We start from the raw sequence: 64,821 nt of genomic DNA on the forward strand, positions 1-64,821 counted from the left end.
GTACTTGTACTTTCAAACTACTCATCTCTATAGCTTAACATACTATTGATGCTTCTCTAATGTTTGCAATGTAAGAATGAAAAACTTCATAGTCCAACAACATACTAACATCATATTTAACAACATAAACTATACCTTTTCCACAATTAAAAGCTATTCCGGACTTCTGAGGATCCATGGTAATCACACGGTTCACAGTTAGAGCACTCTGCATAGCCTGCATTGGAGTAACTTGTACCATATTTCGTGGACAATCTTTCATAAAATGACCTGATTGGCCACACTTAAAACATAAATTTTGTTCCTTCCAACAGACACCCTTGTGGAACTTACCACACTTAGCACATTTCGGATAAGACTTATAGTCACTACCCTGTTGATTCCCAGAATTTTTAAACTTATCATCAGACTATTTCACTTGCAGATTTTTACCCTTGTTGTTCTTCCATGAAGGCATCTTACTTGTAGTACCTTTAGGATCAGGTTCCTTAACATTTGATGACTTCTTATATGAACTATAAACTCCTTCCACAAACTTACACTGTCTAACCAAAGTGGAAAAATCTCTAGATGTATAGACTAAAACCATTTTTGCTATTTTCTCACATAATCCCCACTGAAACTTAGCAGCTAAATCAGTAGGAGTAGGTAACGCCCTTCTGTAATTTGCATATTTCTTCAGCTCATTAAATTCTGCAAGATATTGGTCGATAGTCATAGATCCTTGCTTTAGTTCCAAGAACTCCTTTTCTTTACTTTCCATATCCTCTCTAGTAAAATACATGTCCAGAAATATACCTTCAAATAAAGCCCAAGTAATTTCTTGTCCTTGTAACTCTAATGGTTGGATGGCATTAGTCCACCAATCATTGGCCTCATCCTGTAACATGTAAGTAGCATATAGTAACTTCAGTTGATCCCTGCATCTCATGACTTTAAAGATCTTTTCTAAAGCTAGTAGCCACTTGGCAGTAACAATTGGATCATAAGTCCCCTTGAAAGCTGGAGGGTTATTCTTCCGGAAAGCATTCAACTGTCTTTGTATAGTTTCATCATCCATTTCCTGATCTACATGCAGTTGAACATTACCATCACGATGACTAGCACCACTGGCATTCTCTGCATGGTGACTAATCTAAGCATTCAGATGAACAACACCATCACTAGCTTCTCCCTCAGAATATAGAACATGAGGCGGAGTAGGTGGTCGAGGCTGTGACTGTTGCTGCGGTGTATGAGGTGGCAGTTGATTAGTATTCCTTCCTATCCTCATCTCCTCGATCATCATCCTCATCATTTGCATATTAGCTAGCCTATTAGCCTCCAAACTATCCTCATTTTCTTTTCTAATAGCCTCACGGTTGGCATCCAACATCGCTTGGTTGGCCTGCCTATTTGCGTCCAATACTTGTTTTATACCAGCTAACACTGATGTCGTTGGGTCTGGCTGCGGATCAGATGTTTACCCAGTCTTTCTAGGAGATGCCATGACTCTGCACATGTTACACAAAGGAATGAGTTAGCTATGCTCACACTCAGTGATCACATATGCATTATTATAGACACTACCTAAAAGTTACTCAGGAACATCACACTTTTGACAATAGTTAAAATTTTTTGGTAGACTTTGCTTTGATACCATAATGTAACACCCCGTCGACCGTCGGTTTATTAACTCATATTACGAAGCGGAAGACTTAAGCAAATATTTCACCATTACTTAAATAACTAGGTGACTTAAATTTTTTCTTTTAAAATATCTTTATGTATTGCCGTGCATAATTTATTTTTGAATAAAACATAATTTATACAGTCTCATACCTGCATAGAATTCATACTTAATAAACCTGTGACCATAATTAATGATCAAATTACTATCTGAATACGATAATGAATTCCATTTCGATAGAGTCTTTACGGACAGCATAACGGCTGTAAATCAGACTAATCCAGGGATCAAATCCTACTTCCTGCATAACACCTGATAAACAGAAAAGTCCAATCCATATATATACATATATACCAGAATATAGCTCTGTGCCACTGCTGATATCAACTTACTTAACAATATACGCACTTATACATAATCTTGTCATCTGCATACAATTATCTACAAGCTATATATGCCTCTCAAAATGAAAATGCATACTGTACATATGCATGAACATAACATATCATGCTCAACAAAACATATATGTATATAGTGATACTCCAGAACGCTGCATTAGCTAACTGCTCCAGCTAGTATCTCTAGCCATCCTGAACTGGTCTCTTGCCCTATGAGGGCTCTCCTGCATCTGTAGTACCAAAAAAGTAAGTCCCCAGACGGGGTGTGTAACAGCCCGTTGTACACCGGTATTGTTAACATTAATTATGATATTAAGCGCAGTTACAATCACAGCAATTCATTTATAAAAATGCGAGTAACTTTTTCCGTTTATTACGCGAGCATTTAAAACAATAAAAAGCGTAATAATTAAAAGTTGTGACCGTAACTGTAAAATATTTGCGGAATAATTATTTAAATTACTTTTATTACTTATTTTACTTCCCATAAGTCACTAAGAGGTTCCCATAAATCCACTTAGCATAATTTTCACTTTTACGTTTTCTACTCTTCCGAACATGGTTCAGTCTTTAATTTTCTGCGGATAAACCGCATTCTACTAGCCTCCCGTCTTTTGATATATTATTCTACATTCAATTAAATTCCTAGGAAACTATCACACGAGTTATTTAGAGCTCGTTTGCTCCAGATATCGCCGTTTGAAGTTGAACAAGCAAAACTGCCAACCAACCCCAAAACAGCTCTAAACATCCCTCGCTCCACGAATTACTGCAGAAATTCCACTCAACCAATTGCTCTCAAATTTTTATACAACAAACTAGACACCTCAAGCTTAAATTTGATATATCATACACCCAATTTGACCAAGGAAAGAAGCAGGAATAAATTTCCCAAAACCGGTCCAGAACTGCCACATGTGCAGTGAGCAAATGGACAGTCTGAACTATATGCCTTCTACAGGCCGATTTTCAAACCATATTTTTACCAAATTTTACCACAAGATATAGGACATCCCGAGCTTGAAAATGGCATATGGTACGTCCCTATCGGACCTCTATGGAGGGAGATATGCTCCCCCGAAGTTCGCCTAAATTATGCCAATTTCTAGAAATTTTGCCAGAGTTTCCTTTGTTTTTACAAAAATCTCCAGATTTGCTAATGTGATCTAGGACCTCAAATGTATCTAATAATCATTGGGTGACACACACAAAGACCAGCAATGCCTTGGGGCACTTACAACCTATCACAGTTTATTTTACTTATACAATACGTATCACATTGCTTCCTTTATTAATACTTAATACGTTTCAAACATCAAAGTCCAATTGCATGCATTTGCTAATCATACCCATAATCATAATCCTAAAATAGGCCTATTGCCCTTTCATTATATTACATATGCTTCACATTACACAAGATCCAAATACAATATTTGCAATTATCCAAATTACAACAAAATTCATAAGTCTCCAAATGTCATAAACTACATGTATCTAGACTTAGGCAAAAATAGCATGAACAAATATGACATAAATCTCATCCTAACAACATATAGAATGTTCATGCCCTAAGTCTAGCCTAGGTCCAAAGGCCATCAAAATGCAAAATACTAATGATACTCCGGCTAATCATCCTACGGGCTTCTTGCCCGCCGCTCCTGCACCACTGCTACCTCCTGAAATAAAGCCCCAAAGACGGGGTGAGATATACCAATATATCTCAGTAACCCAGAGGTTCCGGAGAAAACTCCGCTCAATGGCTCACTTCGATGCATATAAATAATATAAAATAACATCTTGAAAAACAGGATATAGCAAGGGATTTAGAGAAACTGGGAAACATAGGGATACAAAATACGACGAAGCTGGAATGGTCGCTACCAATTCCACGCAACGTCCTGCCTAATGGCTCAGCATATAAGCCTACGGGTCTCAACCAAGGCGTGTTCCTAGAACATCCAACCGAGGCACCCTCCATCCATATACACCCAAGACTTCCTAGTGTGCTCCTATCCGGATTACACACCACGACCCTAGGTCAACCGGAACTCCCTCTCGGAGACCTATCCAGTGGAAGTCCGCAACGCCCGAAGGAAAACTGTTTACTGGCCAGAGACTCGGTACATCCAGTGTACCACTAACATACATAAAAATTGCATGATCATGTTATTCTACATTACTTACATACACTTCTTACCATCACCCTCAACGGATATGGTGAAATACACAAGGGGATCAAGCCCCAGTACTAAGAGGTTACCTGTATAATCCTCTTCACTTAGCTCCCAGTAATATATTCTCCGAGCTCTTTATACAACAGAAATGCCTACACAGAGGACATTCCCAATTACTTAAAATTCATACAACACATGCAAGTTATCAATTACACAAGCATGGTTTCAACTTCTCACCTCAATCCCACTTGGTCTGGGACTAAGGGCAATCCACCGAACTCAAAGTTCGGGGTTCAAATCAACGTACGACAACCTACAACAACCATGTACGAATCATCAATACACGGCAAATCTATCAAAATACGAAAACGTCAAAAATCACCTCTCCCACACGAGGTGGTTCGACCAAAGTAGTCTTATTTTACATTTTATTTTTCTAAATTTTCTTTCTCACTTTCTTAGGCATCGTTAGGTCACCAAAAGGCCATATCCAGTGCCACTTTTTATTTTTCGTCATTAGAACGTCGTTTTGCCTAATATTTTGCTCTAGGTCCAATTAACCACTCAACACTACCAATTATTTTTCCATTGGTTTTCCAACCTTCCAACCACCACACAACACATCTAATTACCATACAATTACACAACACATCATCCAAATAATTTTTCAACATAAATTCCTCTCTTTTTCTCTTAATGGTCGAAATTCAACCTAGGGTACTCCAAGGGATTTTCAATCAAGTTTTTTTAACTATTCCACATTTCATACAATCCCATTATAACATCATTCAATCATACAACAACTCACCAACACAATCCTAACACATTTTCAAAACCCGAAGTCATGGCACCATCAAATTTTTCTAAGTTAAAAATCATATTTTTCACCAATAATTTTTATTGCATTTATAGCTCTAACACATCATTCTAAGACATTATCATCTAATACACATTTTTCATTTAAGCTCTCTAACAACATAAATCAACCAAGCCCTCTTTAGGGTTCATGAAACAATTTCGAAAATCAAACCATCAAAAGGTGTAGGAACATACTCAAAAGCTAGGCACAAGGCTCCTCCAAGACATACTAGACCATTGGAGCATCACTCATCAACATGGACACAAATCTACCAATGTGAGCCGTGGCCTAGGGGAGGGTTTTTCTCAAAATCTAGAGGGATTTAAGGCTTAAGAGTACTACCAATGGGCTTGGAAGGTGATTTGCAATAGATTTCAAGCCAAGGATCTCTTGATTTGGTGGAGGAATGATGTAGTTAGAAGTGAAACAAGTCTTGTTCAAAAACTTGCACAAAGAGCCATGGAGGCCGCGGGTAGGGAGAGAGAGAGGGGAAGGAGAAGAGTGAATAGTGACATGGTGTCACATGTGTCAAGTTACTTAAGTGAGGTGGGCCCCACCGCCACCTCACGCGATTTCAAATTCATTTGTGTTTCCACTAAGCATCCATAAATTCACAACCTATTTAGAAATTCTAATTTTTAACATTAACCATTGTCCTTTAATTACCCTTGATCAGATGAATCCGGAGTTTTCTGGTCGTTCGGAGAAAATGTTGTTTTAAGCTGTTGCGCGCGCCGTTGGCACGCTTCCCCAAACTTACTTATTTCTATCAAATTTTATCAGAAATCATATTTCCTAGTTCTATAAACCATTTATAACTTGTATTCAAAACCTAGAGCTCAAAACTCAATCGGCACATTTTACGGTACAACTGTACCGCAATATTTTTACCGGTAAAAATACTATTCACTGAATTTTTTTGAAACTTGCTTAACCACTCAATTTTTCATTCTGAATCCATTTCCAGGTTTATTTTCATCATTTGAGACCTTCTACTCAATTTTTACCTTCCTAGGGTTGTGTGTTGGCTAATTACCGTTTTACCCTTCCTTTGTATTTTGACCTAATTTTCAGGATTTGCACTAATCCTTCCCTTTAATCCATGTTTAATATTTTAATATATAATTTAGAATTGCGAGGTGTTATAGGATGAGATTAACCATCTCAGTAAACCCAGGGTTTATGGAGTAGTCTTCACCCATGAGTTCGCTTCCTGCATAAATGTCAGATAACAGCATAGAAAACATCACATAATCATACACATACATAGACTTGTAGAACTATACTCTATGGGCTGTATCCCACAAAGAGATCTTAACTTATACTATACCTATACTCCTAGGGGTTGTATTCCACAGAGAAGATTATAACATATATCTATACTTATACTCCTAGGGGCTATATCCCACAAAGGAGATTTACCTTCCTCTTTTCTTCGCAATGGAGGTTTTAACTAGTTAAGGTTTTGCCCTTCTTTTTTCTTCTCATACTGGAGGTTTTAACCAGTTAAGGCTTTACCCTCCTTTGTCTTCATATTGGAAGTTTTAACCAGTTAAGGTTTTACCCTCCTTTATCTTCTTCTATCTGGGCAATGGAGGTTTTAACCAGTTAAGGTTTTACCCTCCTTTTTCTTCTTCTATGGAGGTTTTAACCAGTTAAAGTTTTACCCTCCTTTTTCTTTGCACAATGATTGGATGTATGTAGAGAGTAACATGTATGTTGGAATAAACCTGTAAACTTTATTGCAAAAAGTGATAGTAACAACAACACATAGTATATATGGAAAATCGAAAAATTACTTAGCTATAGAACAACTTAAGTTTGTCTGCGTTCCATGTTCGTGGAATCGCGAGTCCAGACAATGTTTCAATGACATATGCGTCTTTCTCAGTTTTTCCTTTGACGATAAAGTCCCAGTTAGCTGCTAATTAGCCTTGTCTCGCGTTCTTGTTACAAATATCTGCCCTGCGAAGGATTATATCGCCAACATTGAAACTTCACTTAATGACTTTCACATTATAGCGCGCTGCAATTCTTTGTTTCAAAGCAGCTTATTTTATATGGCCAATCTCGCGCATTTCACCGATTGTGTCTAAATTGTGTAATAAAGCGTGAGAATTACTTTCTTCATTCGCATAAAACTTTTTACATGATGGTTCACCTATCTCAACTGCAATCATTGCTTCACTGCTATATACCATGCAAAATGGAGTTTAACCGGTGGTTGAAAGAGGAGTAGTCCGATATCCCCATAATACATAATCAACATGCTCTGGCCAATCCCCTTTTGCTGCCTCCAACCTCCTTTCAAGTCCTTATTTTAAAACTCTATTTGCAGCTTCATCTAGTCCATTGGTTTGTGGGTGTTCAATTGAAGTATACTTATGTTTAATATGCAAGTCCTGAAAAATTTGGTTGAACTTTTTGTCCCCAAACTGTGTTCCATTATCAGTAATAATGGTATGAGGGACACCAAATCGGCATACTATCTTGCGGTAAAAGAATCTACGAATCTTACTAGCAGATATAGTAGCTAATGCCTCAGCTTCATTCCACTTAGTAAAATAGTCAATTGCTACTACTAGCCACTTAACTTCTCCTACCGCGATTGGGAATGGTCCGAATAAATCCATGCTCCATTGATAAAATGGCCAAGGAGATAATAATGAAGATAACTCCTCTGGAGGAGCGTGATGTAAATCCACATGTTCCTGGCATTTTAAACAATAAGGCACATGCTTCTTGGAATTTTCCTCCATTGTAGGCCAAAAATATCCCGCGCGAAGTCACTTTCGAGATAAGGATTTACCTCCCAAATGATGACCACTGATTCCTTCATGAACCTCGGCAATAACATATTGCCCTTGTTGTGGGTTTAAACATTTCAGCTTTGGGGAGGAGAACCCTTTCATATATAATTGATTATTGATGATGGTGTAAAATGAGGTGCTCCGCACTAACTTTTGAGCCAAACTTGAATCAAAAAGGGTTGTGTCTTTAGTTAGGCACTTCCAAATTGGAGTCATCCAATCTATTGCAGTATCTGGATGTAGTTCTTCATCATAAATCATGTGTTCCACGCAATGAAATGGACAAGCCTTTCGTTTAGTGATGGACATTATTATACTTGGATTAGGTACGCTTTGTTGAATGACTGACCTATTATTCCCAGGGCCTTTTATACTAGCAAGTTTGGACAAAAATTTTTCCCTAGCATTTTTTTCTCGTGGAATATGTTCAATCTTAACATTTTCAAAATTAACCAGTAATAAGCGTACCTTATCCAAATATTTAGCCATTAGGACCTCCTTTGCTTGGTAGGTTCCTTGCAGTTGCGCCACTACCAGCTATGAGTCACTCTTCAGGATTACTCTTGTTGCGCCTAGGTCTTTTGCCATTGCCAATCCTGCTAAGACTACCTCGTATTCTGGTTGATTATTAGAAGCCTTAAAACCAAATTGGATAGAGTGTTTCACAGTGATACCTTGAGGACTTTCAACGATAACTCTAGCACCACTTCCTTTAAGATTAGAGAACCATCGACAAAGATTGTACAGTTACCTTCTAATTGCATGACTTTTGAATGCATCATTTCAACAAGGAAATCGGCTAACACTTGTGCTTTAATCGCCTGACGCAGTTCATAAATGATTTCATACTCTGACAATTCAATAGATCAAGTGATCATTCGTCGTGCAAGATTAGGTTGACGTAAGATCTGTCTAAGAGGTTGGTTAGTTCTAACTTTGATTAAATGTCCTTGGAAATAATGACGCAACTTGTGAGATGTTATGATGAGTGCAAAGGCTACCTTCTCAATCTATTGGTAACGCAATTTTGGCCCTTGAAGGGCTTTACTGACAAAATAAATTGGTTGTTGACCATTGGTGTCTTCATACAATAATACAACGCTGATGGCCTCATGGCTGACAGAAAGATAAAGTACTAATGGTTCATCAGGTTGTGGTCTTACCAAGACTAGTAGGTCAGCCAAGTGCTTCTTTATTGAGACAAATTCTCCTTCGCATTTTGGAGTCCAATCGAAAGTAGTTTGCTTGCACAATAGTTTAAAGATGGGAAAAGATTTTTGTGCCGAGACAGACAAAAATCTAGTCAGAGCTGTTATTCGTCCAGTCAATTATTGCAATTCTTTGATACTCCGCAGACTAATCATGTCAAGAATTGCTATACATTTGTCTAGATTCGCCTCTATTCCCCGGTGTGTTAGCATGAATCCTAAGAATTTCCCAGCTGGGACTCCAAATGCGCATTTTGCTGGATTAAGTCGTATCTTATATTTGCGCAATTGCTGAAACACCTGTTCTAAATCATGTCGATGTTGTGAGATTGTTGTAGTCTTAACAATCATATCATCAATATAAACTTCCAGCATTCGACCAATTTGTTGACTGAATACTTTATTCATCATACGCTGATATATTGTGCCAGCGTTTTTAAGACCAAAAGGTATTATGTTGTAACAGTATGTGGCCTTTTCTGTAATAAAAGCAGTGGCTTCTTCATCATGTTTGAACATTGGAATTTGGTTATACCCTGAATAAGCATCCATAAAAGAAAGAATCTGATAACACACTGAATTATCAACTAACTTATCAATAGTTGGAAGAGGGTAAAAGTCCTTTGGGCAGTGCTTATTAAGATCTGTATAATCTGTGCACATTCGCCACTTGCCATTGGCTTTCTTGACCAAAACAACATTAGAAAGCCAGGTAGAATACGTAATTTCTCTAATGACCCCAGCATCTAGCAGCTTCGTGACCTCATTATCAATCACCTTTTGCTTTTCGGGAGAGATTTTTTGCTTCTTCTGAGCAACTGGTTTTGCTTTTCGTTCAATAGTAAGGTGGTGGCAAATGACATCTGGATCTAACCCTAGTATATCAGCAGCTGTCCAAGCGAACAAATCTTTGTTTTTCAATAACACTGCTATCAATGAGCTTTTTTCATTTTCCTGCATGTGTCGACCGATTTTGGTAGCATTCCCTTGTAGTGGGACAAGTTGAAGATCTTCTAACTCACCATCAGGTTATGGCCGCACATCGCGCAAATCCTCGAGCATATCTAAATCCGTCATATTGATAGAAGCTTTTCCTTTAGTATGATGATGAATGGAGGATCTATTGTTCACCTTTAAACTGGTATTGTAACAACTACGTGCTGCCTTCTGGTAGCCTCTAACAGAAATGATAGCACCAGAAGAATCTCTGAACTTCATTAAAAGATGCGGCATGGAAATGATTGCGCCTAAAGCACTAATGGTTGGTCACCCTAAAATTACATTATACGCCAAGGCGCAATCAATAACATAAAAGCGCACCTTGATGGTTTGTCCGAGAGGCATAATCCCAAAAGTTACCAATATTTCAATGGTACCTTTAGGTTGTACACACTCGCCAGAAAAACCATGCAAGTTCGTACATCCAGGGATTAAATGTTGTCCTGGGATATTCATTGCACGAAAGCGTCCCAAAAAATTATATCAGCAGAACTACCACTATCAATCAAAATGCGTTTTACCTGAAGACTTTCCATGCAAGCTGAAATTACAAATAGATCATCATGGCCGGGAATGATATCACTATAATCATCATCATCAAAATTAATTAATTGACAATTTGGACGAGACATAGTACTGCCCATGATTATTAACTGTCATGACAGCTTTTAGATGTCGCTTGCGTTGCGAGCTGGTGTCTCCTCCTCCAACTGTTCCTCCAGAAATGGTGGCTAATACTCCAGCTGCATTATTGGGTAGTTGCGGAGATCTCTGGTGCACTGCCTGTTGTTCATGTTGTCTATTACGTACTGATGCTTCCTCCTATCTACTAGTGCGCATTCCTATCTTTGTTATATCTAGGGCAATTATAACCGCCCCTCCCCTAATTCCCTCATCTTTCTGGGTTCCTATCATTAACAGGGCTTCGATCCTGCCTCCTTTGTGTCTTACAATCTTTGTAGGTTGAAATAAATTCTTGAAGTTTACCTGCTCTAATTAGTACTTCAATAGTATTTTTTAAATCACAACACTCATCTGTAGTATGACCAGTATCATCATGAAACTCACAAAATTTAGTTTCATCACGTCTTCCATTCTTTTTGAGTGGTGGGGGTTTCGAAACACGAACATAACTAGCTTGAAATACCTTTTTAAGAATTCTCCTTCGCGATGTAGTCAAAAGAGTATAATTTTCAATTTTTTCCCACTTTCTTTTCTCTCGAAACCGTCTCTGAAAATCTTTTTGAAAGTCTTTTTAAAAATTATCAATTTCTGGTTTAATCTCAGGAATGTCCAGAGAACGCTTATAATCTTCTAAATTAATAAATTTTTCAGATCACGCTCTAAAGTCCTCTATAGTTGGCGGACGATGTTTGGCCAACGACATAGAGAACAGACCTTCCAATAGTCCTTCGATGATGAGATGTATAAAAATTTGTGGGTCTAGATCTTTCACCAAGAGTTCTTCATCGAAAATCCTGTTGAGGTAATCGCGCAAAGTTTCACGTGTTCCCTATCTAACCATTTTCAAGGCATGAGTGGATTTATACTACGCTTTGCTAGTAGCAAACCGTATAAGGAATTGGCTCGCGAGATCTTTCCAACTTTGAATTGAATTGGTAGGTGTTGCGACTCGGCCAGTGCCCACGAGGATTGTATTTCAAACACTAGTTCACTAATCGCGGTTTAGTTGGACAATTGAAATTTAAAAGAAAACAATTAATAACATGCAAATTAAAATTCAGAATTAAAAAGCAATTGGAAAGATAATTGATTTAAAGATTAAAAACAAGCGTAGTTAGGGTTTCGACTTCCCCCAATCTCCTCTATATGCAATGAATTAAATTGTCAAGAATCTGTTCTTAATACAATGCCAATCAATTCTTTCTAAGTTAATTAGGGCTCAATTCCTTGTTATCCTAAATCTATGTGATTTTGAAAGAACTCTAGTCCCGCGATTATTCCCCAAGAAAACATGCATTAAGATCAAGAATTTAAAGATTGCACAATTACCCTATGTCTATCCCTAGATCACAAAGATTATGATAAATTTACCATGTCAGGGTTCAAGCACCAACATCCCTATTGTCATACAATTCCCCTAAATCAATCTATAAGGCGCAAACTCATAAAAAGAATTAAAGACGGATAAATTTATTCAATTATAAAAAGAAAAAATTCAGGAATAATTTAATTCAAGACATACGATTCAATTAGGTTCCATCTACCCTTAATTACATAAAAGTCTAGCCTAGCATACTGAATTCAAAAGCAATAATAAAGAAAAGAGAACCCTAAGCCTCCATTCGTGTGATGTTGACTTGGTTCCTCAGTGCTTCAACGCTATTCCTCCCTCAGGTCTCTGTGTAATTCTCTGGATTGGTGAATTGGTTTGACCCTAAGCTCTCTATTTATAACCTTTGAAGCCATATCTTTTAATTCTTCATCAAATCTCCCCATGAATCTCTATCAATTCCCAATCAAATCTTGATTTGTTTATGTTTTTATTTAAGATCCTACAGATTGGGATGATAGATTGAGCTTCAAATCTTTGTTAGGATTCTTTGATCACTTTTTAGCACCAAATCTTGTGGATTTACCTTCAAAATAAGCAAGATATCAAAACATTAGCTCAATTTTCAAATCTTTATTATTTTATCATATAACACCTTGAATTCCATGCAATCTACCATATAATCTTTATGTAATTTGGCCTAAAAATATGGTAAACCAATAGTTTATCAAACATTCCCAGATTTGAATATTGCTGTCCTCAGCAATCAATCATATTCCATAACAAATATATTTATGGGCTTTGTCCTCCAGGATACCATGATGATGGGTGCTGACTACTATCAAACGGATTTTGAAATTGCATCTCTGCTGGCAGAAGGAAAGGTTCCAGTTGGTGTTGGAAAGAATACCAAAATCAGGTGCCATGATGCCTCTTAATGAACCCTTTCTCATTTCATAAAAAATTCCCTCGTATCTTTATTCTAGAAGAACAAGTAATAGGCTAAGCTATACGCACAAGTTATAACATCAAATTAGTTAGCTGTTAATTTCTAAATTCTTAAATTCTAATTTCTGCTGATTTCCTGCTCCAACATATTTAAAGGAATTGTATAATCGACAAGAATGTCAAGATAGGAAAAAATGTGATTATAACAAATGGTGATGTAAGTGCTGCTTCAAAATATTGACTTTGAAAACTTTCTGTATTTTACTATCCAGCCTTCTCTGTTGACAAAGTAAGTTGACTTCTCAGGGTGTTCAAGAAGCAGACAAGCCTATGGAAGGATTCTACATTAGGTCCGGCATCATAGTTATAGTGAAGAATGCAACAATTAAAGATGGAACAGTCATTTAAAGGAGTTGATAACAGAAATTACAGTATATATTCTTCTTTTTTTTTTTTTTGGTATTTTAAACTGCAGTATAATTAGTTCGCTGATATATTACTAAAAGTGTAATGAAACCATAGATGAATGCTCTTTTTGTATATGACAAGTTACTCTCATTGTAAGAACTCATTAATTTAAGTATAAATAACTCCTGTTGGCCTTGTTTCTTTCAGAGCCTCATTAGATATAAAGCTATGAACATATAATATTCATGAGACTCTCCAAAGGGCATTTCGTTAAAGACCTCATTAGATATAAAGCTATGAACATATAATATTCATGAGACTCTCCAAAGGGCATTTCGTTAAAGACCTCATTAAATATAAAGCTATGAACATATAATATTCTAAAGGGCATTTCATTAAAGACCTCATTGGATATAAAGCTATGAACATATAATATTCACGAGGAGAGAAAATTCTGAAGATCTCTCCAAAGTCTTCAAGACTTGTCTCAGTTTTTGTCATTAGCACCAGCCTGCCATTGTGTGCTTCTAATGCTTCTCATTCTGGAGTACATCTTTCGAATTCGGGTTAGCTTTTCAGACTCTTGAGCAATCAAACTAGCTGTTGAGGGGCTCTCACCTAAGACTACCTCATAACCATCTCTAAAAGAATCCATTCCTTCAGTTAGAAGTTGCCAAAATAAGCCACCAACAGCTGCCCCACCACCACTTGCTGAAGAATAGATTGCAGAATAGACTACATTGAAAAACTGGTCCCTTGGTTTTGAGTCAGAACTGAAATTTTTTGTTGAAAACCCAAACTCAGCAAAGAGAACAGGCTTATGAAAGGTGTTCTGTGCATCTTGGATATGCTCACTGAGCCAACTACCTAAAAATGAGATTTGGTCTTCATAACTTGAACCTGATAACCTGCTCATGGAATGTGAACCAATTCAGCATTATCATAAAATATAAAACCTTATACACCAAAAAATTTACACCTTTCTTATTTAATTATTATAAGAATGACATAAGAAAAATGGTGCATGAATATGTTAGTACTAATTATCATCATTGTGTTTTTATAAAGAATGGAAATAAAATTCCACACCATTGATCAGGATACGAGTGAACTGTTGCAAAATCAATGGCAGGGATTTGGTTATTTGCAATGAAATCTGTTCCTTCGTGGAAGTTTGGATTAGACTCTTGCTTTGACTGGCCGTAGAAGCCTTCAAGACCAACTTCCAGCAAGTGGTTTCCATCTATGGATTTCAAGTAAGATGCCATCTCAGTAATCCAAGCCTGTCAAACCGGGAAATAAAACTCAATTATGTTAAGGGACGCGAACCCTTAACGGAGATTCAGCAACAGAACAATGAAATTGGGGAAGTAAAACCAAAGGAAACGAAAGAAAGAACAAGTATAATTCTCAATGAATGGTTCCAATTACAACATATGTCCCTTTTATTCTAATGAGAGCAAGCTATGAGTGTAACAACCAATGCCACGTCACAATTACAATTACAATAGCTAACTCAGTAACATGTATAACCGACTACTAACATTCTGTTCCATTTCTAATACCATCACAGTAACTATTCTATACAATGTATTATATCTAACAGCTATGTTTGTAGAGATTACTTGTAATACAATTACACGTCAGCTTTAGTTAGTTAGTTAGTTACTTAATGAAGTAGTTAGTTAGGGTCTTCATTTCTGATAGCCAAGGCTATATATATATACATTGATGTAATGGTTCATTAATTAATCGATTCAGTTTTCCTTTTCCTGTACTTTCTACTGTTCTCTCTCAATGCTTTCATACTGTAAGATGGTATCAGAGCTCTACACAGAGCTCTGATCCGCCATTTTTCCTTTACGTTTTCGTTTCTGTTTTTTTTTCTTTTCGAGATTACTTGATCACAGCTTAAGATGGCGGATCAAGGTTCTGGGCATGAAGCAGAAGTCACGAACGAAGGTGCAAATGAAACTGTACCTAGAAGACAAGAAAATTCATCAAGATCTGTTGATATTTCAGATCCAGCAAGTCTATATTTCCTTCATCCTAACGAGAATCCTTCACTCGTTTTGGTCTCTTCTCCTATGAATGGGAAAAACTACCATGGATGGGCCAGGTCGATGTCGATGGCTCTGATTTATAAGAACAAAATAGCTTTTGTTAATGGAACGATCTTGATTCCAGATGTATCAGATTTTCGTTTTGCAGCCTGGGAGAGATGCAACACTATGGTGCTCTCATGGCTTCATCGTTCAATTACAAGCTCGATTTCTCAATCAATCCTATGGATGGATCGAGCTTATGATGTTTGGAGAGATCTTAAAGAAAGGTTTTCACAATCTGATATGTTCAGAATATCAGATCTTCAAGATGACATTTATCGATTACAACAAGGAGATAGTTCAATCTCCGATTACTTCACACGTCTCAAGATTTTGTGGGACGAATTAGAGGCGCTGCAACCTACTCCTACTTGCAAATGTGTCAATCCTTGCTGTTCTATTGCGAAGGAGATTAAGATTATCAGAGAAAGAGATTATTCAATTAGGTTTCTCAAAGGATTATGTGAACAATTTTCACATGTCAAGTCTCAGATCATGCTCATGGATCCACTGCCGACAATTAATCGCGTTTTCTCATTGATAGCTCAGCAAGAAAGACACTTGCAATTGGAAGGTAATGCCTCTAACTATCATGATCCTTCAAAAGTATTTTTCAATTCTGGTGAACAGGTTCAAGGAAGGGGGCATTTTCAAACTCGTGGCAGAGGACGAAATGCATATCCAACTGGTGGACGTGGACGTGGTTTCAGGTTATGCACTTATTGTGGCAAAACCAGTCATACAATTGAAACATGTTTTGAAAAACATGGTTATCCATCTGGATTTAAGGTGAAGAATTTTACAAACAGAGCAAATATGATCACAAGTGACTATCCTGCTCAGGTTGAAAATGTTCCAGAAGCAGAAGCAAAAGGAAATTTTACTAAGGATCAGTATCACACCATCATGGGAATGATTCAACAATCTATGCAGTTACAGCAGAATCCTGGCTCAACTTCCTCTCATGATGCATCAGTTCCTCGAACTAGTAACATGGTTCAAACTACTTCAGCTCTTAGTGTTGACAGTAACACATCTTCAGCAGGTATGACCAATACTCAGTGGATACTTGATACGGGAGCAACTGACCACATTACCTATTGTTTAGACGTTTTGTCTGATATTAGAAGTATAGATCCAATAGCTATATCTCTCCCTAATGGATGTAGAGTTTTCTCATATGTTTGTGGCACTGTTGTGGTCTCAAGGTCACTCATTTTAACTGATGTCCTATATGTGAAGGAGTTTGGGGTAAATTTGATTTCAGTGAGTAAATTAACTCACAATTCTGATTGCCATGTCATATTTCAGCATCAAACATGTACCATTCAACAGGGACATCACTTGGAAGTGATTGGTTCTGCTAGATTAGAGAAAGGATTGTATGTTCTTTCTCAAGGTGCTGACAGCATGGGTAGAATTCTTGAAGAAGTTTCACTCAAAGATTTGAAGACTTTCAATAATAGTAGTTACATAGCTGATACTAAAGCCATTGATATTTGGCATTTACGATTAGGACATTGTTCTAAATCTGAAATAAGAGCTATGATTCAACAGTTTCCTTTCATTACTTGTAAGTACTTAGACAATCCTTGTGATATTTGCCATATGGCTAAACAGAAGAGGCTTTCTTTTAATCACAGTACTACAACATCAATTGCAGCCTTTGATATTGTACATGTTGATATTTGGGGCCCATACTCTGTGACTTCAATTCATGGTCATCGTTTTTTGTTAACAATTGTAGATGATTACACCCGTTTTACATGGGGCATTCTTATGAAATCCAAATCAGAAGTAAGAGGACATATTCAGGCATTTGTAGCTTTAATTGCAACTCAGTTTCATAAAACAATTAGAACATTTCGAAGTGACAATGGAGTAGAATTCAAAATGAATGATTTCTTTTCTCAAAAAGGGATTCTCCACCAAACTTCTTGTGTGGAATCACCTCAACAAAATGGTATAGTAGAGAGGAAGCATCAACATATTCTCAATACATCTAGAGCACTTCTTTTTCAAGGCAAATTACCATGCAGTCTTTGGTCTTACTGTGTTACACACGCCATCCACATTATCAATAGACTTAGCACACCAAAATTGAGTAACAAATCACCATTTGAACTGCTATATGGTGAACCACCTGTACTCACGCATCTCAGAGCCTTTGGATGCTTAACATATGCATCTACTATTGTTGCTGGTCGTTCTATGTTTGATCCTCGGGCATCAAAATGCATATACATTGGACATAAGGATGGAACAAAAGGATATGTGCTATGTGATCTTTTCTCCAGACAAATTCTTGTATCAAGGAATGTTATGTTTTATGAACACCAGTTCCCACTTGTTACTGAAATATCTGACAAAAGTACTAACCCGTGGCCTATTGGTCATGATATCCCTTCATCTTATGATATGTTTCCCACAGGTGGACAAACTTCTCCTGCTGCTACTAGTCCTGCCACATCAGAAGCAATTCCTCATGAACCATCAGCAACAGTTCTTCTTGATAGAACAGAAGACAATTTTTCTGATCCTCTCCCACAACCAATCCCATCTACAAGCTGTATCCCAGAATTACATGATGATACTCTAGCACTCAGACGTTCCACACGGTGAGAGCTCCACCTAAACATCTCAATGAATATCAATGCAATGTGTCCACTTCCATTCCCAAATCATATCATTCTCTGTCTTCCTTAGTGTCTTATAAGCACTGTTCATCAGAATACACTTCCTTTTGCCATAATATCAGTTCATTTGTTGAGCCCACTAGTTACAAACAAGCAGCACAGTCCCCTGAATGGGTAGCTGCCATGAATGAAGAACTTGAAGCACTACATAGGAATCATACTTGGGAGTTTGTTGACTTACCCAAAGGAAAACGCCCAATTGGATCTAAATGGGTATATAAAATAAAGCATAACCCCGATGGTACTGTTGCTAGACACAAGGCTCGTTTAGTGGCAAAGGGGTATAATCAAATGGAAGGTGTAGATTATTTTGAAACCTTCTCCCCTGTTGCAAAGCTCACAACTATCAGATTACTCCTTGCCATAGCTACTGCTCGAAACTGGTTCCTTGAGCAACTAGACATCAATAACGCATTCTTACATGGTGACTTATCTGAAGAGGTGTTCATGGTGGTTCCAGAAGGAGTCACTACTGCACATAAGCCACAACAAGTATGTAAATTGAAGAAATCACTTTATGGCCTCAAACAATCGAGCAGACAGTGGAATGCTCGACTCACTGCAGAGCTTTGTTCTTTTGGCTACACTCAATCTGCCTCTGATCACTCACTCTTTACCAAGGTAAGTGGCAACTCTTTTACTGCACTTTTGGTTTACGTTGATGACGTGGTATTGAGTGGCAATGATATGCAAGAAATAACATCTGTCAAAAATCATCTTGACAAGTTATTTCGAATAAAAGATCTTGGACCATTAAGGTTTTTCCTTGGCCTTGAAGTGGCTCGATTCTCTCATGGTTTGATACTTAATCAAAGAAAATATGTGCTTGAGCTTCTTAAGGATGGTGGCCTCACTGGTGCTAAACCAGCTTCCACCCCAATGGAGCCAGGATTACGTCTTCAGCAGAACAAGGGAACTGTTTGCTCTGATCCTGCTAGATACCGGCGACTGGTGGGTAGGCTGTTATACCTCACAAATACCAGGCCAGATATTGCCTTTGCTGTCCAACAATTAAGTCAATTTGTTTCCAATCCCATGCAACCTCATTTTGATGCAGCTTGTCGGGTCCTGAGATACCTTAAAGGATCTCCAGCAAAGGACTCTTCTTCCCAGCAAATAACATATTAGATCTTCGTGGTTTTGTTGATGCCGACTGGGCCACATGTCCAGACACTAGGCGGTCTACCACTGGTTACTGTGTTTTCTTTGGGTCATCCTTAATCTCATGGAAATCCAAGAAGCAAAGTACCGTGAGTCTCTCCTCTGCTGAATCAGAATACCGTGCGCTTGCTGCTATTGCTTGTGAACTCCAGTGGTTGGTTTACCTTCTCAATGACTTGATGGTTCCATTTACTCAACCAGCCGTCGTCTACTGTGACAACCAAGCAGCTATACATTTAGCACACAATCCTTCTTTTCATGAAAGAAGCAGACATATCGAACTTGATTGTCATGTTACAAGAGAAAAAATTGTGGCTGGTCTTCTACGTCTTTTACCAATTACTACATCTCAACAATTAGCAGACAACTTTACTAAAGCTTTACATCCAGCTCCTTTTCATAACTTCTTGTTCAAGTTGGGGCTTCATGATCTTCATCCTCCAACTTGAGGGGGGGTGTAGAGATTACTTGTAATACAATTACACGTCAGCTTTAGTCAGTTAGTTAGTTACTTAATGAAGTAGTTAGTTAGGGTCTTCATTTCTGATAGCCAAGGCTATATATATATACATTGATGTAATGGTTCATTAATTAATCGATTCAGTTTTCCTTTTCCTGTACTTTCTACTGTTCTCTCTCAATGCTTTCATACTGTAAGAATGTTCCTAATGAATATTATCAACAAAGTCTTTTACCCAACTTGAAGCTCCACTCCTCCTCTTCGTAACAAATTATCTCTTTTAAAGCTTAATGTATAAACTTTAAATTACTTTCCATTAAACTCCGACTAGGTAGGATAGTGATGAGAGAATTTCTTGTACGTTGTCTTACTCTTATATATTTGCAAGAAAACTATTTTTCAAATTCGAATCAGTAACCTTTCAGTCACAAAGTATCTCTTTTGATGTGTAAAAACAAAAATATTTGTATCTTGAAAGTCGAAGTTCTTGGTCTCAATTGGTTTCCCTCTACTTAGTGCTTAGACACAAACTCAAGTGATGAAAAATTGAGTGATGTTAATTTTCTTTACATTGCACTAACACCAGTACTCACATGTGAATTCATTTTCAAATCTTACTTATCCCAGTTATATGTTTTACATTAAACCAAAAGCTAAAACTACGATAGTGACGCAGAAGATATAATGTGAAATTATAATTACTGAAGAAATTTACTAGAAATATTAACTAACTTTGCTTTTGTGAGCTACCCAAATATTAATGGCTGGTGGACATAACTTTGTTATTTTTACTCGGTTTACCATATATTAGTTGCAAACCTAACTTGACCATAAGTCTCATAGATATCTATATTCTCACTCATAACAGAGACTGTTGGTTCACTTTGTCAATAGGGCAGATAAAATAATGAATAGGAGTGAGAATGAAAAGTTGAAAAATGAGGGTTGAAAATGGAAAAAGTAATTTAGATACAATATGTCTGAAAACAATCAACGGTTTCATTTTTCTGCTTTTTTTAACCTCTTATTCTTACTCCTACCTACCAAGTACCAAGTTAAATGATTGACCAAAATAATTTAAGATCTAGGTAGGTGCATAAAAATGATGCTTAAAATGGCAGCTTAAAGAAATAGAATTGAAAAGCCGAATAATAGTTACCTGAACCGTCTTTCCTGATTGATCTGAAGAGCATCTAATCTCATTCATGAGCTCCCAAGCCATTATAGTTGGATCATCTTTATAAGCAACTCCATTGAGGCTATTACGTCTTGTAAGTACACTCTACGATATAACACACATAGAAACTCACAATGTTAGGCCAGTTATATATATATATATATATATATATATATATATATATATATATATATTGTTGAGTTGTATATTTTTTATAATTTGAAAGATTTAATTTCTGATTTGATTGACCAATTTATGTAGCAATTAAAGGGACTTCGTTACATGGAGAGATTTTAGGAATTATGTGGAGAGATTTTAGGAGTTTTAATTTCCTAATTATTTGTAATTCTCTCCCTTGATTTATGGCTGATTTGTAGCCTGATTTATGACTGATTTGTAACTCTAATACTTTGTATATAATGACCTCTATTGAGGTAGAAGAAATACAAATGAATTACTATTCTATAGAGTTCCTTGATTTTTAACATGGTACCAGAGCCTCTGTTCTAATCCAGCAAAGGGACTGCGAAATCAGTCTCACATGTATCCATACTTGAAGTGTAATCCTGAAATCATCTTCACCTTTCTTTCATTATTCTATTCTCCCTAGCAAAGCAATGGTCACTACCTCTTATGAAAGTCCCCAGCAGCCCACTACCAATGCTGCTTACTCGGGTACTGTTGATAAAACTCCTTTTTTTTTCCTGCATGTTCTAGAGATGATATTTGGATAATTGACACTGGAGCTTCTGATCATATGACAAAGGATTCTAGTAAGTTGCATTGTTTTTTCCCTTCTTCCCAATCATTCATTTCTATTGCTAATGGTAGTACCTCTTCTATCACTGGTAAAGGATCTCTTATCCTGTCTGAATATCTTCATTTGACTTCTGTTTTGGTTGTCCCTTCCCTTGAATATAACTTACTTTCCGTAGCACAACTTACTAGTACCTTGAACTGTACTGTCACCTTTTGGCCCTCATTTTGTGTGTTCGCGGAAATTTCCACCCGAAAGGCTCTTGGCTATGGTGTTAAGCGAGACAAACTTTATTATCTGGATGTTACCAGAAAGAGACAGAATAAATTGGGAGATAAGGCTCGGGAAACAATTTGGCTTTGGCATAAAAGACTAGGACATCTCTCTCTTGGCTATGAAAAAACTCCATCCAAGATTTTTTTCTAGTTTGAATATTGATGATTTCCATTGTAACACATGTGAACTAGCAAAAAGCCATCGTTTTTTCCTATTCTCCTAGTAGTAATAAAAGTTCAATTCCTTTTGAAGTTGTTCACTCTGATGTTTGGGGACTGGCTGATGTCCCTTCCCTATCTAAAGCTCGATACTTTGTGACATTTATAGATGAATGTACTCGAATGACATGGGTCATGTTGTTACATAAGAAAGTTGATATATTTACAGCCTTCCAAACCTTTCACCGAATGGTAGCCACACAATTTCAATGCCAGATCCGAATTTTGCAGTCTGATAATGAGACCGAATATACAGATAAATCTTTTGCGCAGTTCTTGAATCACAAGGGGATTAGACATCAGACCTCTTGTACTTATACACCACAGCAAAATGGTTTAGCCGAAAGGAAAAATAGACAACTTATGGAGGTTGTTAGTGCCTCTCTCTTTGGCCTAAATATGCCCCGTCTTTACTGGGGTGAAGCTGTTCGCTCTACTGCTTATCTGATTAATCGTACCCCTTCTAGTGTCATCAACTTTGTGACTCCTCAACAGAAGTTTGAATCACTACTTTCTGTTCCCCACATTCCCAATCTTGAGCCGCATGTGTTTGGCTGCATTGTTTATGTCCATATTGCCAAAGTACTACATAACAAACTAGATTCATGTGCTAAATTGTGTGTGTGTGTTGGTTACTCTGATGTTCAGAAAGGATACCGGTGTTATGGTCTCCAACAACTAAAAGATACATATCACTCTAGATGTCTCTTTTCGGGAATTTGAACCTTATTATTCTGGGGGAGTTTCTGGGTCTCCTCTTCAGGGGGAGAGTTACTATGAAGAGCAAGACCAATTAGCCACCTTGAATGGAGGAGGAACTAAAGCAACATATACAGGTGTGGAGAATGTTGAAGTCTTACACTCTGACTCTCCAGTAACAACAGAAATACTTTGCTTAACACCAAAAACTAAGAGATCTCTCTGGGACCACCATAATCCAACAGAGGTAATTTCTAATACTACTCCTCTTGAAGAAAATATCTTTCAGTATGATAATCTACCCACTGAAAGTGTCATTGTGTTTCCTGATATTCCTACTGAAACCATGATTAATTCTGGTGACATAACTCTTAAAAGATCACATAGGATCAATAAGGGTGTCCCAAAGGAACTGTATGAACCTGACCCCAATGCTAAAGCTAAATATCCTATTAGTAACTATGTGTCTAATCACAGGTTGTCTGAGTCATATGCTCTTGTTGTTGATCAATTGTCCAGTATATCTGTCCCTAGTAATGTGCAGGATGCATTGAAGGATATGAATTGGAAGAAGGCAATGAATAATGAAATGGGGGCCTTGCAAAAGAACTCTACTTGGGAGCTCGTGCCCTTACCAGATGGCAAAAGAACCATTGGATGTAGATGGGTGTTTACTGTAAAGCTGAAGGCAGATTGAAGCATTGACAGGTACAAAGTTAGATTGGTGGCAAAAGGATACTCGCAAAAGTATGGAGTAGACTACCAAGAAACCTTTGCACCAGTAGCTAAAATCAATACAGTCCGGATAATTATGTCCATAGCTGCAAATAGAGATTGGCCACTACAACAATTTGATGTGAAAAATGCATTCTTAAATGGAGACCTTGAAGAGGAGGTGTACATGGAGATACCACCAGGTGTCAAACAAAGTTCTTTTAGTGAGAATAAAGTTTTTAAATTGAAGAAAGCCTTATATGGACTTAAACAATCCCCTAGAGCATGGTTTGTGAGATTTTCTTCTGCAATGAAGAGATTTAGATATAAACAAAGCAATGTTGACCACACCTTGTTCATTAAACACAAGGAAGGAAAAGTGACCGTATTGATTGTCTATGTAGATGACATGGTCCTGACAGGAGATGACATAGATGAGATGAAACTTCTGCAAAAGAAACTAGCAAGTGAATTCGAAATGAAAGATCTAGGAGATTTGAAATACTTCTTGGGAATTGAGATAGTAAGATCAAAACAAGGTATTTATCTTTCACAAAAGAAATATGTACTAGATCTCCTCACTGAGACTGGAATGCTCGCGTGAGATGAATCATGTGCTTGGAATATTTCTGGATCAAAAGCCAGCAAATATTTTTCAGTACCAAAGGTTGGTTGGAAGATTGATATACTTGTCTCATACGAGGCCAAATATTGCATGTGCCGTAAGTGTTGTAAGCCGCTTTATGCACAAACCAAGCGTAGATCACATGAATGCAGTGTACCGAATTCTAAGGTACTTAAAAGGGTGCCCCTGGCCGAGGATTTTTGTTCTCAAAAAATGATGTCACAGGTGTTGAAGGTTACACTAACTCTGATGGGGCTGGAGATAAAACAACAAGGCATTCCACATATCAGGCTATTTCACCTTCGTGGAAGATAATTTAGTTACTTGGAAAAGCAAGAAACAGAAAGTAGTAACAAGATCAAGTGCAGAAGCTGAATTTCGAGGTATGGATCAAGGAGTATGTGAGCTATTGTGGGTTAACAGCGTATTAAAAGACTTGGAAATTTGTTATGACAAACTAATGAATCTCCATTGTGATAACAAGGCTGCCATTGGAATAGCAAATAATCCTGTGCAACATGACCGAACCAAACATGTGGAGATTGACCGATATTTTATCAAGGAGAAGCTAGTTCAGAAAATTATACAGTTGCCATTTGTTAAGTCAGAAGATCAATTAGTTGATACACTTACTAAAGCTGTTTCCAGAAGAGTTTTTCAAGGTGCAATTGACAAGTTGAACATGATTGACATCTATGCTCCAACTTGAGGGGGAGTGTTGAGTTGTATATTTTTTATAATTGAAAAGATTTAATTTCTGATTTGATTGACCAATTTATGTAGCAATTAAAGAGAATTCGTTACATGTAAAGATTGTAGGAATTATGTGGAGAGATTTTATGAGTTTTAATTTCCTGATTATTTGTAATTTTTTCGTTGATTTATGGCTGATTTGTATCATGATTTATGACTGATTTGTAACTCTGATACTATGTATATAATGACCTCTATTGAGGTAGAAGAAATACACATGAATTACTATTATATAGAGTTGCTTGATTTTTAACATATATATAGACCTTTTTAAATTGGAAAATGCTTGTTACATATCGTTGTCAGGAGGAGTAGCTGAGGTAGCAGACTGCATGTGTGGAGCATTCATGGTGAAAATTGTGCAAATGTCATTAATTTCTTGGCAGCTATTAGGTGGCAAACTTTTAAGCTCAGAGCAACATCAACCACAGAAGCTGGTTAGGCTCATCTTACATCTTACTGTTTATCTTTAAAATAAATAAGTAAAAATATATTTATTTTTAATTTAACAGAATATACCATGATTATTATTGACTGAATAATCTTACAGTAAATATACTTTCAAAACATATTTACACTAGAAACTTCATAACCTTACTTCCCTCCCTTTCTTTTCTCTCAATCCTCGAACAAGGACAAAAGAGCATAATATAAAACCAAATTAATTGTGGCAGGATGACAATAAAGAAAACAAAATAAAAAGCTATAAATCAAATTTTACCTTAATGTGGTTTTTGTAGTATCCCTTCACTACAGGGTTTGTGAAGAAATCATCTTCAGAATTTACAGACTGGCCCTGACTCCTTGCCCAGTCCACATATTGTTTCTTTCCTCCTAAGTTATTATAATTATTCACCAAACTTAACACCAGCTTGAGACCATATCTTCTGGCTTCAGATATTACGAAGTCCAACCCCTTCAATTATGAATTAAAGAAAGCAGAGTACGTAACACAAATCAAACAAATAAGAGTGCACAGCACAGCAACTAGACAAAAAAAAAATAATGCAAACAAATAAACAAATTGAAGTGCACGGTTAGAAAAATATAATATAAAATTATTAAGAGAAGAAATTTTTATTATTTTATATTAAATTACATACCTATATTATATTTCTTTAACATTATTAAGTACTGCATTAAAGATTGAAGAAATGGTGATGAAGACTAACCTGGAACATGTCCTCATTGTAGGATCCAGGAGAGTATTGTAGGGGTTTATATCCACCATCACTGAAAGCCCATGTTCTGGCTATGTTAAGTCCATGGTTTGTTGCCTCTTGAAAAGCAGATGACACCTTGTTTCTCTGAGATGGATCAGAGGCCACATACATTAGCCAATAGGCATTAAAACCATTAGCATAGTAGGGACTACCATTCAACATAAGCTGCACTCCTCTTGCTTTCACAAACCCATCATCTCCTTCTACTAATTGGAGCAAAATCCCATGTTCTAGTATAGTATAGAGAACTAAAAAGACCAGAAAAAAACGATGCTTCATCATTCTGCGCTCCTCTTAATGCAGTGTAGGATGTTTCAACTTCTAAAACGCACTGAAGCCAATATAAGGAGCTTATTTTCTATTTTCTCTTGAGGACATATTCTTTGCCCAAAAATAAAAAGACGTGGAATATGAGTAGAAATAAATATAAAGATAAAAATATTATTTTTTGTTATATTTAATAAATAAAAAGTACCGAATACTTTATTATCTTGGAACATCGAAAATATTTTTCAATATAAGAACCATTTGTAGTTTATAACGGTAAGTGTCTTTATGTTTGATAGTAAAATATATATGGAAAATTAATTTCTCATTTAATATAAAATAAACTCATTTTTTTACATTCAGATATTGAGTGGTGGGACCAATTTATATTTTTTTTCTCTTCTCTATTCTCTTTCTTCTCTTTTATACATGTGAGTTGTGAGTATAAGAAAATATATTTATCTCATGTAAAATGAGATAAACAATTTTCAATATATATTTAAAAAAGAAATAGATGGTGTAATCACGTAAACATAATCTTTTTCACCAGTGACTAATGTTGATCGAAATGCCAGAACACTACACTCTAAATTAACGTTGTCTTTAAGTAAAAGGAAAGGACAGAGGGGATTGTGGATGCAGTGGATTTGTATAGAACCAGAGACTATCACGAGTCACTGTCACACTGTACATGTAATGACTCATAACCACAACCATGGAAAAAGGTGTGGTTACAAAAATAATTTGCCTTGTCCATACAAAATTATTGCCCCGTGATGTGAATTGATTACTGTGGCATGGAAATAGAATTATGGACGCATCCCACTGCCCAAATGACATTAACATTGTTAAGCGTGAGATACAAGCTCTGGAACACGTCAATCAGTGGGATATTTTTTTAATACAACAGGTGCACCAAATTTTTTTTGAAATGACATAAAGAAGAATATAAAAAAACAATAGATTAAAGTGAAATTTTTTTATCTATTTTAATAAAGAAAAAATGTATCTTATTTTAAAGTATATAAAGTTGTATTATTTGAGAGAAGAGATAGATGATACTAAAGAGAATGAACAAAAAAAATAAAAATATAAGTCTCATCTTTTTATGAAAATAAAATGATACAATTTATATCATTTAAAAAGAAAAATATTTTTTCGCTTTAATAAATAAGTATATCGAATTCGACACCCCAAATTTACCAAAAGTTTGCTCCAATTAGTGACTCCACTTCGAAGTGTTTTCTTACCTTCCAGGGACGCTACACTCGCACACGGCACCGTCACAAAAAGTAACTACTTCCAAAGAAAATTAAATCAAATTTTTATTCTACAAATATGTTGGTGAGATAATGACTCCTATTGACTGAATTAATAAGTTCATATATTGAAACATTACCTTTCATAGTTTTTTTTTCCCTTAATTCTTCTCATATTATTAGAGAATAATATAAATTATTAAAAAAATCTTCATCCAATAATTTTGAGTTAAAGTAATATTAGAGCTTCAGTGATTATAAGGTCACTAGTTTGATCTTTACCACCTCTACTTTCAAGTATAATGAAATAAAAAGCACAAAAAGTAAACCAAAAATTAGACCTGTGCAATATCCACGCTTCAAGCTCATAAAGGGCTCTCATGCGTGAGGGAGTGTGTTAGAGAATAATATAAATCATTAAAAAGACCATCACCCAACACCTTAAGATTTTGGGTTAAAGTGGTTCTTTACAAATATTTCATGAAATAATTTTATCTTCTATATATACATAAAATTAAATGGGATTCACGTGGAGTTATATGAAGAAAAAAAAAGAGAAAAAAATATGGGTCTCGTATATTTTTATGTGTGTAGGAAATAATTTTATTACCTACAATAAAAGCGACGTTAAATCCTATTGTTTTATTGTATCCATTGTTTTATGGGTTACCCAATTAATCTGATTCGAGTTAGACATGATCACATAAGCTCAAATAATTTCTTACCATTTAAATCACGAGGTTGGTGTTACCTTGTATAGTTATTAACTGGAAGAATGAGAAACCCAAGTTTTTGGGATTGAAAGCAGTGTTTTAAAAATCGGCTTGAATCGGCCGAGTCGATCCGATTCTTAGTGACTTTGTGGATTCTATGATCCGAGCAATCATTTAAACTGATTATGAAGTCAATTCAGTTTGGACCGGTTGATTTGACCGAGACTCGGTGATCCGGATGATTAGGGTTAGATCGATTGAACACCCTTCCCCCCTTTTGTAAATTTTTTTTTTTGGTAAATCTTTTTTTTTTGGTTGTTGAGAACTCTTGAATTAAATCATGCTCATATTTTGTGATAAATATGATTAAAGAGTAAAGTAAAAATAAGAAGGTACTTTACATTAGTGCAGTTCGTTTATGTAATTCAGTTGCATCTTATAATAATCTGAAGAAGTTAAGTGGAGATAAACACTAATGGTCTCATTTCAACAGTGAACACTTTTTGCTTAGTGTATATTTCATACCTATAATTTGTTATCGTAATTTAGTTTATCTGTGTTTTGTCAAGGCACAAAAAGTGCATTTAGCTTACATTGCAATTTTAATCTAATATTAGGATATAGTCTAGAATTAAAAATTCAGAAGTATATAATATTTGCTATCATTGAGAATCAATTTATTTTTTGAAGCTCATTGATAGTTTTTTATATGAATTTTTAATATAAGTAATATGTTTATATTTTTTTAATATGTAAACAGTAAATCTGATTGAATCCGGTTGAACTAATAATTGAGAGTGACGTAATACTTTAATCAAGTCAATCCCAATTTTAAAACACCGATTGAAAGGTCTCAACTGCGAGGAAGTTTGGAGTAAGGTAGCCTTCTTTTTTGGGACTGGAACGCCTATTGTTAAATTGAATTGAGTTCATAACATTTTTTACAACAGTTATTTAGTATTGATTTCAATTTCTAAGGATAAACTGAATCTCGTCAAAGAGTTATTAAGGACGACATTGTAGATTATCTTCATTCTTCTCCATTAGGGAAGCTAATCCTCATGCTAGCCTCTAATGTAGTTGTAGACTAAGAAAAACACAACGAATAAAGTGGTAGACAAAAATGACAGTAAAATTATAGAGGAATCAAAACATCTCAGCAATAATGTAAAAAAATATAATATAAAATTATTAATTGGACTTCATCAAATTCAAATTATTATATAAAACAACTTCCAAGTTCCAACAATAACGCTAATAACGATCATTAAAATTTAGTATAAAATACACAATAATGATAATTACCTTGCATTTTTTCCCTTACCAATTATCAACTTAATAGACAATACAATTTTTTAATAACAAAAAAAGTTAATAAATGTTAGAGATAAAATCATTAAAAAACAATTCACATAATAACTTAAACTTTTAAAATAATAACTCTATTTTTATCAAGGCCATCTCTGCTGCTCATACAAATGCCATAAAAATAAAAAAATAAACATGAGAAAAATAAATAAAATGAAAGAGACGTATGTTTATAAGCGTTGGTAATGACGTTGTTTAGGTATGTACCAAAAAAAAATGACGTTGTTTAGGTCTTTTTTGGGTCATTTATAAGCATTCGCGGGTTTGACAAACTTGCATATTTCGGAACTGACAATTACAAGCACAGTAATTAAATAACTTGCTTTTTTTTTTTTAGGTTGATTTTCATTTTAGTGGAAGTCTGGTTTTTAATGATGTAGCTGGGTCTCCTTTCCCGTAGTTGTTCTAGTGGTTTAGTCTGTTTCCTATTCTAGTTTTAAAAAAAGTTTACAAACAAAAAAGAAGAGTCCAATACTTTCTATTCAGTTTACAAGATCCATCACCATCATCCCACAGCTAAAAGAAGAAAAAGAGTGAAATGCGTAATTGTATATGCATTTCACACAGCTAAGAGTCCAATGCTTTATCATTATCTTCAAAATCCCTTTTTGTTTTATCAACTACTACACCTAATCTACTAAATTTACAACATCTGATTAGCACATCACATATATTGTTAAATTAAATTTAAACCTATCATAATAAAATTTAAATTAAATCTTTACTATTGTTTGTAAAACTCTTACGTTACTTAACATTTTTTTCTTTCCTCAATTTTTTTTTCTTTATATAGTTTAAGGGTTTTATAAGAGTTATACAGTTACTCAAGATTCTGATTTGTGACTACGAGAAACAGTTCAAGTGTAGACTGTATGTAGAGTATTACGAGTATCATATTAGGGTTTTACTTCTTTCATGTTATAGGAGAGGAATTATCTTATGTTGTGAGATAAATTAAGTGGGGCCCACAAATTTAAAAAAAAAAAAGAAAAAAGAAAAAAAGTGAGACACATCTCCTCCACGCATCAATATATACGCGCGTATACATATGTGAGGCAAACTTTTAAGACACATTGATCTTCCTTTTTAAAAAATGCGGTCACTTATTATCACATTTAACCTTTGTCTCCATATATTTAGAGATTGTCCATTAGCTCTAAATGTTTGGAAACTGCAAATTCTCCAACCCCTTCCTTCTAGTTTCTTTGCTCTGATTAATTTTGCTGACTGGGTGCAGATGAATGCTAATTTTGTATCAAGCAACCATCTAGATTGGAGAGACTATTTTTTCCTAATTTGTAACTGCTTGTGGTATTGGAGGAACACAACAGCCCAAGAAGCTGATTTCAAAAGGTCAAGTAACCTTGCTAATTACATCCAGAACAATCTAGAAGAATACATTTCTTCTAGAAATCTTAAAATTTGTATAGCGACCTTCCATTCAATTTTGTCTTCTGCCTCCTTTTGGTCCTGCCCTTTGCAAGGTTCGATCAAACTCAATATTGACGGGACTGTAGAAGGAGATAAGGCAGCCTGTGGTGGTCTAATCAGAGACTCTAACGGCTCCTGACTAGGTGGATTTACTTTTTTTCTAGGGTCTTGCTCTCCTTTGCTAGCAGAACTTTGGGCTATTTTTCATGGCCTTACCTCTGCTTGGGACAAAGGATGGAGGAAGGTTGAAGTGGAGACTTATTCATTACAAGCTTTAAGCTCTCTTACTATAACTGGTAATGATTCCCGTAAACTTTCTTTGGTAGCTAAGATCTGGAATTTTCTAAATAAAGACTAGTCCGCTGATATTTTCCATGTTCCTAGATCATCCAATAAATATGCTGATTGAATGGCTAAGGAAGCTCTCAACAAATGTTTTGGTCTCACTGCTTATGCTTCCCCTGATCAGAGATTGCTTCCTTTGCTGGCAGCAGACATTTTGGATCCTGGAGAAGGCCTGAGTCTGATTTAGTGTTTACTTTTATTCTTCTTGTTTTTTGCTAATTTTTGGTGTTTTGTTTTTGCTGATTTTTGTTGTTTTGTTTTAGTTTTCTTGTTTTACTCTGGGGCTTTAGTCCGTTTGATGTACAAAAAAAAAAAAAAATCTGTTTACAAATTACTCTATGTACTTCCGGAAAAACATAATGTAACTTATTGTTCTCCAGGAAGAACATAGTGTAGTTTGTAAACAAAAAAATTTGTAAATATAACCCTAAAAAAAAAATATCAATTCCCATAATGATGATTAAGGCTTAAGTGGAATAGAGATATGTTGCATCTGATAAGATTTGCAAGGTAATGGATGTGAATTTTAATCTACCAATAATCTGAGCATCCGTGCCATGTCTTCCGGCGGGTCCCCACCAAATAAATAACAAATCATAATAATCCAAAAATTTCTTTGTTTAGACTACAACAGTACAACGTCTCTTGCTTTTTAAGGAAGCATTCAGCATCGAAGCACTTCTAAGTTTGGGATTGGTACGGGGAGACCTAAAATTCAAAGGTCACATGTCGTGGTGGCAAAATGTCAAAATCTCTGGTCTGGACAGATTCTTTGAACAATGAAGCTATTCACCTTTTTATACACTTTATGTAATTATATTCAATGATAGCTATGGTCATAAAATACATACAAGTATAAAATGTAATATTCTCGTACTTGAAAATATATATGCACTTAAATATCCAATCATATTTCAATCTAACAATATTAACATATAACAAGAATGCCTGAATTCAAATTTTAAGAATGCATTCTATTTCTTGTTTTTCCCTTATTTTTCTTTTACGAGACCCTGGTGAAATTTTCTTAAGACCTAACTCAGGTATTGATCCTTCCTTTAAAAAAAATAAATGAATTAAAAGATGGTGGACTTCTTAAGGTTCGTACATGACCAAAAGCAACAAATCCTCAAAAAGGTTTTCCATGAACTCCATGTAACTAGTTCAAGTGGCGCATACTTTCGGTTGGGAAAAGCATACTTCCCTTTCTTATAACTGGGTGGACCTTTTTCTGTAAAAATACTCAAGAGTGGCATGTTCATATTTATTGGGTGACCCAATAATCAAAGCCTATGATGCACAGACACGGACACGAGACACGACACGACATGACACGCCCACACGTTAATTTTTAAAAATGTCATATTTCGACACGTTGGGATACATTTTGATATTCAATAAAAATTTTAATATATATAATATGATTTATATTTAATATATATAAGAGTTCATAATAAGTTATATAACAAATTAAATATTTAAATTTCATAACATAAATATAAATATAAATAATTTTTCGTACTTTGTTAATTTTTCATGTCAAATTTTATAACAGAAAAAAATTAATTTATAAATTCTTTCTTTTATATTTAGTTAACAAAATAAAATTAAAATTAAAAAAAAACAAAAAACATGTCCGAGCGTGTCCTAGCATTGACTGTGTGTCGAAAAAGCGTGTCCGAGCGTTGATCACGTGTCTCCAAATATTGACCACGTGTCGGACGCGTGTCGGAGCGTGTTAGTGTCGGACACGTGTCCGACACGCAAATTTTCCAACAAATTGCGTGTCCGTGCTAGGTAGATCAAAGTCATGCTTCTACATACTATATATCCACTGGCGGACCTATATATGTGTCAGTGTCTACAAGTGCAGACATAATTTTTTTTTTGAGTTAATATTCTTTTTGATCCTCAGCAAATTTTACGATACCCGCTTTAGTCTCTAGCAAATAAAAAGACTATTCATGGTCTCTAAGAAATTCAAAGTGGACCCATTTTAGTCATTTTGAGGGACTAATGTGGGTCTCTTTTGAATTTGTGAGGGATCACAATTTCAACTAAATGGGTCCATTTTGAATTTCTTAGGGACCACGAATAGTCTTTTTATTTGCTAGGGACTAAAGCAGGTATCGTAAAATTTGCCGAGGACAAGAAAAATATTTAGTGTCTCTTTTTTGTGGTTGAAGGCTCAGTTGCAAGTGCTCCTTTCCCTCTTGGTCTTCATATTGTTTCTCTTGTTATAATAAAATAATAATAATGTCGCAAGCCCAATCATAGACATAGAGCCTAAGAGGCTTGAGAAGAAAGCAGGCTACTTGAAGGGTTTCTGGGTCAAGTAATGCAGGGCCCCCAATGATATTAGAGGCTTGTCTACTTAAAAACACTATTTTAGTTTATACAGAGTATTATTATGAATTTCTGAATTTGCATTTTCGTAGGGATTGCAACAACTATGCAGTATTGTATATAAGTGTGATTTTTTTTTTTTTGATAACATATAAGTGTGATTTTTGTTAAGGATAAATTGTGCAAAGATAAGTGATGATTGGTTTAATGCATACATGCTAACTTATGTTGAATGTGATATATTTAACAAGATTGATGATTAAGATATAATGCAATATTTCCAATGATTAAAGAATCAAATAATACTTTTGTAATCGTTCTATTGTAATAGCTAGCTTAATTGACTCTTGATTATTATTATTTTATGTTTAGTTGAAGTTTTATTGTTTATATCTATGTTGCACCGACACCGATACGGGACACGGGATACGAAACGACACGACACTCCGACACGTTAATTCTAAAAAATATTAATTTTCGACACGTTAGGACACGTTTTGATATTATATAATATTTTTAATTTATGTGGTGTATATTATATTTAGTATTCAATAATTTAATAAAAAATAAAGCTAAACTTATAATACCCATCAATTTTGTAAAGAAAAATAATATATCCAAAATGTTTATATTAAACTCAATAAAATCGTAATCATAATCTAACGAATCTAATAGCTAGAACTCAAAATGCAACACAACGTAACCTTTGTACCTTTTTTGAGTCTTTGCAACGAGTATTGGAGTATCGGAAAATGTCGGAGTTTCGGTGAGTGTCAGAAAGTGTCGAACACGACACATCAGGATTTTTGAAGTGCCGGTGCTTCATAGGTTTATATTCTTTTGTTTTTTAATGCATTTAAAATTTTTTAAAAAGAAAAATTTTGGAGGCGCGGCCCCATACCCCATCACTATGTGTACAGACATAAATAATTTTTTTTGTATTCACCAATGTATATATCATAGGAATAGATTATTTTATTTCTTATTTTAACATGATTATGTTACATGAAAAAATTCAGTTATTTATTTTTGGATTAATAATTATAATTTTAATGACATAATTTATAAAATAAAAAGTATAATTATCATTTTAATTGTTGACCGCTAATTTATAAATAAACGAATGAAATTTATAACTTAACACTATCATATTAAAATAAGACATGAGATAATCTATTCTGCCTGTAACAATACCCGTGAAAATGCACTTAGCTTCTGGCTAATAAAGAACTGGGATCTAGCCTTTGTCTTTGTGGCTTTGTCTGATTACACCTTTTGACTTGCAATTAATTTGATCGGATTAGGGTCTTAAAGATTAGATTTATGAGTTTTTGAGTTAGGTTTGGTTGACCTAATCAAATCCAAAGTTCGGATAATATATTATAATTGTTGACTTTTTTTAAACAAATAATAAAAAATTATAATTATTTTTACTTACATTTAAACGTTTTTATGTAATATGATAATACTTTGTAATTAATATAATTTATTGTTAAATATTCTTTTTTAATTTTAATTTTTAAAATTTTAAAATTTAATTAATAATGTCTATTCCATGATTACCCCTACTCCCCATACATGGATGGGATAGATTTTTTATTTAGCAAGGATGGAAAGATAAGCAATATGAGCCAAAATATTAAACAATAGAGAACACATAAAAGCTAAGCGTGGCTGTAAGAGTAGAGACATGTTGCATCTCGTTTTTATTTCAAATTTAAATGATTAATATGGTTGTAAGTGTGTGATTAATGGCAGGGTCATAATCATGTGAATTTAATACTTTTAAAATTTCTTGAAATTACCTTTTTAGTGTTTTTTTTTCTTTCTAAATAATTAAGAATTTAAGATTACCATTAAGCTGTATTTTTTTTTTTTTCTAACCGTGAGAGGGCCTATAGTTACAACCCAATGGGCTCATTGACCTACAAACTGGTAAAAAAGTAAGGCTATATCAAACCCTATCTACTGACAATACAAGGCTTTGATTTGTAAAGAACTGCGTAACTGTCATGATTTGCAGACTAAAGTGTACATCAACTTACAAAAAAGTAGAAAAAAAAATGCATTTGTTATAAATAATATAACTATTTGGATGTCCATAAAAGATATTATTTCAAATTGTATCTTCCGGAAATAATCAATTCTTTTCATTCAATTGTAAGTATTCAAAGCTTATAAATCAACGCATGTACATGAGACATATAAATATATGAATAAGAAATCATTTCTCTCTTATCTCTACTTTCTTCTTCCTACCATTTGTTACTTTCTTCTAATTATCTTTTGTTTCATAACATGTTATCAATACAATTTCGCTCGCATGATTCCTGAATTCTCAAGACCCCCTTTATGCTCTTGTGTTCTTCCATTTACATTCAATTCTAAATAATTAATTATATTCTTATATTTTATATAAAAAAAGGAGTGTCATTTTAAAAGATATAAACTGATATCTTTTTAACTGTTTTTAACTATGCATTTTCAAAAATGTATAAATATAATATTAAAAAAAAATTCACTTTCTACGCCAGCTAACAGCTTCTGAAAAGAGAAAAAATAAAACCTTAATATTATAACTATGCATTCTCCGGAATGCGTAATTAAAACTGCTAAAAGAACATAACTTGCGTCCTTTAAAAGGACACTCACTAAACCCTTTATAAAATTATTCATCTTTAATTGCTTTGTAGTAGCAATTTCTTAAACACATATTATCTCTCAAGATTATTTTGACATTTTTTTTTACCAACAATTTTAAAACAATTTGCATAATTTATTTGTGTTTATAAAAACACGTTTTCTTCATCGGAATAAGATTTTCTAGTCATGGTCAAGTTATATACTATTCTCGACCATAGGGAATTCGACAATTTTTCTATGGGTTTATTGTTTGTCATTTAAAAGGATGGTCCGTTTAGATGAATATAGTGTGTTTTTTTAAATTTTAAATTATAAATTTTTTCTTCCACTCTCTCTTTCCCAAGTTTATTCTTTTATCTCACTTAAAAAGATATAAATGTATATCCTTTAAAAAAATACACATTTTTTCCTTTTTCTATTTTCTCAATATTGTATCTGTTGGTCTATTTGAACTTTCTTTACCACCTTGTCCCACGTGAAATATATGACGAAATAAAAATAAAACCATGATTTATGAGTGTGGTTGTACATGTATATTCTTCGAAATAATTGACGGTCATGTCATGGACCAAATCGTTTTACAACACTAATGCATTCCAAAAGGAGAAAAAACTACATGCATATATTTGCTATAAAACTGTTGTAATAGATATTAATAGAGTAAAAGTAATAGGAATCTGGGTTATTTGACTTATTTCCACTTGAAGATATGTTATGCCACAATTTTGGAATGACAATTTTATTTTTAAGTGATGCCTTATTTGATAATGCATTATGGTTATGAACACGTTTTATATTTTTTTATTTACTGTAATAATTGCTTTTAATATTTTTTAAATATGTTGTGCTAATTTTTAATTGCATTTTGCCAAACATTGCGTTTATATATATATATATATATATATATATATATATATATATATATATATATATATATATATATATATATATATATATATATATATATATATATATATATATATATATATATAGGGTTTTATTCAATGTTAATAAAATCGGACTGGCCGGATCGACTCAAAAACTGGTAAACCGGTGATATAACCGGTCTGGATGAAGCAACGGACCAGCCATGCATCAGAATCGGTGCGACCTAGCCAGTTTTCGTGAAAATTGGTGACCCGGCACAGTCCCAAAAAAAATTTCCAATTTTTTAAAAAAAAAAAATCATAATGGACATATTTGAGTATTTTTGTCTTATTGGCTTACATAAGTTATGTACCTACAACACTTATATTATCTCAATTATACACTATGCAAGAAATTTTGATTTGATTGATAATTAGAGATGTCATTTAGTACTGAACCTGAAGCCCCGTATCACGATCATTATATTTTTGTTTGATCCTTTATTGGGTAATAATGTGTGATTTATTATTTTTTATGTTAAAATATTTGAAATTTGTATCATTTTTTTTATATATTTGAGTATGTTTATAATTTTTTAATATAAATTATAGAATTGCATAAAATTAATAGGTCATGCGGTTCAACCAGTGACCTACTGGTTGAGCCAGTGACCCAGTATCTCGACCGGGTCAATGACCAGGCCAGTTTTAATATCATTGGTTTTATTTCGCTTATATTGTTGGAGATAAGTGTAACACCCCGTGTATACCTGATTTGTTATCATATCATCATATTAAGCAGCGTTTAATAAAAATGCGAAATAAACTTTTTACTTTTAATTATGACGTCATTAACATTAACCAAGTTGGTTACTTAATCATTTTTCATAAAACATTGCATGTATGTAAATTACATTAAAAACTAAATACACTAAATAACTTCATATATAAATAAGTGAGTATCTAAATCACGGAACTACAACACGCAGTCCGGACCATAATCCTGATACATTATACAACTCGAATATAAAACAACAAAGTAAAGTCAATGTGGCATGGACAACCCCCATGCTCACCAAATATGGCAACAAAGCCCAATAGAGTCTCACATCAAATAACATGATAATATATGTAAAGCATGTCAGAATCCAGCACATCATCATAAAGCATAAATCTCAACTCAGCTTCGGCCTCCTGTCGCCTGAGGTATCAACCCCCGAGTTACCTGAACCTGAAAATGTGCCTCAAACGTGGGGTGAGATCTCTAAACAGAAATCTCAGTAAGACAAAGGATCCTCAAGGATCTCTCCACCCCAAGCTCACTTACATGTGCAATATAAGTTCTAAAAACATTAAAACAGTATAAGTTCTAAAATCAGTGCAATGCAGCAGATAATCATGTCATGTGTGTCAACTATTCTACTGGCCAAAGAAATGCAGGATTTACATACGTCTATTACCTACAATCAGTGCAAGACACCACTTGCACCCACCCACAGAATCACCTAATTGTATGTCTCCTACATACTCAGGCTTACCGTCTAGGTGGAACAACACATGCATATCATAAGGCACTTGCACATAACAGCTCAACAACATTTCAAATATCCAAACAAGAAAACACATCATGCATAATAACCATTCTCCCATGGGGTATGGTGGAACCAACAATGGCTAAACTGAGGACACGGAAGCTTACCTCGCAAGCTAAACCCTCCCTCACGACTCGGTCTCCAAAAGGTCACAAGTAATAACAGTTTTCAGCAAGGTCACAGATCTGTTTTCATAACATTCATACTATCAATAAACATATCATAGCTTTTCAGATTTAAAACGAACATTATTTCTTTTTTGTTTCGCTTACTGCGAGCTCTTTCCGAAGCCACAAGCACTAAGTTATCTTTACCATTTTCAAGACTGCAATTTCATCTCTTTATGAAATATTCTAAGATTTTACTATGCTAAACTAGACATCTTAATATTTCCAACGATATACTTTATGTGTCAATCGGAGTTGTATAACTCCGGTTATTTTTTTCGCAAAGTAACTGCTGCAAACTGAATTTCCAACAATCAAGTCGCAAATTCAAACTAATACTAAGACCAATTCACTTATCCAATGGCTATGAAATTTTACAGTATTGTAGCCCTATGTTTTAGCTTTACTTAGGTCCAAATATCACTCAATTTGGAGCTCTTTATCTCTAGATATCGCGATTTTATTAAACTAGGTCGTTGTTGTCACGGGTAGGAATCGATTCCCCATGTTTGGGAATCGATTCCTGCACTTGGAAATCGATTCCCAACAAGAAGGAATCGATTCCCACGCGTGTAGAGCAGATTTTCTGCAGAAAAATTCTGTATAATCCGAGGTGGGAATGGCTCCCAATGATCCAAGGTTCGGTTTTTCTCAAAAACAGAAGTTCGAAAACACTAAACATGCATAGATTAACAACTCTTAACTTAGTTAATCAAAGTCCCCTCTTTTAGTGACTAAAACAAGTTAAAATCATGTATTTAAAGAGGAATGATCATGGTGTACCTATGGAGTCTAAAAAACATTAGAAAGATATGCTCTTGGAGCTCCCAAAACAGTCCCAAAAATCAGATTACACAATGCCACGAAAATGGATGATCAAAGCTTGGTCCTTTCTCAACCAAAATGGCACCTTGAAGCCTCAAATGACAAGAATAGATTTCCACAACAAAAACCCCAAGAAGTCAGTGCCCAAATGCTCAGGGAACAGACCCTCAAGCTCACAAGAACACACTCACCACTTCCCCAATGTGTGCTACAAACCTACACTATGATGGAGGAAGGTTTTCATGAAGAAAAATGGAGTCTTTGGTGAAAAATGAAGGAAAAACCCAAGTTTTCTGAAGAGGGAAGAAGGTGGCAGCCACCAATAGTCAAAAACTGATGTAGATAATAGGAAATGACCTAGGGCTTTGAGCCCACTTAAGTGTAATCGCACAATATTAGCATTAATAGCTACGTTTATCATTTTTGATCTCAAACTTCATATTCTGAACCTAGCCATTTTTCTAAAGTTTGTCATATTTTTATTTTTATTTTTCGCAACACTTTTCGGGTACGCGTTTTCACGCACGGTATTAGTTCTGACATCAGTTCTCGTTATTTTGACTTCAAACTTGATATTCCAGTCCTAATTATTATTCTAGGAATATTCATATACTTATTATAATTTTCTGGGATACTTCATCAGTACGCATTTATACAGTGAGGCAGAATCGGTATATACACTTTTCGTCAGAAAAATGACTTTCAACATTTTTAATCACTTAATATAATTATTTAAGCCCTCTCATAATTATTCAAGGTCAATTATGAAACTTATCCACTTAAGCTCATAATTAATTAATTAAATTCTTAATTTAACGATGCGGGTTCTTACAATAAGTATCTCCTACCATAGAAATATGATGTGGTGGGCCCACCACCCATTAGAAAAAGAAAAAAGAAAAAATGTGGTGGCATGACTTTTTATGTGAGAGGAGCATGAGATAGTTATCCATGTAAAATGAGACAATAATTTCCCATATATATATATATATATATATATATATAGGTAAAGTATTTTTTCAGACACTAGAGATAAGTTATCGCCAGTGACCCCCAAAATTATGTCGATTTGAATTAATGAAGGATATTTTCATAATTTTATTTATTTTTTTATTATATGAATTTTACCAAAACACCCTTAATTAATTTCTCGAAAACTACGAAATGTGATAACAGGTGACAGATATCTGGATGCAAGGATGATGAGGCTTGAAGCTAAAGGGTGATGGTGTGTGTGCACAATTAGGGTTGGAAAAAATGAGCCAACCCGTCGTAACCCGCCTAAAATGAGCCGGGTTGGGTTAGGGAAAATGAGCTAGTAACTCGAGTCAGCCCGACTTATTTCTGCTCGAAAAAAACTGAGCCAACCCGCAGGTCAAACGGGTTGGCTCGCGGGTTACGTTTTGTTTTAAAATATAAATGAATAAAAATTAATGAAACAAAGAAAGAAAAATGGGTCGCGTGCTGCTGTCGATTACTAGATGTAGAAATTTTGGGTTTAGGGTGAATTAAAGGTTTGTTTAGTCTTGAATTAGAAACACGTAGGGCTTTTGATGTAAAACAAGGGGAAATTGCAAAAAAACCTCCAAAAGATGGCTTCAGTATCCCACAAAACAGGGTCGGTAAATAGGAGATTTTTATCTATGAAGAATAGCGGCCGCGATGGTGAACGGATATTGGCCGCTCTGTGATAGTTATTGATAACTACGCTTTGTGGTTGCTTCTAAATGTGCAACTATTGGTGCTTTTCTTATTATAGTTACAAAATATTGCTTACTCTTCATTTAGGTATCACAGAGGAAGAAAGGCGACGAAGAGGCCAACCCGCGAGCCAATGAAATTTTATTTTTCTCCATTTTTTTTGAGCCAACCCTAATCCTGCTCGGGTCGGGTTAGGTTGAATTTTCTTGCTCGTTTATTTTTCGAGCCAACCCTAACCCAGCTCATTTTTTTTTGGATTGAACACGGGTTGGGTCGGGTTGGCCCGTTTTGCCAACCCTATGCACAATATGTATATGAGAGATTAGGGTTTCAAAAATGTATAACTAGAGGTGCGCTTGTGTATTTATAGAGAAGATTTCCTCAGCATTTGACTTGGATCAAAGTCTTCCCTTAGGGGGCGTTTGGTTCAGGAAATTTTTTTGGAATAATAGAGAAATGAAATAGATAGAGAAATGATTGGAAAGATAAATAAAGTGAGATAGGTAGAAAAATGTAAAAAAAAGTTGTTTGGTGGGGAAAGATTTTACTGGGAAAATTAGGTAACTTTATGAAATCAACAGTGCATTAAAAGCCAGATAACCGGTTTTCCGAAAAATCCCACCTTCAAATCGGGTTTCTAAACAGTGCGGATATCTATGTTTCTCATAAATCCAGATAAATTGGATAGATGGAATTTTGGTGAAAAACGTTGAAAAAAAATGGTGTTTCTAAAAGCAGCCATACTTAAGAAAGATAGATATCTACTGAAAAGCTCCCAACCAAACACCATCTTATGGGCTTGGGCTTTTTAGAAGAGGGTTATGAAGTCCCTTTAGATATCCGGCATGTGTATCCGTCTAGTCTCAATCGTGTATGTATGAATTCATTAAGAAATGAAATTTTCAAATGATAAATAACATTTAATATTTGTAATTAGCTGTAAAGATTTTATATTAACAGTTAAGTTTATTTATAATCCTGGAATGCTAAAACAAGACTATATTTTTCGATATATGAACTATATATATACCTTGTGTTAAGGTGACCTTTTGTTAAGGTGGATGAAAGCATCAAATTAGTCAATAGTGACCACTCATCGATCCTCGATGTTAAGAAAGTATTGATATGTAAAATTTTTTGGTTAAAATTCGTAGTTTATTGTAATCTTAGAATGGAAAAAAAAAAAAACCCTTTTTTATCACTAATTCACTAATTCACCTTATATACAGTGAAATCCCTCTTTTCTCAAACAGAGAAGTGCTAAACAATTTTCAATACTCATTAATGATCTCGTTAAAGTTGGAAATATTCTGAAAATATAGTCATTGGTATACGGGGAATGAATCAATCATGTTACAGGACCAACTATTTTGTTCGAGCAGAGTGAGATGTGGGCCCACATAAAAAAAAAACAGAAAGCACTGCTTTCAAAGGGAGAGCAAACTTGTTTCCAGCAACATGACAATTGATTTTCCCATAATATATATGTGTGTATATATATATATGTGTATGTGGATAATGCGGATGAACAGTGGTTGTACTTAAGAATTTTCTAAAAACAAATTATGTATTACGAGTACTACATAGTGTATTTCAGAAATTAACTATGTACTGCGGGTAGTATATGAATTTTTACATAATTATTTTTTAAAATATACTATGTACTACACGTAATACATACTTATAATTTTTTGACAGCACCAAACCTTATATACAGTGACATTATATATCATTTTCCACACACATATATATATATATATATATATATATATATATATATATAGAGATTAATATTTCTTATATTGTAGAAAATAAAATTATCTTCTATACAGACATAAAAATATGTAGGACATATATGGTGCCATTTGAAAAGAAGAAAAAAAAATATAAATTTCACATACTTTTACATATGTAAGAAATATTAAAATTATTTACTACAATCCTTATACACAATGGAAAGAAAATAATACAGCAACAAGTCAGCCCCTAAACTAGCAGTCAATCAGCTAACTAACGCTGAATTCCTTAACCCGCCGATGGTCACGTGTTGAGCGACGAGGCCATAGTGCACACCTACGCCCAACTACAACAAGTTAGTTAGATAGAAAAATATAGTTTTTTAATATATATTTTTATGATGAACTAATTATTAAAAGATAGAAAATTTAATTTTAGCAATTAAGGAATGCTAAAAAAATTTAGCAATTAAATGATTTAAACATACTAAATATTTATTTTCATTGATAAAAGGGGCAGGATATTCTTACACCGGTGTAAGAGTTAGAAGTCTTACACTCGATCTTGACCATTGATCCACTTGTATCCAATGGCTCACATTATTAAAAAATTAGATCCCTTAGATATAAGTGGGATCAACGGACAAGATTAAGAGTGTAACTTACACTGGTGTAAAATGATCCTGACCTTGATAAAAATATTGACAAAATATAAATATTCAACTTAACATAGCAAAGCAAGTTTAAATATATGAATAAAATATCTGTATACATTATCTTTGAGTATTTTTAGAAGTAACATCTGCTACTAAAACATTCTTGTTGAATTTATTCCTTAAAAAGTTTTTAAGTCAGACTTTTAAAAAGCTGTGACAACACAATTAATATCGCTGTCACACTGCAATTAATATCCATATGTAGGATAGAATATGTATTTGCTGGGGTAACTAAATCCTACCAAACGCATTCGTAGTCCTCTTCTCATTTCCTCTTACGAGTCTTATCGTTAGTACAAAACCCTAGACAAAAGCACCCACACATTGTTTTTCATTCCATTTTCAAGCCAAAGTCAAATAGATGAGAGAATATAGGTTCGGGTCCGAAACCGTTTTGCGTTACAGGGGCTACTGTTTCATTGGATCATAATATAGGGTTCGAGCCACCCTACGCAACCCATGCCAGGTCCAATTCTTGCTTCATTTTTCATGAAATAATGCCTAAATTGACCTGTTTAATGTAATAACAAAATATATTATATGCATGCATATTGCACTAACATGAAGCTAGAAGAAGAAGCATTTGCTGGAAATGCCAGGTACAAACACCAACATGTCTCTGTGGAAGGCTTTAACTGCCGAAGAGGGAAGCTTTAACGAAGCCATTAAAGGGTGCACCGGTGTTTTCCATGTGACTTTTGACTCCAAGAACCCTGGGGTATATGCTTATTAATTCACACTTTTTTTTCTTTTTCTGGCAATCCTTCAAATTCACACTTGACTTCTAAATATATTACAAAGTTCTAAAGAGTAATTAATATCAATCTTAAACTGATAACTCCCATTATCCCCTGGAATGTATATTGAACTGTCAAAATGATTCTACACTCTGTTTTAGTTTAAAACACGTAATTAAATGATTAATTATTGAGTATTTTCAAGAAAAAAGAACAACGAGGAAGGTTACACTTACAACTTTTTTTTTACAACGTCTTACAACCATATCTTAACACCGTTGATTTCCGCCAATAAACAGTTATCATTTATTGTGAATTAATAATTAAAGAATGAGTTTAATTTGCGAAAATCATAACCGTTGATTGACGAAAATCAACGATGTTAAGATATAGTTGTAAGAGGTTGTAAAAAAAAAGTTGTAAGTATAACTTTTCTCAAAAACAAAACCATAAAATTCTCCGGTATGTTAATTAATTATTAACGCTTATATCCGACATTTTGTGAAATCCTTATCAAGCAGTTACCACTTTGAATATATAGTATTGATGTAAAAAGTTAATTTAATACAAAATTTAAGTTGTTGAATGTAGGTCATATTAATGGTCACAAGAGCTTATAGGATTTAAAGGGTGGATAACATAGAGGCTCACTATATTTGTTAAGATAATTCTTAATATTTAATTATTTATTAATAGAACGAGAGTGATAAGGATTGACATAACTACTACTACTCAGTCAATAGCTTTGATACCATATAAAATATCAGTTCGACCCAAAAACTTAAATTATCAAATAATATGATCATATTAATAATTTTTTATATTAAATTTCTCTAACAACCAAACCAAAATCATGTCCAACACACACCTTCAGCAGTACATTAGAAGAAGTCTCTCTTAACCCAGGAATACCTTGAAAAATCTCTCAAATCAACTAATAATAATTTCCACTACCTGGCATAATTTTACGTGGACCACTTCTTGTTGATCTGCATGTTGCCAAAAGAGTAATGACCGATTTATATCAGATCCATGCAAAACAAATAATATGTTAAGTCAGGGTCACAAGCCTATCACCGCTATCACACGCTTCCTTCTCACGTGCAACGATGGCATGCAAAACAAATAATACTGCACCTCACCCACCACGAGCATTTTCTATTCATGCTCCAAGAAGTGCAACTAATCATGAAAGAAACTAACGCAGTGGGCTTGTTAGTGAATCAGTTAGCTTTCTGTTTATAATGTGTTAAGTTAGTTTCTCTTGTATTCAAGTTGGTTTGGGGAATTAGTAGTTTAGCAGTTGCAGTTCTTGTTTCTGAATTCTGAGTTCATACATATATAGACTTAACACCTCTGTAATAGTTCAGTTTTGCAAATGGGAAAGGATTCGTTTACAAATTTTTTTTATAAATTTTTACAAATTACGTTATCTTCTACTGGTAAAACACGTTATCTTCTATTGGGAGAACGAGAACATGTTATCTTCTCCCGAGTAAAAATAGTGTAATTTGTAAGAGTTTCTAAAAAAAAAAATTATAAATATAACTTGTCCCTTTGCAAATAACGAAATATCTTTAATTTGTGAATCGCTGCGATATTACCTAGATAGCCCTTAAATGTACATTTTTATATAAACATATGGGAACGATAGTGTGAACTAATCAAAGAAATTTTCATACATATGCTGAAGTCGTATTCATAAATTGGCAGGAAATGAGTCCCCATTACTCGATCAAGGCCAATTCGTCGACGAGAGGATCTCTGTCTTGCTCACATATTCCTGTTCGAGCCGTGCATACGAGGCTAATATTGACGAGTTGCAAAATTGGTTAAACAAACATACCCACAGTACGTTGTCCCCACGAAGTAAGTCTTCGGAGCTACTTTAATTACCGTAATTCGTTGACTTCATGCATTGTATTACAGTTATAAAATTTAATGGCTTAAATTCGACACAAATTTAACCTTAGTAATTAAGTGACCACTGTGTGTTATATATTTGAGTCTGCTAGAAAAGACCTATGAGAAAGGCTGTTTAATACCCCAAATAAAAATATTCTCGTAAGGAAAAAGAAAGTATTTGTTATATATATATATATATATATATGTGTGTGTGTGTGTGGGTTATATTTATCTTATGTCGTAGGAAAATGGTTATATCATGTTATAGAAATAAAATTATAAGTGGAACCCACCTCCACTTTGTGTGTGTAGGAAGCTTGTTTATCTTATGTAACATAAGATAAATATATATATATATATATATATATATATATATATATATATATATATATAGTGTTAGGATTATTTTACATCACTATAAGTTATACTCTCAATCTTGATTGTTGATCTTTTTTATATCTAACGGTTCTGATTTATTAGATATTTGAGCCGTTAGATGCAAGCAAATCAATTATCAAGATTTGGTGTAAGATTTATTATTCTTACACAAGTGTATGAATATCTTGCCCCCCACCCCCCACGCACACATATATATATCATTACAGTGGCCTTCATCTCTAACAGCTTGGACTTTTAGGTGAAATATGTTGGCAAAAAAATTAATATATTATTATTTTTTTTAAAAATTAGGAAAATATAGTTGTTTTGAATCAATTTATGAATCTATTACACTTAGTTTCGCCCAATTTAAGTGAAAGTAATATCGCTCAGTTTGGATGAAATACCTTAATTTAGGAGTCTCGCCTAATTTAGGCTAAACAAGTCTCGCCCCATTTGGGTTAGACTCAAGGACCCTATATGAATATTAATTTGATCCTATTTCTTCCCCAAGGACAAGCACAAAACAACACATGCAGAGCAACATTCATCCTTTATTGGGTAACCCCATTTTGTAGAATCTTCACAATCGTATCAAAGAACTCAATTTTCAGTCTCTCAAGAACACTAGGGTCACCCTTTTGGATGATCCTTTTGAGGACTAAAACCGCATGAAATTTCATAGCAATGGAATTTTGCATTTCACAACCCAAAACCCATGTTAGAGAATCCAAAATTTGATCGTTTTCTGCTAAAAGCAGGTTCCCTTCCTCTGTAGGAACCTTAACAAACTGCAATAAACTTAGAGCTTCTTAAAGACCCTCATGAATTTGACTTTTTTAAAACAACCACCCACTATGAAAAAGATCATGGCTTTTGGAACACTTGCCTCTAGCAAATACTTCTTATTCCTCTCGTTCTCTGCAGCAAGCAACTCAAATTTTCTGAGACTCTTGATCTTCAAATTGGTGTCTGTGACTGTGAGGTTTTTGAGAAGCTTAAGGACTTGTATCTTGTTAAGAGGTGGTTTAGGGGTTGGAATTCAATCAATGCCAAGTAAAGCATTTTGGGTGCACCAAGTTTGAATCAAATGTCGAAGGGTGTCATTAGGGGTTAAGTCAGAGTCTCTTGGGAAAGCTTGTTTCGTAATTGGGCATATTGTGTTCTGTTTTGAGAATAGCCAATGTGTCTCGGTCATATGTTATTCCTACTATAACAGTAACAGGATCTTTCATGATTTATAGAGATATTGGGCATATGAAATATTGAGGAACTTCAATTTCATCCATGTGAAACCAAAATAAATACCAAGCTAGTTTGATATTATATATTTTCAATTATAGAGAGAGAAAGTTTGATAATTGATTGGTCTTCAAGTCAGAGTCTAAGTAGCAGTTTGGTGGTCAAAGGAAGAAATAAAAAAATGTTGAAGAAATGAGCCACAATTAAAAGCAAAGAAAATTGTAATGTATAGTCATGTGATATAGGGGATTTGAGGGAAAAAATTAATATATTAGTGTCTTGAGTCTCGTCCAAATGGGGTGAGACTTGTTTCGCCTACATTAGATGAGACTCTTGCAGGTATTTCGCCCAAACTGGGCAAGACTGCTTTAGCCTAAATTGGACAAAATTGAGTGCAATAGATCCGTAAATTAGCTCAAAACAACTATATTTTTGTAATTTTTTATTAAAATAACAATATATTAATTTTTTAGGCCGAGATGTGTTGTATATACATAGGGATTTGCATTTGTCATTTAACATGACACAACATAGTTTCCTACACACACAACATTTTGTGGGGCCTACACTTTTTGAAGAAAAAAGAAAAGAAAAAAACTACAGCACTCAAAACGAATCTCTATAACATTACACAATCATTTTTCCTACAACACAACTCTTATAAAACCCATATACATATAGTAGAAGTAAAATAGATTTAGTCCCACATCATGTATTTCAGGTTGTATGTATCCAGCAATTTTATATATAACATAACCTCTACTGTGCTATACATGGATTTATTCCAATGTTACTTTCATCTATTTTTTCTCCAAATAGTATCTATAGCCTAACAAGAGGAACCTTGATCCGTTTATTTTCACCGGTGAACCACTGTTCATTGTCTTTTCAAATTTTTTCCGGATATTGTCTCCTTGTCATTTTCCGGACGTCTCTTTTGTCTTGGGTTGTCTCTGCATTGTTGCCAGCCCTTTCTCTTCATGAATCGCCATTAGAAACTTGTTGACTGTCGCTCCTACGTTGTTGACCACCACCGTTTGGTGGCTTTTTCAAGTGAACCACCTATTGTTGTGCTCGTCTCAATCATACGGTTCTTCCTGTCAAGGTAGCGTTCCAATAAGATCATTCATCTGCCCTCCCTTCGATTGGTCGACGCGTGGCGGCTCCTTTCTGACAACAACTGATGGATTTTTCTCCCTTCTCCAAGATGGTTCTAGATATTGACTTGTTTTGGTGTTTCAAATTCGTTATTGGTGACACACAGATCCCACTTCTTCCAGTTAGTTTTGTGACATGTCATTTCAGATTTTTTGGTCTTTTTTTGGTGATTATGGATTCTACTCCTGTCTATTTTATTTATGAGTCTCTGACAAGCCCCAAGTCAAATCCTCCAATTTTTACCAATTATATCCTTGCATAGGTTACTGTGGATAAATTGGATGGCTCGAACTATGATTCTTGGTCTTCAGATCTGTAACTTTGGTTGGCTGGGCAGAATTATATGTCTTATCTCACTACTCAGACTGAATCTATTATGGCTGATGAGTGCACATGATGAAAAATGATTGAAGCTCAGTTGTGCAGTCTCATCAAGTGCATTCTTTATCCTTCCATTAAGCAAATTTTTCGGCCTGCAAATACTTGTGAGGATCTTTGGCGTCAAGAAAAGGCCTTCTACACCAATGATACACATTGAGTCTATGGTGTGTGCAAAAGTTAATGTCTACTTTTTCTCCTTATAATTTTGATTGTCCCATGTCTGAGTATTTGGGGAAGCTCAAAGTTTAATTCATGATCTCAATGAACTCCTTCCTTTTACTGGTAATGTTGCTAAGGAACGGGAACGACATAATACTCTTTTTATGTTGTTGACTCTCTCCATATTTGTCCGCCAATCAGGATTAGATTTTGAGGTTTGCTATTGTTCCTACACCAGGGTCTATGATGTCCATTATGCTTAGGATTCAACCTAAGCCTCTACAGCATCAACACATGTTATGCCCAATGTCTCTCCAGTTGACCCTTCTTACTCTTCTGCCCTTGCTTCCTAAGGGTCGGTTACTCTGCTCCCATTGTTGTTAGACCAATCATACTGTTGACCACTGTTGGAAGCTCCATGGCAAGCCATATCAACCTCCTCGGACTGCTCATGTTGCTTAGGCTCATTCTATTGCTCCTGATCCAGGGTTTCCTTCTGCCTCATAACTTTCTGCAACTTTTCTTAATGAATTTTTGACTTGGTGGTCTGAGAAGCAAACATATGGTTCTACTGCCGCCATTGGTCTATCTGGTAATTCTTTTGCTGGGATCTCTCAGTTACAATTCTAGGCCCTTTGACTCTTTATTTTGGGGCTTCTGATTATTTTTTGGTAATAAGTCTTTATTCACCTCTCTTTATACCATTGGTTCCTTCCTTACTATTACTATGGTCAATGGAATTTTGGTCAATCTTATGTGATCGACATGGTTCTTCTCTTCACCAGTTTATCTCTAGATCATGTTATCTATGTTCTTGATTCCTCTTTTAACTTAATTTCCATTAGTCGTTTGACAAAATCCATTGATTGTATGATTTTCTTTACTAAAACTTCTGTCATTTTGCAAGATTGGAGTTTGGGGAAGGTCATTACTAGAGGTTGTGAGTCTCATGGTCTCTATAAAAATTTCCCTCCTTCTTCATTCTGCTATACTGTGGATTCTTCCCTCACTATCTATGCTCGTTTGGGTCATCCAAGTCTTACCAAGCTTCAGAAGATGGTTCCTCATTTATCGTCTCTATCTAGTTTACATTGTGAGTTTTGTTAGTTTGCGAAACATATTCGTACTACGTTCCCGAGTCGTCATTTTCTCCTTTTTCTTCGGTCCATTATGATATTTGGGATTTAGTCATCATCCTTCTTCTTTAGGGTTTAAGTATTTGTTATATTTATTAATGATTATTCCATATGTACTTGGTTATTTTTAATGAAAAATCGTTATGAGTATTTCTTCTTCTATTTTTCAGTTATTTTATAATAAAATCGAAACTTAGTTTGTTATTCCTATTTGTAAATTTTGTAGTGATAATGCATATGAGTACTTATCTCATCAATTTCAGCAATTCTTTTCTTCTCATGACATTCTTCATTAAACATCTTATCCTCATACACCTCAACAAAATGGTGTAGCCGAGATTAAGAATCATCACCTTGTTGAGACTACTCGTGCCTTGTTAATTAATGGCAATGTTCCCTACAAGTTTTGGGGTGATGTTGTTCTTGCCGCATGTTATCTTATCAATCGCATGCCCTCTTCTATTCTTCATCACCAAGTACCTCACTCTGTTTTGTTCCCTCTTCAACCTTTATATCCTTATACCCCATATGTCTTTGGTTCTACGTGCTTTGTTCATCATCTCGGTCCCGACTTGGGCAAACTAGCTCCAAAGTCTCATAAATGTGTTTTTCTGGGTTATCCTCGTTCTCAAAAGGGTTACTGTTGTTACTCTTCGACTCTACGTCGATACTTTATCTCAACAGATGTTTCCTTCTTCGAATCAGTCCTATTTTTTTGGCTCCACTACTACTCCTGTGGACTTTGATTATATTACGTTGGCTCCTTTAAATACCTTCTACTTTTCCTGATCCTGATGTCTAAATCTGCTTCGGTCACCTCTTTTCCTTATGAGTTTCAACTTGTTTCCCTACTTTCGGTTTCTCTCGATGTTTCTGTTGGCTTACATTCGACTGCATCTCCTCCCCCCGACTTTGCTCCCACCTTTGGCTATTAACCTTTCCATTGCTCCCCGTAAAGGTACATGTGATGTTTGTCCTCCAGTCAGGTATTCATCTAACATTAGTTAGCATCGTCTTTCTCCATCATATTTTGCATGCCTTTCTTCTTTGTCTTCTGTTTCTATTGCTAAGACTGCAAGTGAAACACTTTCATATTTCGGATGGAGACAAGCTATGATTGATGAAATTAGTGCTCTTCAGCACAAGGACACATGACATCTGGTCCCTCTTTCATCGGGGAAATCTGTTGTTGGGTGCCGCTGGATTTATACTGTTAAGGTTCATCCCGATGGAAAAGTGGAACGTCTTAAAACCCATTTGGTGGCAAAAGGTTTCAATCAGGTGTTTGGACTAGATTATGGGGAAACATTTTTTCCCTGTGGGGAAGATGTCTTCTTTTCGCCTCTTTATTCCATGGCTGCTATCCACCATTGACCTCTCTATCAACTTGATATTAAGAATGCTTTTCTTTATGGTGATCTTGCGAAGGAAGTTTATATGGAGCAACCTTTTGGGTTTGTTGCTTAGGGAGAGTCAGGACTTGTTTGTCGTTTTCGCAAGTCTCTATATGGTCTAAGTAATCTCCACGAGCTTGATTTGACAGAAGCAGTGTTGTTCAATAATTTGGTATGACTCGGAGTGAGGCTGATCATTCTCTCTTTTATCATCATTCAGCTTCCTGGTCTATCTACTTGGTAGTGTATGTTGATGATATTATCATCATAGTCAGTGATAATCATGGGATCTTGGAAAACTTTGATATTTCTTAGAATCAAGATGGCCCAATCTAAAGATGGAATTGTGATATCTCAGAGGAAATATACTCTGGATATTCTTAAAGAGACTACATTGTTAAATTCTAAGTCTATTGATACCCCTATGGATCCAAGTGTCAAGCTTCTATCGAATCAGGGGGAACCTTTTTTAGATCTTGTAAGGTATAGAAGATTGGTTGGAAAACTAAACTACCTCGCAGTCACGCGGCTTGACATTTTATTTGCAGTTAGTATGGTAAGTCAGTTTCTTAATTCCCCATGTCAAGAACACTGAAATGTCATCATTCGTATTCTCAAGTATATCAAGGCATCTCCAGGAAAATGCCTTGAATATGAAGATAAAGGTCGTGTTAGAGTTGTCGGATACTCTGATGCTAATTGGCCGGTTGTCCTACTAATAGGAGATCTACTACTTGAGTATTCGTTGGAGGAAACTTGGTTTCCTAGAAAAGTAAGAAGCATAATATAGTTGCTAGATCAAGAACTGAAGCAGAGTATCGCTCCATTTAGAATATAGTTACAACAACAACATGCATAAAGAATATAGATAAAACTATATATTCAGCTAATTATACACATTAGAGGGCTTGAATCATCGTTTCTACTTGAAGTCATATAACTATTTAAAAACGTCACATGAGTTTATATTCTAATCTTAATAATGTATTTATGAATCAAATAAGAAATAAAATATTCAAATCATATATAACAGTCAATATTTATGATTAACTGTAAAGATTATATATTATCTTAGCGATTGAGTTTATTTTTAATTCTGGAAGGCTCAAACTAGACAATGTTTTTCTATATATGAATTAGTTACCCTGTATTAGTAAGCCTCAAATTAGTCACTAGTTATCACTCATTGAAGCTCAATGTTAAGAAAGTATTTTGTAATTGTTTAAGGGAAACATATTGAAAAGTATTATGGAATTTTACTATACATTTTGTTATAATTGATAACTTATTCTAGTCATAATTAAAATAAAATAACTATTTGTTTAATCAAAACCTAAAAAGAAAAAAAGTATGATAATCAGCTTTCAATATATATATATATATATGGGTTCGCTTTTTCTGCAGTTACTGCAGATAAGTTATCTGCAGTAAACCCAATACGACGTTGTTTTGGGGCAAAAATCTTGGTGTTTTTGTAATTTTAATTTATTTTAGGGTTATAATAGTCTTTATATTTATAATTTTTTAAGATTTCAATATCAAAATGACGTCGTTTTGGGAATAAATGCAGATAACTTATCTGCAATAACTGCAGAAATATTTTTTCCTATATATATATATATATATATATATATATATATATATATATAGACACACACACACACACTTTACTACCACTTTTGTGTCATTGGATGTGTTGGAATGTATTCCTCTATTAATGCTTGGTGGCTGAGCATGAACTACATTTATTGGTGCATGGCTCAATGTATGAATAATCACCCAAATAAATGCTAACTACCTCATAAATGATGAAGATTCTAAAAGAAGGTGAAAGGATTCGTATCACCTATATAAAGATATGAAAACCTTTGTAAAAGTTGAGAAAGAGAGAGAAAGACTTTGTATGAGAAAATCCTCTAAAGAAAAGTTTAAAAGACTGACCTCTTTAGAGAAGAACTTTATAACCACCATTAATCATGAAGTTTGAATATACCTCTAATGTGACTAGTGGAAGATTTCCTAGACTAGATCCCATGGTTTTTACTCCTCGGCAATAAAAGATGTTTTCCACGTTAAAACTTGTTATGTTCTCTGCTCCATCTCTTTATTTTTTGCATTTTCTTGGATGACTTGCTGATAGTAGACCGACCTCCAAGTGCTGAGCTATGAGCTCCACTTGACGACCTGTGATTGCTTCCTCACTGATTGAAGGACCCTATCCTAACAGTGGTATCAATCCTCAGTGCTAAGATTCATGAAGGTAAGAATGAAAGAAATTGAATAGAAAGGAGACAACCATGATACGAATAGTATATTGATAAAAATCCTATTTGAGCATGTGCTGCAGTTGACCAACGCCCACGAATTATCGACAAAGTTGGAGTCTACGATATAGAAGAAAACTCCTTGGAACAAAGTGTATTTAGTATGCTGACTTGTGAAGCTCGAATATAAGGAAGACGTGAGCATAATAGAAAATCTCAATGCTTACAAAGGTGTTGTGAATCAGCTAGCTAAAGTCGAGATGAAAATAGATGATTAATTATAAGCTATGCTACTCCTTAGTTTGCTGTAAGAAAATTGGGATACTCTGGTAGTGATTTTGAGCAACTTGGCTCCAAAGCCAAGATTGACAATGGACATTGTGACTGTCAACCTCTTCGATGAGGAGCCCAGAAGAAGAAAGCAAGGCGTATTCAGCACGTCCGAGGGGAACGTTGCTGAGAACAAGGGAAAGTTTGACTTCGGGGAAAAGTAAGAGTTAAGGTCGAGATAAATGTAGAGACCGGTCTAGGCTGAACTATGAGCTAACTTGCTTATATTGTGGGAAACCTGCACACAAGAAGGCAGATTGTCAGAATCTGAAGAAAGACCAGAAGAGCGGCAATGTCAAGCCGGACTAGATAGAGCCCAAGAAGAAATAAGACAAGAGCACACTGATGTCGAGGTCTTCCTCCTAGGTAAGGATAATTTTCTAAATGTTGCTTATGATGTTTATGCCTGGATTGTTGATTCAAGTGCCTCATTCTATGTCACTCCACACAAGTGCTTTTCTCTTCCTATAGAAGTGGTGACTTCAGAGTTGTGAAGGTGGAAAACTATGTCACCAGTAAGCTTGTTGGGGTTGGTGATATGACCTTGACCATGAATACCAGTTGTCAAATGTACTGAAAGAGGTGAGACATACGCCTCAACCTAATCTCGGTAGGAAAGCTGCTAGATGATGTCGGGTTAGTAAATTATTTTGGTGCAGGAAGATGGAAGCTGGCAAAATGGAACTTGCTGGTTGCTTGAGGCAAGAAAGAAGGATCCTTATATGTAATGGAAGGAAAAATGAACAGTGGAGAAGCCAACGCTATATATGATGGACATAACATGGAGTTTCGCACAAGCATCTCAGCCACATGAGCAAAAAACAACTTTAAATTCTGAACAGGAAAGGACTCTTGATTGGGTTAAAAGGGCATAAATTGGAGAGCTGTATGCACTACCTTGCTGGAAAGTAGCACCACCAGGTTTCATTAGTAAGACTAAATTAGCCTATACAGCGCACATATATTCTTGACTCGACTACACGATGTCTGTTCCATGTCGAAAAGAACACACAATAAGGCTCAATACTTTCTTTCCTTTATTGACGACCACTCCTAAAAGCTGTGGGTTTATTTGTTGTGTTCCAAAGATCAGATACTTCAAGCCTTTAAAGAATTCTACGCTATGGTAGAACGAGAGATTGACAAGAAGCTGAAAGTAGTTTAATTTGCGAATAAGAGAGAATATTGCCGCTTTTCGATGCTTATTGTTGAGCGGCAGGAATCAGATTGGAGAAGATGCCCCCAAAGACATCTCAATTAAATGAAGTAGCTAAGAGGGAGGGTGAACCAGACTATCGAGGAAATAATTTGGAGTATATTATCCATTACTGGGTTACAAAATTCTTTATGGGGATAGGCCATCAGGACTGTAGTCGACCTCATGAATCTATCACCATCAAGACCCCTTGAAGGAGAAATTCAAATAAAGTATGGAAATGACATAAAGCATCTTATGATCATTTCCATATGTCGACTGTAGTTGACGATATGCTTATTGTAGGGAAAGACAAGTCCAAGATATCGCCTTGAAGAAGGCGTTGAGCATGTCCTTCTCAATGAAGGACCCTAGCCCTCAAAGTAGATATTAGGAATTAAAATTATAAGATTCTTTCATTGAAAAGTATTACGACTTTTCCAAGAAAAATACATTGAGAAAATTTTGAATAAATTTAGCACGGATCAAGCCAAGACAATAAGCATCCCTCTAGCTAAAATATAAAATTAAGCCAGAGACAATATAAGAGCTCTTATTAAGAAAATGATGAAATGTTAAAAATCCTGTACAAGTCCGTTGTCAGAAGCTTGATGTACATAATGGTATGTTCAGTTAGGATGGTGAGCCGGTATTTGTCAAATCCCTGCAAAAAACACTGGGAAGGTGTCAAATGGATCTTCAAGTATCCTAAAGGAACAACAAATCTATGCCTCTGATTTGGAGAAGGTAAGACTGAGCTGGAAGACTTTACAAATGCTGATTTAGGGGGAGATGTTGACTCAAGAAAGTCGATGATGGGTTTTTGATGACATTTGCAGGAGGAGCTATCTCTTGGCAATCAAAACTTGAGAAATATGTGGCACTTTCGATGACCAATGCCAAATACCTATTGCAACATTAGTATGTAAGGGGATGACGTGGATGAAAAAATTCCTCTTTGAACTCGACCGTGAACAAGAAAAGTACGAGTTGAAGTGTGAAAATCAAAGTGCAATTCACTTGGCAAAGAACTCGACTTATCACTCCCGTACTAAACATATAGAAGTGAGGCAACACTGGATCCAGGATATGTTAGAGGAAAAAAAGCTTGAACTTATCAAACTGTACACTAACCTGAATTAGTTCGATATGATGACAAAGTCGATGTTAGCAAGGAAGTTTGAAGATTGCTATCAAGATGTCGGGTTGTTGGACCCGACGCATTAAAGTTGGAAGGGAAGATTTGATGGAGTGTGTTCTTCCATTGATATTTGGTGGTTAAGCATACGCTACATTTATTTATGCATGACTCAATGTCTGAATAACCGCTCCAATAAATGCTACCTACCTCTTCTATGATGAAGATTCTAGAAGAAGGTGAAAGGTTTCACCTCATTATATAAAGATACGAAAATCTTTGTAAAAGGTTAGAGAGAGAGAGATTTTGTGTGAGAAAATCCTCCGAAGAGAAGTTTGAGAGAGTGACATATTTAGAGAAGAACTTTGTAAGTACCATTTGATGGTGAAGTTTGAATATACCTCCAGTGTGACTGGGGAAGCTTGAATCTTTTTAATCCCATTATTATCATAATGGAAGATTTTCTAGAATAGGTCCCGTGATTTTTACTCATCTGCATTATAGGAGGTTTTTCATGTTAAAACTTGTGTTTTCTTCTCCATCTCTCTATTTTATGCATTTTCTTGTTTCTGCTTTGGACCGACCTACTGATAGTATATCGACCTTCAAGTGCTAAGCTGCGAGCTTCACTTAACGACCTGTGATTGCTTTTGTGCTGATATAGGGACCCCATCTCAAAAAAAAGTGTGATTGATTTTTGTTCTCAAAAAATGATGTCACAGGTGTTGAAGGTTACACTAACTCTGATGGGGCTGGAGATAAAACAACAAGGCATTCCACATATCAGGCTATTTCACCTTCGTGGAAGATAATTTAGTTACTTGGAAAAGCAAGAAACAGAAAGTAGTAACAAGATCAAGTGCAGAAGCTGAATTTCGAGGTATGGATCAAGGAGTATGTGAGCTATTGTGGGTTAACAGCGTATTAAAAGACTTGGAAATTTGTTATGACAAACTAATGAATCTCCATTGTGATAACAAGGCTGCCATTGGAATAGCAAATAATCCTGTGCAACATGACCGAACCAAACATGTGGAGATTGACCGATATTTTATCAAGGAGAAGCTAGTTCAGAAAATTATACAGTTGCCATTTGTTAAGTCAGAAGATCAATTAGTTGATACACTTACTAAAGCTGTTTCCAGAAGAGTTTTTCAAGGTGCAATTGACAAGTTGAACATGATTGACATCTATGCTCCAACTTGAGGGGGAGTGTTGAGTTGTATATTTTTTATAATTGAAAAGATTTAATTTCTGATTTGATTGACCAATTTATGTAGCAATTAAAGAGAATTCGTTACATGTAAAGATTGTAGGAATTATGTGGAGAGATTTTATGAGTTTTAATTTCCTGATTATTTGTAATTTTTTCGTTGATTTATGGCTGATTTGTATCATGATTTATGACTGATTTGTAACTCTGATACTATGTATATAATGACCTCTATTGAGGTAGAAGAAATACAAATGAATTACTATTATATAGAGTTGCTTGATTTTTAACATATATATAGACCTTTTTAAATTGGAAAATGCTTGTGACATATCGTTGTCAGGAGGAGTAGCTGAGGTAGCAGACTGCATGTGTGGAGCATTCATGGTGAAAATTGTGCAAATGTCATTAATTTCTTGGCAGCTATTAGGTGGCAAACTTTTAAGCTCAGAGCAACATCAACCACAAAAGCTGGTTAGGCTCATCTTACATCTTACTGTTTATCTTTAAAATAAATAAGTAAAAATATATTTATTTTTAATTTAACAGAATATACCATGATTATTATTGACTGAATAATCTTACAGTAAATATACTTTCAAAACATATTTACACTAGAAACTTCATAACCTTACTTCCCTCCCTTTCTTTTCTCTCAATCCTCGAACAAGGACAAAAGAGCATAATATAAAACCAAATTAATTGTGGCAGGATGACAATAAAGAAAACAAAATAAAAAGCTATAAATCAAATTTTACCTTAATGTGGTTTTTGTAGTATCCCTTCACTACAGGGTTTGTGAAGAAATCATCTTCAGAATTTACAGACTGGCCCTGACTCCTTGCCCAGTCCACATATTGTTTCTTTCCTCCTAAGTTATTATAATTATTCACCAAACTTAACACCAGCTTGAGACCATATCTTCTGGCTTCAGATATTACGAAGTCCAACCCCTTCAATTATGAATTAAAGAAAGCAGAGTACGTAACACAAATCAAACAAATAAGAGTGCACAGCACAGCAACTAGACAAAAAAAAAATAATGCAAACAAATAAACAAATTGAAGTGCACGGTTAGAAAAATATAATATAAAATTATTAAGAGAAGAAATTTTTATTATTTTATATTAAATTACATACCTATATTATATTTCTTTAACATTATTAAGTACTGCATTAAAGATTGAAGAAATGGTGATGAAGACTAACCTGGAACATGTCCTCATTGTAGGATCCAGGAGAGTATTGTAGGGGTTTATATCCACCATCACTGAAAGCCCATGTTCTGGCTATGTTAAGTCCATGGTTTGTTGCCTCTTGAAAAGCAGATGACACCTTGTTTCTCTGAGATGGATCAGAGGCCACATACATTAGCCAATAGGCATTAAAACCATTAGCATAGTAGGGACTACCATTCAACATAAGCTGCACTCCTCTTGCTTTCACAAACCCATCATCTCCTTCTACTAATTGGAGCAAAATCCCATGTTCTAGTATAGTATAGAGAACTAAAAAGACCAGAAAAAAACGATGCTTCATCATTCTGCGCTCCTCTTAATGCAGTGTAGGATGTTTCAACTTCTAAAACGCACTGAAGCCAATATAAGGAGCTTATTTTCTATTTTCTCTTGAGGACATATTCTTTGCCCAAAAATAAAAAGACGTGGAATATGAGTAGAAATAAATATAAAGATAAAAATATTATTTTTTGTTATATTTAATAAATAAAAAGTACCGAATACTTTATTATCTTGGAACATCGAAAATATTTTTCAATATAAGAACCATTTGTAGTTTATAACGGTAAGTGTCTTTATGTTTGATAGTAAAATATATATGGAAAATTAATTTCTCATTTAATATAAAATAAACTCATTTTTTTACATTCAGATATTGAGTGGTGGGACCAATTTATATTTTTTTTCTCTTCTCTATTCTCTTTCTTCTCTTTTATACATGTGAGTTGTGAGTATAAGAAAATATATTTATCTCATGTAAAATGAGATAAACAATTTTCAATATATATTTAAAAAAGAAATAGATGGTGTAATCACGTAAACATAATCTTTTTCACCAGTGACTAATGTTGATCGAAATGCCAGAACACTACACTCTAAATTAACGTTGTCTTTAAGTAAAAGGAAAGGACAGAGGGGATTGTGGATGCAGTGGATTTGTATAGAACCAGAGACTATCACGAGTCACTGTCACACTGTACATGTAATGACTCATAACCACAACCATGGAAAAAGGTGTGGTTACAAAAATAATTTGCCTTGTCCATACAAAATTATTGCCCCGTGATGTGAATTGATTACTGTGGCATGGAAATAGAATTATGGACGCATCCCACTGCCCAAATGACATTAACATTGTTAAGCGTGAGATACAAGCTCTGGAACACGTCAATCAGTGGGATATTTTTTTAATACAACAGGTGCACCAAATTTTTTTTGAAATGACATAAAGAAGAATATAAAAAAACAATAGATTAAAGTGAAATTTTTTTATCTATTTTAATAAAGAAAAAATGTATCTTATTTTAAAGTATATAAAGTTGTATTATTTGAGAGAAGAGATAGATGATACTAAAGAGAATGAACAAAAAAAATAAAAATATAAGTCTCATCTTTTTATGAAAATAAAATGATACAATTTATATCATTTAAAAAGAAAAATATTTTTTCGCTTTAATAAATAAGTATATCGAATTCGATACCCCAAATTTACCAAAAGTTTGCTCCAATTAGTGACTCCACTTCGAAGTGTTTTCTTACCTTCCAGGGACGCTACACTCGCACACGGCACCGTCACAAAAAGTAACTACTTCCAAAGAAAATTAAATCAAATTTTTATTCTACAAATATGTTGGTGAGATAATGACTCCTATTGACTGAATTAATAAGTTCATATATTGAAACATTACCTTTCATAGTTTTTTTTTCCCTTAATTCTTCTCATATTATTAGAGAATAATATAAATCATTAAAAAAATCTTCATCCAATAATTTTGAGTTAAAGTAATATTAGAGCTTCAGTGATTATAAGGTCACTAGTTTGATCTTTACCACCTCTACTTTCAAGTATAATGAAATAAAAAGCACAAAAAGTAAACCAAAAATTAGACCTGTGCAATATCCACGCTTCAAGCTCATAAAGGGCTCTCATGCGTGAGGGAGTGTGTTAGAGAATAATATAAATCATTAAAAAGACCATCACCCAACACCTTAAGATTTTGGGTTAAAGTGGTTCTTTACAAATATTTCATGAAATAATTTTATCTTCTATATATACATAAAATTAAATGGGATTCACGTGGAGTTATATGAAGAAAAAAAAAGAGAAAAAAATATGGGTCTCGTATATTTTTATGTGTGTAGGAAATAATTTTATTACCTACAATAAAAGCGACGTTAAATCCTATTGTTTTATTGTATCCATTGTTTTATGGGTTACCCAATTAATCTGATTCGAGTTAGATATGATCACATAAGCTCAAATAATTTCTTACCATTTAAATCACGAGGTTGGTGTTACCTTGTATAGTTATTAACTGGAAGAATGAGAAACCCAAGTTTTTGGGATTGAAAGCAGTGTTTTAAAAATCGGCTTGAATCGGCCGAGTCGATCCGATTCTTAGTGACTTTGTGGATTCTATGATCCGAGCAATCATTTAAACTGATTATGAAGTCAATTCAGTTTGGACCGGTTGATTTGACCGAGACTCGGTGATCCGGATGATTAGGGTTAGATCGATTGAACACCCTTCCCCCCTTTTGTAAATTTTTTTTTTTGGTAAATCTTTTTTTTTTGGTTGTTGAGAACTCTTGAATTAAATCATGCTCATATTTTGTGATAAATATGATTAAAGAGTAAAGTAAAAATAAGAAGGTACTTTACATTAGTGCAGTTCGTTTATGTAATTCAGTTGCATCTTATAATAATCTGAAGAAGTTAAGTGGAGATAAACACTAATGGTCTCATTTCAACAGTGAACACTTTTTCCTTAGTGTATATTTCATACCTATAATTTGTTATCGTAATTTAGTTTATCTGTGTTTTGTCAAGGCACAAAAAGTGCATTTAGCTTACATTGCAATTTTAATCTAATATTAGGATATAGTCTAGAATTAAAAATTCAGAAGTATATAATATTTGCTATCATTGAGAATCAATTTATTTTTTGAAGCTCATTGATAGTTTTTTATATGAATTTTTAATATAAGTAATATGTTTATATTTTTTTAATATGTAAACAGTAAATCTGATTGAATCCGGTTGAACTAATAATTGAGAGTGACGTAATACTTTAATCAAGTCAATCCCAATTTTAAAACACCGATTGAAAGGTCTCAACTGCGAGGAAGTTTGGAGTAAGGTAGCCTTCTTTTTTGGGACTGGAACGCCTATTGTTAAATTGAATTGAGTTCATAACATTTTTTACAACAGTTATTTAGTATTGATTTCAATTTCTAAGGATAAACTGAATCTCGTCAAAGAGTTATTAAGGACGACATTGTAGATTATCTTCATTCTTCTCCATTAGGGAAGCTAATCCTCATGCTAGCCTCTAATGTAGTTGTAGACTAAGAAAAACACAACGAATAAAGTGGTAGACAAAAATGACAGTAAAATTATAGAGGAATCAAAACATCTCAGCAATAATGTAAAAAAATATAATATAAAATTATTAATTGGACTTCATCAAATTCAAATTATTATATAAAACAACTTCCAAGTTCCAACAATAACGCTAATAACGATCATTAAAATTTAGTATAAAATACACAATAATGATAATTACCTTGCATTTTTCCCCTTACCAATTATCAACTTAATAGACAATACAATTTTTTAATAACAAAAAAAGTTAATAAATGTTAGAGATAAAATCATTAAAAAACAATTCACATAATAACTTAAACTTTTAAAATAATAACTCTATTTTTATCAAGGCCATCTCTGCTGCTCATACAAATGCCATAAAAATAAAAAAATAAACATGAGAAAAATAAATAAAATGAAAGAGACGTATGTTTATAAGCGTTGGTAATGACGTTGTTTAGGTATGTACCAAAAAAAAATGACGTTGTTTAGGTCTTTTTTGGGTCATTTATAAGCATTCGCGGGTTTGACAAACTTGCATATTTCGGAACTGACAATTACAAGCACAGTAATTAAATAACTTGCTTTTTTTTTTTTAGGTTGATTTTCATTTTAGTGGAAGTCTGGTTTTTAATGATGTAGCTGGGTCTCCTTTCCCGTAGTTGTTCTAGTGGTTTAGTCTGTTTCCTATTCTAGTTTTAAAAAAAGTTTACAAACAAAAAAGAAGAGTCCAATACTTTCTATTCAGTTTACAAGATCCATCACCATCATCCCACAGCTAAAAGAAGAAAAAGAGTGAAATGCGTAATTGTATATGCATTTCACACAGCTAAGAGTCCAATGCTTTATCATTATCTTCAAAATCCCTTTTTGTTTTATCAACTACTACACCTAATCTACTAAATTTACAACATCTGATTAGCACATCACATATATTGTTAAATTAAATTTAAACCTATCATAATAAAATTTAAATTAAATCTTTACTATTGTTTGTAAAACTCTTACGTTACTTAACATTTTTTTCTTTCCTCAATTTTTTTTTCTTTATATAGTTTAAGGGTTTTCTTTCATGTTATAGGAGAGGAATTATCTTATGTTGTGAGATAAATTAAGTGGGGCCCACAAATTTTAAAAAAAAAAGAAAAAAGAAAAAAAGTGAGACACATCTCCTCCACGCATCAATATATACGCGCGTATACATATGTGAGGCAAACTTTTAAGACACATTGATCTTCCTTTTTAAAAAATGCGGTCACT

At 34.5% G+C, this 64,821-nt stretch overlaps 4 protein-coding genes across 7 annotated transcripts; 1 reads left to right on the plus strand and 3 right to left on the minus strand.

Annotated features, from left to right (window-relative positions):
• Positions 1-409: 409 nt before the first annotated feature.
• Positions 410-1,060, minus strand: LOC133291353 (uncharacterized). Its single transcript, XM_061489602.1, has one exon. It carries the CDS (start codon positions 1,058-1,060, stop codon positions 410-412), a length of 651 nt encoding a protein of 216 aa, XP_061345586.1.
• Positions 1,061-12,943: 11,883 nt separating this feature from the next.
• LOC133291348 (glucose-1-phosphate adenylyltransferase large subunit 1-like) lies at positions 12,944-13,495 on the plus strand. Its single transcript, XM_061489598.1, has 3 exons — positions 12,944-13,050; positions 13,236-13,296; positions 13,386-13,495. Exons 1-3 carry the CDS (start codon positions 12,950-12,952, stop codon positions 13,485-13,487), a joined length of 264 nt encoding a protein of 87 aa, XP_061345582.1. The 5' UTR covers positions 12,944-12,949; the 3' UTR covers positions 13,488-13,495.
• A 263-nt stretch (positions 13,496-13,758) lies between these two features.
• On the minus strand, positions 13,759-26,724 carry LOC133291352 (mannan endo-1,4-beta-mannosidase 7-like). The gene is made up of 5 exons (XM_061489601.1): positions 26,301-26,724; positions 25,850-26,044; positions 21,069-21,191; positions 14,577-14,770; positions 13,759-14,395 (listed from the first exon to the last, which is right to left on the minus strand). The coding sequence occupies exons 1-5, from the start codon at positions 26,631-26,633 to the stop codon at positions 13,975-13,977; spliced, it is 1,266 nt and encodes a 421-aa protein (XP_061345585.1). The 5' UTR covers positions 26,634-26,724; the 3' UTR covers positions 13,759-13,974.
• Positions 26,725-43,778: 17,054 nt separating this feature from the next.
• On the minus strand, positions 43,779-60,589 carry LOC133291354 (mannan endo-1,4-beta-mannosidase 7-like). Of its 4 annotated transcripts, none has more exons than XM_061489606.1 (3): positions 60,166-60,589; positions 59,715-59,909; positions 43,779-43,947 (listed from the first exon to the last, which is right to left on the minus strand). In XM_061489606.1, exons 1-3 carry the CDS (start codon positions 60,496-60,498, stop codon positions 43,915-43,917), a joined length of 561 nt encoding a protein of 186 aa, XP_061345590.1. In that variant the 5' UTR covers positions 60,499-60,589; the 3' UTR covers positions 43,779-43,914. The 4 variants fall into 4 exon arrangements, with proteins under 4 accessions (XP_061345590.1, XP_061345587.1, XP_061345589.1 ...); XM_061489603.1 differs by having other exon boundaries at positions 43,779-43,957; XM_061489605.1 differs by lacking the exon at positions 43,779-43,947 and adding an exon at positions 44,933-45,039.
• Positions 60,590-64,821: the final 4,232 nt, after the last annotated feature.

This window comes from Gastrolobium bilobum, unplaced genomic scaffold, assembly GCF_033153095.1.
Source record: "Gastrolobium bilobum isolate Gb01-03AN ecotype WA unplaced genomic scaffold, APGP_CSIRO_Gbil_v1 utg21577, whole genome shotgun sequence".
Classification (NCBI taxonomy): domain Eukaryota; kingdom Viridiplantae; phylum Streptophyta; class Magnoliopsida; order Fabales; family Fabaceae; genus Gastrolobium; species Gastrolobium bilobum.

Coding starts and splice junctions, on each gene's coding strand:
- LOC133291353 (XM_061489602.1), bottom strand. CDS start 1,060: ATGGATGATGAAACTATACAAAGACAGTTGAATGCTTTCCGGAAGAAT.
- LOC133291348 (XM_061489598.1), top strand. CDS start 12,950: ATGATGATGGGTGCTGACTACTATCAAACGGATTTTGAAATTGCATCT. Junction 13,051..13,235: donor GGAAAGAATACCAAAATCAG/GTGCCATGATGC, acceptor ACATATTTAAAG/GAATTGTATAATCGACAAGA. Junction 13,297..13,385: donor TGATTATAACAAATGGTGAT/GTAAGTGCTGCT, acceptor TTGACTTCTCAG/GGTGTTCAAGAAGCAGACAA.
- LOC133291352 (XM_061489601.1), bottom strand. CDS start 26,633: ATGATGAAGCATCGTTTTTTTCTGGTCTTTTTAGTTCTCTATACTATA. Junction 26,045..26,300: donor ACAATGAGGACATGTTCCAG/GTTAGTCTTCAT, acceptor TCATAATTGAAG/GGGTTGGACTTCGTAATATC. Junction 14,396..14,576: donor CACTCGTATCCTGATCAATG/GTGTGGAATTTT, acceptor TTCCATGAGCAG/GTTATCAGGTTCAAGTTATG.
- LOC133291354 (XM_061489603.1), bottom strand. CDS start 60,498: ATGATGAAGCATCGTTTTTTTCTGGTCTTTTTAGTTCTCTATACTATA. Junction 59,910..60,165: donor ACAATGAGGACATGTTCCAG/GTTAGTCTTCAT, acceptor TCATAATTGAAG/GGGTTGGACTTCGTAATATC. Junction 43,958..59,714: donor ACTACAAAAACCACATTAAG/GTAAAATTTGAT, acceptor AACTTGTTGTAG/TTGGGCGTAGGTGTGCACTA.